Here is a 71,950-nt window from a genome sequence, read left to right on the forward strand (position 1 = left end):
CACACACATGCCTTCATTTCTCACAGTCCAGTTGGAACACTTGGGTCTCCCATCGCTACCTTCCGCTGCAGTCACAAGGCTGTTCCCATGCCCCTCGTTAGCTTGTTTCTTTGCATCCTCTTTTGGGAACAGCCATCCATGTGCCCTATGCATCTGGGATCAATCCAGGGCAAGTGCCTTGCGTCTAGCGTGCCTCCTATCAGACCGGCTGGGAACCGTTCCCAGGGACTGCCTCGATAATTGCCCAGTGGTATCTTCAAGTGTTTATTGGAAAATGGGGAGACAATCAAAGCAAACCTGTAGGGAAGCATAAAAAGATCAGATCTAATCTAAGCTGTGGGTAACAGCCCGGCTAGACAGAGTAAAAGCTTCCAGTTACAATCCGTTTAAGAGACTAACTTCCTCCTATTCTGCTCTTGATGCAATAGCCGATTTTATGAGATAATCAGACAGAACTGTCCAGTTATCTAGGGGAAGACTTTACCTCCCAGTGAGCACTGAAATGCTAAGCCCACCTGATGTCAAATGGCATAATTTAGCTGGTGGCAGTTTGCACCAGTAGATATCAAAGAAAGATGTGACTCGGTAACTGCAAAGGCAGTGGTAGTGAAATGTAATACCCATCCGCTACATAACTGTGGGTTGTGGCAGCACAGCGCCAGGAAGTCTATTAAATAAAGAGTATTACAGGGACTTTCATCCCTAGGTATCCCAAGCCTTTTGTGCTTGCTACATCCCGTGAATCATTCCTCCCTATATAAAGACAACTGACTTGTCTCTACCATCACAAAACAAAGAATGAATTCCCAGCTTGTACAGCACCAAACACTTCACTAATTTATACTGAAGATGTAGAAAACTGACACAACACTCTTTAAAAACAAGATTATGGACATTACAATTTATCAGAAAGCAGGGAAAACCCATCATAGTAAGGAAATGAGCACAATGTATTCTTTATCATAAAATCAAAGCACATTGCATTCAGTAATTGCTAGTTACTTTTTTTCTGAGTCTACACATGTTGGGACATGGAAAATTGGACATGGAGAGGTTTTTAAGGAGGAAATTGCATCTTAGATTTTAATATATTTCCAGAACTTCCAAGCTTTTCAAGAGGTACTGATGAATTAGAGGATCTCAGCCCTGAGAGCTGAATTTAAAAGACCATAAATGGACTTAAATTTCAGATGATGGGTGCTCTGCCATTCTGAAATTCAGGCCTTATTACAATGTTTCCAGTTAGGCACCCAAAGTCATTAGTCACTTCTGAAAATCTTGGCATAGAGTAAAAGAGAAAATCTCCAACCGAGCTAACATCCTTCATGTACAGTCTCATAAAACAAAAACTAGAAAAAATGTCCCAAATCCCATGGCTGAGTCAATCTCATTCATTGTGGCCATAGTAAGCTGTAAATTATTTTTATTTAATAATAGCTAATACCTGTTTTATATACAGCTTTTTTTTTTTTTTTTTTTTTTAATCAGTGGGCTATAAGTGAATTATAATCTTTAAATGCAGCATCGCGGAGCCGTTACTACCAGAATTTAGTTAGCATAGACAGACCATCATAGCAAAAGAATCCAGCTAAACAAAACATACACCAAAGTATTTGCTCCTTAAAAGACAATGGGAAATTTTAAGCAGGCAAAAATTTGGATGCCTTTCTCACATATTATTCTTCAGAGTGTATTTCTCAGTCAGATCAAAGTCACTTGTGTTGTTTTTCCTTTCTTGTTTCTTTTGGTTTCTCCTGCCAAGCCTAAGGCAAGGCAGTGGTATTGCAGATCCGAGCATCAGGTTTTCTATCCTGTTTTTCAGAGCAAAAAGCCAGGAGTAAGCATGCGTATGCACTGTGTCCCCTAGGATTGCTTGCAGAGCTGCTGCTTAGGCATCTGCCCATGGCTGTACCTGAAACAGTCACCTGGCCCAAAAGCCACAACAATCAACTCAACAATCAGGGGTCAAAATTATCCCCAACACCACTCTCGGCTTGGGGTACTTAACCATCCTGGGGTACCAGTCACCTGGACGTGCTGCTGGGCACCCTGCTCTGGGTGGCCCTGCTGGAGCAGGGGCTGGGCCGGGGACCTCCTCAGGTCCCTGCCTACCTCAGCCATGCTGTGATTCTGCAGTTCTGTGGTATGCCAGCATTGTATTCCAGCTGGCCAGGCCCATTTTACCATAGAGCTACCCCCTGTCAGCCAACCTACTGCACGCATGCACAGACCTGATCAAGTAGAGGAGCCATTTGGCAGATGGGTCTGGCTTTTTCAGATTCAAAAGTTTCAGCCTTGAATAGCCAGCAAGCACCAGTGCTTGACTGAAACAGAAAAGCAAAGCTCTCCTGATCGCTTGAGAAGGTCCATGTTTCATCTTGCGCAGCAGGCCTGTGCCACAGCCATCACCCTGCAGCTTAGATAAGCCCCAAATTAAGCCTACGCTGAGCTGAGCTCCACTTGTCTCACCACAAAATTTTTGTTGTCTGGGGACAAGCAAGAATGCTCTTACATGGGGCTGAAAGTATGCGCAAAGCCAGCCTAGAGCTGCACACGGAGCCACTCATCTGGCGCCTAGATGAGGACCTTGCAAAGGTCATTTGCAGCATTTTTATAAGTGATACTATACATTTTTTTTCTGCACAACACCCTTCCATTGTTGCTGCTAGCTAAAACTGGTTGCTCTACTAGGCTGAAGGTTGATTTAGGTGTGGCAAAGCCTGCAGTTTTAAAGAATAAATAAAGTTCTTGTGAAATCCTTGCAGAAAGCATTGGTGCCACAATCATTTTGTTTCTGCCACAACCCTACAGCCTAGCCTGCTGACAAAAGAGAAGTGGGTGAGCATACGGACAGGGTCAGGCCTAATGAAACCCCATCTCAGAGTCAATTTTTAGTAAGAATTGCAATCACAGCATTATTTTCAGGAATGGCTATTGGTATTATCTGCAGTAATCCACATCAAATATTTAATTTTCAAAGGGAATGTATAGAAATCCAGATTAGCCAAAACTCTACCTCTGTGTTTGTCACCAGTTCGTTTTGAGAATGTCATCCGTGGGCCGACACTCATCAAGCTGAATTTTAATAAACAGTGTGAGCCCTTCCAATTTGTATATTGGCCAATGGTTTCAAATCCAGGCTGAGTTTATACCATGTTAACCCCTTGCACAAAACTATGTTGACAACAGTACTCTGGACACCTGACAGGTTTCCATTATTCACTGGGTGCCATAAGTGCTCAGAGCTTCTGTAAATTAACCTGCACCTAATAGGTGGCTGGGAACTCATCGGCACAGGCTTGCTCGTGAGCCATGGCCCTTTTGTCTCCCCACCCTGCTTACGTGCTGCTGCCCGCAGCTATTCATTTTCTTCTTGGTGGTCAGGGTTTGGAAGGGCTCTGACACATAACTGCATTGTTGTCACTTAGCAACCTTTGCTGTATTTCCTAAATGAAGTGTTTTATAGAGGAATTCATCTAAGTTGGGAATTTATAACCAAACCAAAGTCTTTTCCCTCTGTCACCAGATAATTAAAGTAAAATAATTAAAATTTAAAATAAACCCGTGAGGGCTATTTCTCACTGATAGAAATAGAAACTAGGAAAAACTGATCTAAGGCCCTGCTGCCAGTTACTGAGATTGCGTTTACCTAATTTTTAACCTCTTGTCTGCTCATTGTAAAAGGCTGCTGCTGAGCTGGGGCTTGCCTGGAAGGTCTCGGATATCACCTCTTGCCAGAGGCTCTGTGAAGTCCTAGCTGAGCTGGAGTTTAGCAGAGTCAGAACAATTTTAGTGGGAGATGTGATTGTTTCCTAACTTATGTACACTGGTTAAACTTCTAGGCTGGGCCAATTTCAGCATTAAGGCTTATTCCTCTTTTTAATGTAAATCATAAAAATTAAATATTATCAAGTGTAAATGAGAAGATTTGAACTAGCATAACTGCATAGGAGACATTTGAATTTAGCAATGTACAAATAGGTAATGCAACAATATTTTCCACATGCACCAACCCTTGACTTTTACAAAATACATCCCAGTAGGCCTGAATGGTTGACAATGGCTGTCAGAGCACAGTCCTATGCCGAGCAGATTAAGGGTGACAGTGATCTTGGTACACTTCCTGACCCTCTCTGCCAGCAACCAGTCCCTCTATGGCTGCCTCTCCCTTGGGTGTAGGAGACAGTTAGGGGAGGGAAGGGAAACTGAGGCAGGGCTGCATGTGGCTGTAGACACCTTGTACATTGGAGTATGCAACAAGGACAGCCTCCAGAGGACTATGGATGCTGGGTACTCAAACCAAGACTTTGATGCTTAGGTCCATCAGCAAGGGTCCAGCTGTAGTCAGGACTGAAAGCAAAGAGCTGGCTACAACAACTGCATGGGCAAGGCACACCGAGTCTGGGAACCAGAAAGCCATGATGAACCTTGTATTGGGTTCTGCTGCCCTGAGGAAAAGACCAAAAGAGCAGTGACCGTTAGCAGCAAAGTCTCAAGAGCCATGCTAAGCTGCCAGCATGGAGAGCACGCACATGAAGTTGCCCAGTTTGATGGAGCAGACACTCCCTGTCTGTGGGATGCGTGGCATGACCACAGGCCCCGCAGAGAGGCCAGGTCAGGTGCTGGTGAGCTCAGTGTCGCTGCCATCCCAGGAACCACACGTGATACTGGTGTAGAGTGGAGAGAAAAAGTGGGTGAAGGAGACATGGCCCACCAGGACAGGCCCCACCAGGACAGGCCTACCAGGACATGGCCCACCAGGACAGAACACAAGTCCTGCTCAGCTCTCTAGGAGAGGGTCCTCAGTGCTTCCCTGAGAACCCCACTAGTGGCACCGAGCAGGCAACAGAGGTGTGTCACTCTCTTCGAGTGACTTTTTTTCCCACAAGATAGCACTAAAAAAGGAAATGAGAAGTGGCTTCCTTCATGGCTGAGATTCACTCCGGAGGGCTGCTTCTTGCTTGCCACTCTCCTCCTATGTTGCAACACAGGAAATTTGCTTCTGCAAACACCTGGTGTTGTTTCAAACAGCCAGATGGTCCTAACCTCAGTCTGCTGTAATTGATGGCCTACTTGTCTAACCCTGTAACTATCTCTCACTTTAGACACAGATGCTGCATCTCTCTAAATACCGTTCCACATTAAAACATCCTACCTTCCTGTTTCACATATCAATCAATGCAGCAATTCTTACAGAAACCAGCAATGGCTTGTGTAAACCAGGAGACAGTGGGTGTAAGCAAGCAGAGATAAAATTATGCAGGCTTAAATTACGAATTGGATGTGTGGTTGAAGGATTTAGACTCACATTGCAAAATTAGCTGGGACATAACCAGCAAGCAAACAAACATCATGCGGTGACCCCAGAGCAAATCTGCTAGTCGATTGGACTTAGCTCACAAAAGCCAGGCTGCCCTGGTATATGCCATGCTCTGTCACGATGACATATGCTGATGTGGTGTTTCTCTGCATCATGCAGACTCTGGCCATTTCCAGCACATCCAAATAGCCTTATGCAATTTTAATGTTCTGGGGTTTTTCTGGTAGTTGTTTCCCTCCAGGTCCAGGGTTGATGGAGACTACCACCATATCAGTGACCATTAGCAAAGCAGTGAAGACCAGAAACTTTTTCTTAACAAATTGGGGTATGCCCTGAGCTCCCCACTTCCTCTCAGTCCTTGTACTGAGCACACCAAAGACACGGTACCTGTGACCCTGGCATCGGGCTCAGGAAATTGTGGCCAAAGTTGCTCAGGCTACCAAGACCTTTTGTTTCCTGTTATTAAGTGGAGATCGTATTTCTTCCCCCTCCCAAAGGCCAGTGAGGACAATACTTTATGTGACAGTCAGGTGTTCGGAAGCTGAGCCACTGGTGGTGGTTCAAATACCCTTCTTGTACACCCCTCTCCCCCCCCCCCCCCCCCCCCCCCGAGTTTCCTATCTTAGTATCTCATTGGCATTAATGTCTAGTCTTCAGAATATGCCTTGGACAGAGGCAACTGCCTTCAGCCCCATCTTGCACATGGAGATCTAAGGCACAAAGTACAATGAAGGATTCAGCCCAGCCAAAACAGGACATTTGTCAGGGCATGGATCTTGTTCCTGTCTTGGAACCAACTTTTTGCTTCCCCAACAGTCCTTTTGTCTTGGGCAGGTGGGTTTGATCCTGGGATTTCTTTACTTGTGGTATATCACCACTCTTGGGCTCATCTGGAAATGGTCATGTCCTTGCTCTCAAGTTCACTAATAGGCACTAGACATGTCCCTTTATAAGGTCTGCCCTCAATTACAGGATTACTATAAGAATTAAGAGGTCAGGTATAGGATGGAGTCAAACACTGGAAAATTTAGGTTGCAGCTTCATGGGACATACTTAGACAAAAGCATAAGGTCCCTGTTCCCCTCTTTCTCTTATCCATGCACTCACCCACTTATGCTGTATGGTATGCACTGTATCCCTCCCTGAGCCTGTTTAATTCTGCTAATGCAGAACAAAACTGTCCCAGGAGTACAGCCTGTTGGTGGGGTGGAGAATCAGGAGGAGCAAGAAAGGAGACAGGGAGAGCGATGATTTTTTTTTTCCTTTAGGCAGTAACAAACCAGTAGATCAGATCAACCGCCCATGAAACCACAGCCTTGGTTTAAAAGAATTCGCTAGGTCAAAAGAAAATGGAAGTGATTCTCTGCCAATAATACGTGCAGAGGAGCAGCCCACAGAGAAAATATGAGCCTTGCAGGGAGGTGCAATGCTTGTGCTGACTCCCACATTGCACAGAGTGCATTAGAAAATGTAGGTGTGCGTCTGAGCTGCTCCCTAAGTCACTGCACCAGTCACTGCACTAAGTGAAAGCTGGTGCTGACACAAAACAAGCAAACAAAAACCCTACCCCGCGTTACTTTGGGAAATAAGGACAATTCTCATGTTATTTCTTTCACACAGTACATGGATCAGAAATGAAGTCCACAATACAGGGCATTGCATTTTTATGTGATATCTGGATCCTTACAGGAAAGTGACTATGATAATGTTGTGTCTCCCTGCATCTTTCCTCTCAGTACTTTCCCAATAAAGCTTTTCTTCATTTCTATTACATTTTTTTCTTTCAGTTGTTGTCCCTGACACCTTGAACTTGACAGCTGAGTTGCATAACAGAGGCGCCACACTTTTAACATGACCTGTTGAATTCCTGCTTTCACAGAATCACAGAATGGTTGAGGTTGGAAGGGGCCTCTAGAGATCATCTGATCCAACCTCTCTGATCAAATAGGGTCCCCAAGACCACATTACCCAGGGTTGTGTCCAGGCAGTTTTTGAATATCTCTAGGGAAGGAGGCTCCACAACGTCTCTGGGCATCCTCTTCCAGTGCTCAGTCACCCTCACAGTAAAGAAGTGTTTCCTGATGTTCAAACAGAACTTGCTCTGTTGCCGTTTGTGCCCATTACCTTCTGTCCTATCGCTGGGCACCACTGAGAAGACTCTTGCTTTATCACCTTGACAACCTCCCTTCAGATACTTACACACATTGATCAGATCCCCCCCAAGCCTTCTCTTCTCCAGGCTGAACATGACTAGCTCCCTCAGCCTTTCCTTGTATGAGAGATGTTCCAATCCCTTCATCATCTTAGTAGCCCTCCACTAGACTCACTCCAGGAGCTCCATGTCCCTCTTGTACTGGGGAGCCCAGAACTGGACACAATACTCCAGGTGAGGCCTCACCAGGGCTGACTACAGGAGGACGATCACCTCCCTCAGCCTGCTGGCAACACTCTTCCTAATTTCTCCTCAGGATACTGTTGGCCTTCTTGGCCACAAAGGCACGTTGCTGGCTCATGGTTAACTTGTTGTCTAACTGGTCCCCCTGGTCCTTCTCCACAGAGATGCTTTCCAGTAGCTCAGCCCCCAGCTTGTACTGGTGCTTGGGGTTATTTCTCCTCAGGAGCAGACTGAGGCAAAGAAGACATTCAGTAGCTCTGCCTTTCCTGTGTCCTCTGTCACTAGGCTCCCTACCCAATTCAGTAGCAGGCCCGTGTTTTCACTAGTTTTCCTTTTGTTACTGATATGTTTGAAGAAGCCCTTCTTGTCGTACTTGATATACCTAGCCAAATTTAATTCCAAATGGGCCTTGGCCTTCCTCGTCGCATTTCTGTTTACTCTGTATTCATCCCAAGTGGCCTGTTCCTGCTTCCACCTCCTGTACACCTTCAGCTTATGTTTAAGTTCTGTCAGGAGTTCCTTGTTCAACCATGCAGGTCTCCCCTACCTCCTTTGCTCAGTTTCTTGCTCATAGGGGTTCACATTTCCCAATGTGTTTATTGGCTCCCAAATATGATTTTCCTCCCCACATAAACTTTGTCTCTAAGAAGCTTGTGTTAGCAAAGTTTTTAGATTTTACTGGCATTTTGCAGAGCTGCTGAGATGGTCTCAGCTTCCATGTCATGCTTTAATATTGCAGGGGCTTGCCTTAGACAGAGGCAGAAGCAGTTCAGGGCCAGATAGTGAGATCGAACTAGGCTATAGAAAAACTAAAGCACCTTTCCTAGCTTCTGAAGATCTCCAAGGAAGAGACTCCACCAACTCTCTGGGGGACCTGTGCCAGGGCTCCATCACCCACACAGTGCTCTTTCAAGCAATGCCTAGACACATTTTGAGGGTCATCGTGGGCCAGTGCTAACTGGTACTTGGCAGGCAGTTATTTGGACACTCGCCAAAAGCGTGGCAGTTGGCCAGGAGGCCAAAGAATAGTGCCTGCCCTTTTGTTGGCCAGCTATTTATTTATACGGACATAGCCACTGAGCCTGAAATATAAATAGTCGTATCTGGTAATGGGGAATGGAAACCATCCTGGTCATTGGTTTTGATGTATTTATGGCTGCTTTTAACGTAAATCTAAGTTTTCAGTGCTAACGGTCCAAGCTTGCAGAGGATTCTGTCCTTCCTCTACTTTTGTTTAAAAAAGAAAAAAGAAGAAAAAAAAAAGAAGGAAAAAAAAAAAAGAAACAAATCAATCCACTTCTACCTCTTGGCCTCCGGTATCCAAAAGGAATGACAGGAATTGTACGTAAATCCAGATGCTCACAGAGCTGCTCCTGTGTCAGTAAGATCAGAAGGAGGCTTTCACTGTTAAATTTGGGTATTTATTGGTTATAAATCAAAAGGCCAACAAATATGGAGAAATCAGTGAAAACGTGTTTTTTGTCTATGCTAACAATGTTCTAAGATAAAGATGTTATTTTAAAACATGTCCTATTTTCATTTTGCACTAGTCTTTTTAACTGCCCTGAAAAGAAGGATGTTTATACAATTTCACAAAGAAATGTGAACTCTTCTGCTCCATTTACATTTCTTTGTTCCAAAATGTATTCCTCTTGTTGAGATTCCAGCAGACAAGGAAAGCAGACACAGCGGTTCCTTTCCAATGTGAAACTTAAAACCACAATCTCCCGCTCAGAAAACACAGAATGAGTCACAGGAAGGGGCCACTTGCTTGCAAAACTCATTAAAAGCAAGGCAAGGCAAAATGGATTTCCTGTATCAATAAATAGATTGCTGGCAGCAGGCAGAACACCTGACAGTGCTAGAGGGTAAAAAACAGTCCAAGAGTAGCCATTAGAAGAGAAATCAATTCTTCAGCTTGGAAACCGTATCTCCCCAGTACCCAGTTTGATTTCTTGGCATTAGTTGACTTAATCCGGTAAAGTGATAAGAATATGCACAAATTTGATTGCAGGGAGTTGCAACTAAAGCACACGCTTAAATAGGCTGTGTCAATTTTCCAAAGCGAGCTTTATCAAAAAGGATGCATGCTGTATATACTGCAGGTGAAAGCTTTGTTCCCCAGTTTCATGAAAATATAAAGCAGCCCTAGTCCTTATCAAAGCTTACAATAGAGCTGTAACTGCAGCTTTCTTTTGCTGTTAGTGGTAGCCCTCAGATGCTTAAGCAGGGATTTCGTTTTGATGAATGTTATTCTCTCCTGCTTGGCAAATTAAGCCAAAATGGCCTTCTCCCTGTCTGTTCAATGTAGAGACATGGGATTTAATAGAATCATAGAATCACTGAGGTTGGAAAAGACCTCTAAGATCATCTAGTCCAACCCCTAACCTAAAGTCCACCACTAAACCATACTACTCAGTTCTACATCTATACATTTCTTGAAGGCCTCCAGGGATGGTGACTCAACCACTTCCCTGGGCAGCCTGTTCCAATGCTGCACAACCCTTTCAGTAAAGAAATTTCTAATAATCAACCTAAACCTTCCCTGATGCAACTTGAGGCCATTTTTGCTCATCTCATCACTTGGATTTTGGTCAAGTGGCAAGCAGCTCAACACCTGACACCTAGGTTCAACATGGGCATGGAATCAAGAAGCTGCTTTTTGGCCACTTACTTTGGTTTTGTTCCCTTTCTCTAGTTCATCCTAGAAGGAAAGTCATTTCTCATTTCGTCTTTATTTCTCACCCTCACATTCCAGTAGCTAGAAAGGTCTTGATGAGGACCTCCTCCTAAAAACATCCAACACTTAATCTCTTTGGTATCACTGCTGGGTTTTCACTAGAGCTAGCCTCTTGTCTTTGTTTGCAACTAGTCTGCTCCTCGCATCACTCAGTCATGCTATAGAAAGAAATGAGGTGCTGGATTTTACTCCAAGCAGAAGGATTAGGACCACCTTTGGTGATGGCACTGCGAATGTACTCCCTTCACAAGCATTTACGCAGTAAAATGAAATAAATAAAATTGCCCCCAGGCTTCACTTTCTTTTTTGCATATTCGGAGATGAGTTGAAAGTTACATTTTTTAGGCTGTTGGCACCAACAGTCTTCTGCCTCTTGCAATAATCTGTTCTGACGTACTTGATGGCATCTGCAATGCAAATGAAGACTATTTATTTGAAAGGAAACAATTAACGCAGTATTCTGGGTAACGTTCCTTACCTTCTCCACAGCATCAAAAAATAAGTCTTGACTCCTCAGGAGGTTTGTTCCCCTGACTTTTCTGCGTCTAGTGTTAATGAGATGTTCCAGGAGCAATGAATATGTCCTTATAAAGTTTGGTTTGCTGAGGCAAAAGCATCATTTCTCTGACTTTTAATTAAAAAAGCACCTTCATTTCAAAGCCTGTCTCCAGAGCTCTACTGTAAATGTTTATACAAGCCAGAGACATACAGAAAATAGGGAAGATTGAAGAAGCAGTGACTGCAGGCTGCCCAATACGGCTGCTCTTGTATTTTTAACACAGGCCTTTAGCTGCTGTAGAGCCTTATCAACCCCAAACATCTTTGTTTTCATACCAACACCAGCCCAGCAATATTGCTACGGCTGCAGTTAGTTTGCTTAGCAAACCTGGCAGAGGGAGCAAAAAGCAGTCCTGTATTCTCACAGACATGAGGAAATGTTATTTGCTTCTTGCCAGCTGAATGGCCAATGTCAAAGAAGGGGAAAAAAAAAAGGGGGGGGGAACAGTTGGGAGGGGAACTATGAGAGAGAATATCTGGTCTCATTACTGTGAATAACAGCAATCCCATTCAAATCAGATAGCTAGTTTTCCAGATCACTCCAAGAATTAGACAAAAGGAAAATGGGAAAAATCTGGGGTATGGTAAGATTTCTTACTGGTCCTGCTGCTCCAGTTCCCATCTGGTTACTCTTGGCTCCCAGGTGCTGTCCCCAAACCCCAGCACGGTGAGAGCCCAAAACCTGGCCCTGCCTCCCTGGCTCCTTCCATGTGAAAAAGCTCTGGATCAAACACTCTGTAACCAAACAGCAAAAATTTTGCAAGTGCTGGAAGTTACACTGGATAACCCCAGGAAGAGAGAGGCAACTGAGAAGGAATGTACAAATTCCACACTTCAGAGCTCCAACAGTTCTGAAAAAGCACTTTGCCAAAATCCAAGCATACAGAAAAATAGAAAAGTCAGAAGAAATTTACACTTGCCTTTATTACAATATATAGTTCTATCATCATTGCATTCAGCAGATCAAAATGAGGTGTTAAAATGATTTTCATCATTCCAGTAGCACATACATATACAGAGTAAATACTGTATATAAATAGTCTTTGAAATAATAATCCATATCTACAAATAAAAATACCCAATACTCTTTCTCCTCCCTCCCTATATTACAGCAGTAACATTTTATCTGTAACACAACTAATGCAACAATCATGGTATCCTGTCCCTCACACGACACAGCTGGAGGGGTATGGTCATCAGCTTCATGAAAATAAACATCAGTCACTCCTCGCTGCTGCATAGTCTAGTTTATGTGTACCATATAAATAGAATATACAGTGATTTAATGTCTCTGCATACTTATGCTAGCCAAATATTCTTTCTGTAACAGAAACCAGCATTACACTGAAAGGAAAGTTGAGAAAGTTTTTTTCTTTCACAGAAAGAGTAGGAATTTGTTAAACCGTCCTTTTTTTCTTTGTTAGGAATTAACACAGCAGTTTAAATATTATGCATAAAATTGCTCAGCTACCAAAACAAAAAAGTATCTTAAACTCCCTTTAAAAGTATGGCAATGTTTCTAGCAGGTCAAAACTGGGATTTTCTTAACTGTCTTTTCTGTGAGCAGGTTTGATAAACATGAGTTATATAAACACACATTTGTTTCACTTTCTGGCTATATTTAAACTTTCAGATACAAAGGGTTATACCGTATGTCAGAAGTACGGCGTTAGCTTCACAGTCATAGCAATGTTGGTCAGAAGGGACCCCTGGAGGGTCAGCTAGTCCAACTTCATGCTCACAGCAGATGATAGACAACATGAGAGCCAAGTCAGCCACAGCTCTGTTTAACTGAGTCTTGGAAAACTCCAGAACGGGGATTCCACAGCATCGCAGGGCTATCTGCACTAGCATGGCACTACACTTGCAAATCTGAGGGAATTAAATGACCACTCATTCACACCATCATTTGGGTTGAAATATTAATGGCAGTAACAGCCCTGGACAGGCTATTTATTAAGTCATAAATAAATACACACAGGCTTTAGGCTTTAATTTCAGAGAACTCTCTGGGACCTTTCTTTTCCTGGTGAAAGCTACTGCATGCGGTACCTCAGGAAAGCCGATCTCAACTACTGTGAAAAATAAAAAACCTGATGGTCTCTAACTGAAGAGAAGGGCTGATTTGGTTTTAATTTGCATAATGGACTGAAGCAGACCTTTACAAAAACAATCACACAGGATTCAGTTGGTACATTCATCCATTAATTCAGTCATTAGCGACAAGTATGAATGGATACTTAAAGTGTGGCTATATTTAGAGATGCAACCATCTCGGTTTGGCAACCTGAGATCCTCACTGATTGTCTGACAGATTTAAGAGATATGGTACGGATTTTCTGACATTTTGCATTTTCTTTAAACTTTCAAGACAGCATAATCAGTCTGGGGCATTGAATACACATTTCTTCCTCTTTGTGTTTGTCTACTAATTCCAGTATCTCCGAAACGGACGTGTACCTTGCCTGAGCCAGCAACATTCATGTGAAAAGGAAGACTTAGGAAGCGCTCACCACTGCACATTGCAGCTATGCACATTACAGCTGTATAAAGGATTGCACTTATTAATTACTATTGAAGGCACAGGGAAATCATAAATTGGCCCCCTGACATCTCAGATAAAGTCTGCAGCACAAGAAGTTAAAAATCCCTGTTACAGAATTACCATCCCACCTATGTTGTTATCACTCTTTTGAGATGCAAAACCAGAATTTGTTGAAACAGAACAAATGTGATGCAGAGCAGCTGCTCCCAAACCTTTGGGTGCTAACCAACCACAATCACATCTTAAAATTTCTCCTGGACCACTCTGCCTTTCTATTATTAAACTCTTAACTGAAAACACTGCAAAGCAGATGCAAAACATGTATCATAGCCTCACAGATCACAAGTTGGCAGAGATCACAGCTTATGAACCACTGTTTTAGCCATACTGAAATACTATATACATGGAATCCCATTATGCCATTTTCAATATTTCAGAGAACAATTCAACTTTTAAATGCATTTTAAAATGAGGAGAAAAAAATCACCTTCTTAGCTACCAGCTCATTTGAGGATTATTTGGCATATGGTCATCTGATGCATACATTTAAAAGTACCGCATTGTGTAAAGGCAGATCATTTGGAAAATATCATCAACTGATCTGCAGTATTGCTTCTATGATGCACAGTTAAATCTTAAGGCAGTTGAGAGCAAGTAGCAAAAACAGTACCTACAGCTTGTGTCTGAACAAATGAGAGGGGGGAAAAAAAAGATGAAAGAGGAGATTTTGTTTTCTTGGAGCACAGTAAATCACACTAAAAGCATCCATTCTTTATGATACAAAAAACAACAAACAAACAAAAAATCCATTCAGTAATAACCTGAGATGCATCACTCACCAGCATCAAAGTTCACACTTAAGCCAAAAATAACATTTTAAATAAAACTATTCCATTTTGACAAAATCTTTAGTTTTCTTGGCTCAGCAATGATATTGAAACTCAGCATATCTGCTTAGTAAGATGTTTTTACTGAAAAATCACCGGAGTCAAACCACTGACTTCAGTAAGATGGGCACTACATACAGCAGTCTGTATCTTACACTTTCACACATATCTTAACCCAAATAGCTGTTCTAAAACATGGTACTCCTCAACTTGAAGAAGACTGGCAGAATCTGGCCATCTTATTTAATTTACTTCCCATTTACATTGCACATCATTTCCACACACACACACAAAAAAAAAAAAGCGTTAGCAGGTCAAAACAACAGGTTGAAATAAATCAACACACTCCATCGTCTTTGATGGCTACACCAATTTACAACAGCTGAGGACCTAGACCAGTAATGAACCGTTAAACAAACACCAGATGGTCAAGCAAGGAGGAAAGAGGAATCAGAATGGTTAAGGTTGGAAGGCACCACTGGAGGTCATCTGGTCCAACCACCCTACTCAATCATTTGCTCTTTCAGAGGATGGAATTTTGACATATGGACAGCAACACGTATCACAAAATGATGTCAGGAATGGAGCACCTTCAGCTCCCTAACTTGCAGGAGTTTCTGAGATGAAAGACATCTTCAGTAATGCAAGAAAGATACAGAACCACTTTATGACCTTATGACATGTTTAACTGCAATTCTGTCATCACTGCACTTTTATTTGACTTTAAGCAATGAAACTGTATGGCACGATTTGAGTTGCTGGATGAAGGAACATTAGGAATGTAATTCCCATTCCTAGTACGACTCACTCTTGTCATCTGGAAACGTGACTAAGTACGAAGAAGCATTTCTAAGTTTGCTCACAGCAAAGGAATACAATGCTCACATCACAGATTCCAGCTGAACTGCCAACAGCAAAAGCCAAGTGAAGTCCTTGCAATACAAGCTAACTCATTCTTTGATCTAAGGCTGACGGTTCGGAGATGTGGTTAAGATGAGGCTGGATGTACATCCTGAGTTTCAAAAGGTGGTAGAGGTTCTCTCCAGTAGGTGAACTGACTGTAGGTATCAGAACAAGGAAAGTCTGAAGAATGGCTTCTTTTCAGCAAAGGGAAAATGTGATCTACCACTTCACATAGTCTGACATAGCTGAAAAATAAAAAGATCTTCTTACTTTGATTTTTTTTTAAATAAGTCCCCAGTCACCAAGGCATGGCTACTCTTACATGAACAAGTTATCATCCTTGAAATAATAAAATTCAATACAATTTTGGTGCCTTGCTTCCAGGTAGCATTCACAGTTCAGATAAGAAATCTGTTCACTCTAAGCAAAGGGACTTACCTAGACAGAAACAGATACCATTTTCCTCCCAAATCACCTGTTAAAATATTCAAGCCCCACATTTTGTTTCTCCATTGCTGTCCAGTTTGGTTTGAGCAGCTCCCTGCTCAACTGATAATTCATATTTTATACACTCCCCTTGGCTCCCTTTCCATTAAGTGCAGTCTTAACATCACTAAAGGCTGTCTCCCTTCATTATGTGGTGCTACAGTGCCTAAGAATCTTGATGGAAGCCCTCAGCCCTGTCTTCAGATTTGTTCCTGGCTCTTCTAGATAGGAGCTCCAGGAAATGGAAATTTTGAAAAGGCAGATGGCTTCAGGAACCAGTTAATCTCATTTCTGTACAGACTAAATTGCACACTTATAACTCCTTTACATGATTAAAGTAAATGGAGTATATTGAACTAAATACTAAATAATGTCTTTATCAGTTTAACTGAAGGAAAGTAGAAAGTCTGTATTTTATTTTACATGTTTTATATTTTGTATGGAATATTCTAAGGAATCTTTCATTAGTAAAATAAAACCCATCTTTGGGCACTCTAAGTTATAAGTTATAAAAGGAAATTATTTAGCTTATAAGGTGTTAGGGATAAGATTACTTACGATGAGATGTTTGTCTTTGCATGCTCTTGTATAAGTTCTCCTTTAGGGTTAACTGTAAATATTCGGTTTAAAGAAACCCCCACTTGTTTGTATGAATAAACATCCTAAATAGAAAGGAAAAAAAAAGAATTATGATTCTACCTTTGCACAGTCATGTCTCTTCTTGCTGAAATCTATTACACAGAACATATTTACTCCGTATTGGTACTAAAGTTACCTAGTTATTGTGCACCTGAAATTCTCTGAATTCCTCAACCTCAAATATGTTGAAAACTTGAATTCAGACTAATGAAAGGCTCATGAAACAGATGATTTGCAGGTGTGGAGTTTGTCACTGTAAATTAAACTATTGATCAAAATCATGTTTTGTTTTGCTTTTTTTCTCCAGTTACTTCCCTTGACACAAAAATAAAATTAAATATTAAAAAAGTAATGTTATTTGGGTATAAAAGTATTTGCGCTTTCATTTTTCAGATAATATTTCATTTCCTGAGTGTATTGTACTGAATAACTTGCAACAACATACTGGGGTTAAAACATGACTGATAGAAAATAGTGATTAGTTTGTATGGACAAGGTTAAAAAAAAGAAGTTATAACAACTCTGCTTACATTAAAACCCCTGGAAACATCTCTTAGCTGCTCAGTTTGGATTTGTGCAATGTCCATATATTGACTGTGTATCAATGAAAGGGAAAGAGAAGGGAAAGTAAGGTATAAACACCGTAACTGCAGCAGTGAGCCCCAGGTGGTAATGCAGATACAACTCTGGGAATTATTTTATGGCATTCAACTAGAAGTAATGGTTGAGAATATCTTTTAAGAAATTCAAACTGTTAAGGCAAGCAATGAACAAGTTTTGTTCTGGTCTCAAAAAAAAGTTTGACAACGGAAAGATAAAAATAACCCCCAAAAGATGAGACCAAGCTTCCATTTTACTAATGTAAATCATTGGCTATAGTTTTAAAAATTCAAGTGGTAGAAGACTGAAAGGTTAATGAAGACATGAAAAATATTTTAATTTTTATGTTGTACAGGTGCATGAGTACTGAAATTTCACTTAATTTTGAGGGGAGAAAACAAAAAGCAAAAGCAAAACAAACAAAAAGCAACACAGAAAATTGAGAAAGCTCTCATCCCAATGTTCACAAGGCCAGTAGCATATTTTACATCTGAAGGATGCACTCTGACAGCAATCAAAGGAGTACGAAAATAATGGTTTTATTTCCCTGAGGTTCAACAACAAAAATGAAACTAGAGGTAGGCTTTATCCATAATACAAAACCACAGAAGTAGCTAAAAAGTTATTTCAAAATCATATGTCTAAAGTTATCTTGATAGTCAAAATTAAGCTGTGTATGATATAACAACCAGATACAGCAATTGGACAGTGATGTCCTCCTGTCCTCACTGATAATGGTTTTAAGTTATGTAACTTGCTAAAAGATGAAGCTGAAAAAGTTGTCACTGCTCATAAATATCAACGACTCTAAGAAAAATGTGAGATACTTGTAGAAATAAATTCCAACAGAAAGGCATGCTGATTTCTCCCAAATGTAGCTACAACATCCACAGTTTCAGAGCCAAAATATCTTGCCAGGCACTTCCGTCCAACATTTAGGCATCTAAAAATGCTCAGTCTCCAAATGTTCACTTTCACACTGGCAATAGCTAGTGTCCATATTTATATTTGTGATTTACTCAGGCTATCAATGTTTTTGCCAGTGGACATGTCTAAGGTCTTACAGTTCTGAGCAGCTACCGCTGGGATCTATTCCATGCTCCTCAGGTCTCAGCATGTCTGAGACTGTTGCCTTTTGTGGACGCATACATGTATATGTCCTTTGGGCCTAAACAAGAGTAAGAAAAGCCTACAGCCCAATTTTATAGTCTTCAAATGGGTGAGGGAGACCTCACTTTCCCTCTCAGTGTCAAGGAATTCAAAGTCAAATGTTCAATTTTAGTGGGACATCCAAATCCTTCTGAATGTACTTAGGGTTTGAAGTCCCACTGATATTCATCTGAAGGATTTTGTGTCTGTTCACAGGTAATTCATCAGCACTGTATCAGCACGGGATAAAATGGGATCATTAAAATGGGATCAGTGTTTTCACACAAGCTTAAAGATTTTTTACGTAGTTAGAATTTCAATCAGTATTTCTTATTATGCTAACTTATGCAGATGTAATGTAGTTACTTTGTTTCTCTTCTACCTCTGCATCCTACATGGTGAGATCTTTCTGGAAGAACCTTTATACTATCCTTTGTATGAGGCCTAATAAAATATTCTTAAGTCCTATTTAAAGCTTCTAGGTTCTAATGTAACAGAATAGTGAAATAACAGCAACCTTTCTGTTCTCTGTAAAAGACACAAATTTCAGCTATTACTTACAGCAGGTCTGTTTCCAAAAGCAGCATAAAAGGGTTCTGTGTTAGGATAAAACAAATTTTTTATGTCTGTCAGACACTGAACTTTGAATTTTTCTGGCTTCTTTTCTATCACTTCCCTGAAATGATATAAAAATAAAATAAAATAAAAAGGTGAGAGGACACAGAACCTGAATAAATACACGTGAAATATAGCATAAACCATTCTACTTTCTTTAGTCAACATTTTTACCTCGCTGGATACTCCTACAGAGCCCCCACCCTTCTCCAATAAATCTTCATCTAGAAATCACAATTCCCATGAAGACAAAATAGCATTCCCAAGCTTACATAATGAGCACAGTAAATAAATCCTCTGAAACAAGGGGACCTCTATTGAAGCCTAAGTGATAAAGATGGTTACTGAGCAAAGATGGTTGATTACAGGGAGCAGTGGCTAAATAAAATCTTAAGACATAAATTGTTATTAAGTAAACCATTTCCTGAGAACTGCAGAATGATTCATAGATTATATTAGCTTTCACTGTGTATGGCATTTTTTTTTTTTTTTTTTTACCTTTTTTTTTTTCCTCCTTCTAAATTAAAGGATTACAATTAACATATGTGCTGAAAGGACCTCAGCCTGTTAAGATCCTTCTACAGTCAGGGTCATCTGTCACTGCTAATTAGCAGAAGTTAAGGAATAAAGAAATCTTCCATTTCTCTTCAGTTGCTCCTTACTGAATACAGAATTCATTAATGAATAGTGGAGTTGTCTCATCTCTGGGCAAGAGCCCTTTCACAACAGCTTCTCTTGGCAAGGAAGCTGAACAGGTGGCAAAGTCTGGAGTTCCCATAACAGAGGAAGACACCAGCATGACACAAAAGCACTGAAGAAGCTCAGAATCCCACATCCTAGCACCAACACATATGCCAAGGAAGATGCAAGTAGCACAGAAGCTTCAAAGCAGTATAATACAGCCCTCCAGAATAGCAACTCGACATATAAATTAAAGTTTGAGGATGTGCAAAAGAGGAAGACAACCATCTTCCCCCAGTCCCATATACACCTGCCCTCAGAGCCCTTAAAGCCACAATTAATAAATCAATGGATAACAATGAAGTCATTTCTTGCCTACACAAAACAGAAGTTAAGACAGTGGATACTGAAAGATGGGCGTTCTTTAGTCTAAAGAACATATCAAAAAGAGTATCACTTCTAATATATTGCTAGATATTGAAAACATAAGACGACAGTAGCTACCCTTTCACTCCATCTATTATTGAATCAGTCTAAGAAGAACACTGTATGCCTCTACGTTCTCTTATATTTAGAATATGACTGGTAAGACAGGCTGCATGTCACTCAATCAGAAGAGCATCTGAACAACCTACCATTAAAAATTCTAATGAAATCCTGTCACAGCAGCTTTTAACATCTTAAAATATTTTCAGTAAGCACTTGACATGCCTCACTGAATTAGGAAGAAGGTACAATATTCATGATCTGTGCTATTAGGATTCACTTGTTACAAATCAACACCTAGAAAGGACAACATTATCCCCACAGAATATCACAATGCAGTCAGAACTATAGTATATTCATTTCTTTTTTACACTGATTTCTTCTAAACCCACCAACACACACGAAAAAACTTTGGGTAAACAGTGAACACAGATGCATATTGAGGTGTGTTTAAGAGAGAAACTAAGCAACATGACTGTTGGATCTTGGTCATTCTTTAACAGAATTTCTTAATTAAATTTTGCACCAGTATACAAGAAAAATCATTATGAATGATTTCAAGTGCTCCCATAAAATAGGAAGAAAAAAAAAAAAGCTGAGAATTCAGCCTCCAAGTTTCTTTCAGCATTAAGGTGATATTGCAGTACCTGTGCAAAGCTGAGAATAAGCTGCTTGGACTCAGCAGCACTGGCCCTTGAGGCAGCACAGTTCCTCGTTCATTGACCCAGTGCAAGTATCCTCTGGTCATGTCCGCCATTCCAATAGCACGTGCTGAGCAATACAAAAATTTATATCCATTTCTGTGAACAGAAAGGAAAGAAGAAATTACTGTAAAAAAAAATAAAGCAGGTGTTTTGACATTAATAATTCTGTGAGTTTATTTTTGCACAAATCAATCGTAATGGTTAAAACAGACTTATGTTTAACCTACGCTTATTTAAAATGAATAAAAACATTTGTTTCAGAATGCTGGATAACTAAATTCTGTCTTGCTCTACTACAGTTTATGATTTACACCTAGAGAGGGCTCAATTATCCCTGGTCTTCTCATGGCTTCATACGGTTTGCTATCCACCCCTGCACACTAAAACCATAGACCTTAGAATTAACTGAAATGGTATTTGCCAAGAGGAAAACACTGGCATAAAGCGGACAACAGCATATTAACCTTTGCTAAATTAACAATGCTACACTCCTGCCTTTTGGGCCCCTTTTGGAGAGGGATTTGGGGAGAGGGGTGAAGAAGATTAGGGAAGAGAAGACTGGTCTGCGTGCATGAGTGCAGCAGCAACATGCAGTTTCAACTCTGAGCAAACTGCAAACCATAGTGTGAGAAGCAATCTTGACACTTTCTTGTCTTGATACTGAAATAAAAGTTTCAGACGAAGTCACTGGCTATCTATCCTTGGTTCTGTCGTGATGGAACAGAGTCCAATGACATTAGTGCAACTTAACAGCATGGTTAATACAACTTAATAGCATTTTCTTTTGCAAGTCCTACAAAGAAACTATTTGTGAAATAAATACTGTATTCAGTGCATGCATGGTCATTAAATCTAACTATTGAACATTTCTGTAGTGTTCAGCTGTAATATCTAGCTGCTACATAATTAACTCAGTAATTTGAAAAGCAACATGACTCGAATTCATTTTTCCCTAATGCTTTTGATCACCAAAGCCCTAACAATAGACAGTGCTGGCAGGCATAGAAATAACAAGGGCAATTAAAAAAAAATAATTAACGTTTTCACCAAAGGTAATGCAGAAGTTACACGCAAAAAACAAATACTGTTCAGCACATGAATTCACAGGCTGCCCTGTCTTTTCTGTAATGTTGTATGCCTATACAGAATAAAAGCATTGACCAGTGTCTCTGGCATAATCTAGATTCCATCATCCATAATTTATAATTTATCACCCATGTAAAATGAAAAGCAATAAACAAGCCTTACCATAACCCCAGTGCACAGAACAAATCAGATTAACTACGAGGACAGTGGTGATGTGTACCAGAGGCTCTTCAAACAATTGTGGTAGGTTGAATATATAAGAAGAGCTGAATTTAATGCAATAAAAGATTTTTTTCCTGCATAAAGTAGAAGTGCCAGCTTGAACAGACAACAATCACTAAACCTTTTTGTTGAAGCTAAAAATCTGAATTCTTAACATATATATGAACAGATATCAGAACATAACAGATATTTCATCTGACCCCATTTAGCCATCAATTAATTTTTCTCCTAACTTCCTTTTTTCTCAATCGCTATTGACAAAATTGACCATACTCTCAGAAGGTTCTCCTATTCATATTCATTAGGGGAAATATCCCAAAGTTTTTGAAGCGTATTGTTCTAGGTCACACTAGGATTTTCTCCATGTTAATGACGTTAACTGACAAAGTTCCACTCATCTGCTACTACCCAAGGTTTCTTCAACAATCAATGGAGAAAAATAGTTATATCAAAATATCATTAGATCTCAGGTATCTGAGCGTACAAGCAACAAGAGACTATGATGAGTCCAGGTCCTTCCATCCACAGTAGCAGAGAAAATGTTTATTCCTGTGGACCAACAGGCACCAGTGCATATCAGCTACTGAGCTATACTATTGCAGCTCACAATGAAGTTGCCAGGTAAGAGCCAGTTCCTCAGGCTCATCACAGCAGGTCTCATTGACTTTCAATGCCCTTAAATTACACTTTAAGCAATGTCTACTTATCACCTACTATCAAAATTAACTAATGACACAGAAATATTTTAAGACTGTTCCTTCCTGTTAAATTTGCAACTTAATAATGGATTAACAGCAAATATATATGTAGAGAATAAAAATAAAAAATAAATTTTATAACCAGGCACAAAGACTACCATCACTGTCTTTAAAATTCGTCACTATTTAGACAAGTGAAATGTATATATAAGCAATGAGTATCTGAAAAGGGACTACATCTACTCAAGATAAGACATTGTGCCGTGCTTTAAGGGTGAGATTTCCCTCGACTGACTAGAAATCTAATGTTTAGACAGCTCAAGTCTGCATTGTTTCTCTACCTCCCTTTCTGGTCAATGGAAAGAGAAGAAACTCCACTAAGCTGAGTCATCTTGTGTGTTTTATGTTTCTTCTTTGCATGACAGATGAAGACACACCTATGTCTCTCTACTCACCACTGCTAAAAACCTACACAATTAGCCTAGGTTAGACACCTAACTACACTACTAGGCAAGTCAAGTTTGGCAATAGGATCTCCACCTACAGTGACCACCCTCCGTTACACAGTCCTTATGCATTTTGCAATTTTGTCAACATGGAGAGATGGGAAGGTGTATTAGCATCTTGTAAGTTAATGCTGTTGCAACTCCCAATTTGCAAGAAGTTCCACTTGCTGCAGCTATACAACTCATTCAAATTACTAGAGTTTTTGGAACTGCACTGTATCTGTTTGGAACAGTTAGTAGAGCAATCACTACTCATTGGTAGGGGGCTTTTGCTCTTGATACCCAGAGAAAAGCCTGCTTTGTGATATTGCATACAGATGTTTATACTGTGTAAGCATCATAGTATCTCATTGCTTCAGATGAGATTTCTTTTAAACTGCGAGGTTAACTGTCTAGAGAGATTTTAATTTTTAAATGCAAATGATTCAAATGAATAAACACATGCAAACCACAGATGTATAAACAGATTTACTGAATACTCACTGGCTCACTTTATGGTACAACTTTGCAATCCCTTGGTGTGTCCAGTCTTTGCCAAGAGTAGGCAAAATATGACCTAAAGTATCTGACCTGAATAAAATAAAAATAATGTAATTGAAATGGAAAAAACAAAACAAAACCAAAAAAGCTTACTGTTTTTAAATAATAACATATAAGGCTAATAGAAGTCCCCCTAATTAATTTGGCTTTCTGCAAGGTACTGACTGCAATCAGAAGAGGATGATTTTATTTCCTTTTCTTTCAACACAGACTGATATGTCTATATTGTTTTAATCAGTCCTGTGCCCCAGGATGTGGATAAGCTAACGAGCTAGCATGGAAGTTACAGCACATAGGCTATCAATCAGAGCTATAGAGTAGACAAAATGATATTAAGCATACTTTTTGAGGTTTGCATTGCATGTTTTCTAAATAAACCAAATCTACCTATAAGGTAGATAGTGTTGTGAAATTGCAAGCATGAGATCAAGTCATATTCTAGCTTATTTTAAAACAAATGTGCTTTTCCACATAAGCTGGTAGTTGGTCATATGTGAAGTATTATGAAATAGTTATACTGTTTTCAAATTTTTCTTTTATGTAAAGTGGGAAATATAATTACTTACAGTATAATAACATCTAGAAGTACAAACAACTGAGCACCTCACTTGATTAAGTGTTATACAAATACACTGCAAGAAACCAACACCCTGAGTATCTTGCATCTTAACAGAGAAAAGACTGGGCAGTGGCTTAGGATGGTTTTGCAATAGTATTGTAAGGTGAAGGGATTCAATTACTGTCCAGTTAGCTCAATAACAGAGACAAGAGTAGATCCCATTCAGTTCATTGACACTTAAGAAAATAGAAAGGAAGAGGGACTAATATGTGTTGGCACCAAAAAAGCATTTTGCCCTATAACTGATAATCACAAGGGAAAAAAAAAAAAAAAAAAAAAAAAAGACATTTCAGTTCAAATCAAGTATTTTAATTCATCCAAATTTAAAAAAAAAAAGAATAAAATAAAAAATCCAAGGCTAAAGGTAAGTTTGCTTTTGAAAGAAATCTAAGTCTTGTCTAGTAGACAAAAATGCCCCTCACTGGAATGCCCCAGTAATGCCTTTTACAACAGAATGCAAGTGTTTCTTCTTTTTAAATGAATCTGATGTACTTCACAAATGTGACACAGCAAAAAGTGAAAGGTCCTGCAATACTACAGTAAATACTATCATGAAACAATAGTAGGTAACAAATAATGAGCGCATATAGCATATGTCTTTACAAAATTGTGAATCTAGCCAATGATTCTTGCAGTACTTTTATAGCAAGGTTAAAAACTCACTCACCCACACACTCCACAAAACACTAGAATATAACAATTTCTTGCCTTGAAATTCCCCGTTAATTACTCTTTTTGCTTTAGTCCAAAGGACAGAAGCAAATAAAGCCTCTCCCTGTTCATGAACTCACCGTGTGATTGTTCCATCAATGTCAGAAATAATAACTTTATCATCCCAATTCCATAGGTAAATGGTGCCTTCACAGCGGCAAGTGCCTTGATATTGTGTTGTAACACTAAAGGTCACATCATTGGGGCCATTCTTGAGCTTTAAGCTTTTCTGCAAGACATTATCAGCAAGATAATCAACAAACTGAGCATGTGAAATGGACACAGTGCAAACAGAGCCACAGACGATCATTGCCTTGGTCACACTGAACCTTATTGCTTTCAGCAAAGCTATTTTCTAGGTAATGTTAGCAGAGGTTTGCTTTGTGTGATGTACATGAGGCACTGATTTAGAGAGCAGAATGAAACAAAAAATAATTTCTGTTTCACAGTAAGGGATATGAAAAAAAATTTCCTGAAAGGTTCTCATACAAATCTATGGGGATTTTTTTCATACTGTGGTAAAGAAATATATGGAGGGAGAAGTATGAGTAACAAGAAGTGCCATGAACGGTGAAACTGACAGAGTGCTTACATGAGGATTTGTGTTCCAAGGCACTACATCTCTAGCCTATAGTAACCCACCTTTCTTACCATATGAGCTATTACCCTTCAGTCTCCACCAAATTTCCTTAACTTTCCCACCCTGCTGCCCTTCCCGTCCACTTAGTGACCCACTGGGCATAAGACTACTGATTTGATTCTTTTTGTGGGCTCATTCATTTTCACAAAATCTGCAGGAGTTTCATACTTTAAATGTTCTTAGTTATATTTCATTGCAATTGTTCAATGAGTTAAAAAGTGAAAGGGAGGTGTGAATACAGAACTGATGGGCAATCAATGAGTCTCGCCCACTGTTTCATCAAGAAACCAACTTAAGAGTAGTACTGGGTTCTGCTAATTTCTGCAAGACAAGTATCAGTGTGTTTGTATAATGCTTACTTTCTGTCTGATACAGAAAAGTACAAACACATTCCATCTGTCTCGTGGGAAAAAAATCTACATTTCTTGCAAACTATTCAGGCAGTGAGCAATAGGCTGCATAATGCTGTACTACTTGTATAGGTTTCCTTCTGAAAATTAATTGGCTGTAGATAAGAAAGACAACAAAAAGCATTTCTCTAAAGTAGCCCATTTTTCCAAATCAAATTGGAATGTGCACAACACAGAACAGTAACAGTTTTGTCACCATTAGTCAAAATGCCTCTGCCACAAAGGAAGAGAATTGGCTCAGGAGAAATTAATAGCCTGGCCTCATAGTAGGTTCACAAGCAGCTCTTTCAGAAGTTACTAACCAAGAACTGTATTTATGTAAAACTGTGCCTGTCTGTCTATGAATGAGGGGAAGGGAAAGGAAAGGAGGGGCGGGGGAGGGAAGAGACCTGTGGGTTCTCACACACACAGACTGAAAGGAACAACATTCATGTGTAACACTGAAAAGAGAAAGGAAAAAAATTGTTTTGAAACTATAGTAAGAAATGGGATTCAATGCAAGAAGTAAAAACTAATTAAACCTTACAAGCCTGAATAACAGTTTTGTTCTTGTTCTGTCAGAAATGACATTTCAGGACAAGGACGTAAAACTAACTCACAAGCTGGTCAGAAGTGAGTCGAAGGGTTTTTTTGTAACTGATTCCAGACAATAATGAGAGATGACTCGAGTTGGTTTGTAATGACCCAAGGTTTTGTTTGGCAGCTCTAGGGTCTTCATCGCTTGAAGAAGATTCATCTTTTATTCTGGAACATTGCACACACAGAAAATGCTATCATGTCAGTAAATGCATCTCAGTAACCATTAAAAATGCATTAACAGTGAGTCACCAAATACGTTATTGATTCTCTGCTTCTAACATCTCACAGGAGGTCATTCATATCATGGCTTTAAATATATCAATGGAGAGTGAATTTTCATTCATGCTTGTTCCCCATTATTCATAGTTGGATTCTTCTAGTCATTCACTTGTCTATATGCTAGTTTTCACCACTTAAATTTAACAGATGTAAATTAATGAGATTTTTGAGTCAGCATAACATATGGTGGTAAATATATATAAAATACTAAAACTATAAAAACCTCACAGTTCTCAGAGGAATAAAAGGGGAGTTGTTATGCTAGGGTTTATTTGGTTTTCTTGTTTGTTTGTTTTTAAGAAATTTAGCAATTAATCAAAGAATCCAGGTGATGAAAATTTTATTAGCAAAAATAACTCCTCCTCCTTTTTCAATGAGCAATTTTAGACCACCGGATTATTCTTTTCCAGGATTTGCAGGATTACCCCATTCAGGATATGATGATGAAAATGTTTTAAAAAGCCACCCCACTGAACTCCTTTAGAGTATTCTGCTCTAATACACATCAGCATAAAAATGTTTATTTTTCTGCCACTGTTTTTTTCTGATTTTTTTTTTAAGGTCAGTTTTCTTCAGAGGGAAAGTTTTCCTACATTACACAAATCTATCATCTAGAGAAGGTAAAAACATCCTTTCAGATCCTGCAAATATCATCTTCAAAACAATCAGCTATTAGGCTTTTATTTCCATCACACCTGGATGCTCTTTGATGACAGGAAGTCTTGACCCAGTATCAAGGTACCACGTGTCATGACTACCAATATTTAAAAAAAAAATCATTATCTTTTTTAACATCAGATCTCAAAAGCTTTACTCAACATCCCACTTGCGCTCTTCTGCTTGCAAGCAGTAAGTTCTTATCAACAGATTTTTAAGATCAGTTAAACAACAAGCACTAATTACAGCATCTAGTCTGCTTGAAATCCTAATCCCACTTTAAAGCCTATCTTTAAACAACTGTGTAAGAGAAACAGACCTTAATGTCACTTATTATCCACAAAAGGGAAATCAGCCTTTCCAATTCCTTCTGTGTATCTCACAAACTCAGAAAACAGAGCCAAGTAAGACAACAGCTAGTCTCCTACAGTGCAGGGAATCCCTTTTCCAGCCCACTCTCCTGCAGTGTAACTACTGATCTCCAGAAAGAATGTCAACTACGGCCTTCTTGTTTCACAAAGGTGACCCCACAGCTTAACTTAATGAGAATAAAACATATTTAAATCTGAATGCTACCTCGCTCTTCAGCTCTAAGTGCAGCACACATGAGCTGTCTTTACAGTCAGATCTGATTTAGTCAGTCAGCAAAGAGGTAAGGTAGGAGAGCTGTCCCTGGCTAGCTCATCCCCCCAAAGTTTTGGGGCAAGATAAGACTCATCTTACAAAGCCCTACTGAGGCAGAGAATCTGGTCATATGGTATAATTACTTTGGAGCACAAAGGAACAGATTTCTGAAATCTCTGAAAGAAGTAATAGAAAACCATGCTATTTTCCTATCAATAGCCTGTGAAAAGAAGTCTGGAAAGTGTTAGACCCTTGAACCTCCTAAGATACGTAGGAAGAAATTAAACTGTCAGGCCATAAATATTCATAAAGCTAGTCAGAACTGACAACAACCTGGGGTCATCTATGATCTTTCCTTGAAAACTCCAGAGAGAGAGTTTTAGAGAACTGCTCCAATTATTGTTTGCTGTCAAAGGGCTGTAAGATGTATGACAGAACTACCAGCCAAACCGTATACTAGAAAAAGCACACTTGCAAGGTCTGCAACCCTGCCATGTCGTCCTATCTGCACCTAAATTCATTTTGTATTTCTTTGTACCAAATATTTCATTGATGCAGCATTCTTTGTTCAAATATATGAAGTAGCTTCCTTGCACAGTTAAACTGTAACTCGTGCTCATTTCAGGTACAGATAACTTCTTGGGTACCTGTTTGCCATGCTCATCTGTGAAGATTCTTCTCCTGTAAGTCTACTCCCACTCATACCTTGCTCTGCCTTTGTTTCCTGCAAAAATACAAGTATGAGAAGTTGGGCAGAATATCTGAAAAACAAGTTCTGTCCTGTATGGACTATTTAAAAAAAAAAAAAAAAAAAAAAAACTTACGCAAAAAGCAAGTGAGGTTTTTCCCCCCCACACACACAACCCTTTACTTGAAGACAAAGTAAAGTTTTAGGGATGCCTTAAAGAATAAAGGCTGTGAAAAGGACTAAAAAAAAAAAAAAAAGCAAATATAAAACTCAGAAGAATTAAGGTTTGGTTTTCCATAGAAGTACAGAACTATCGGATTTCACATGGCTAGCACTGTTGAAGTTCTGGGATCAACCTCATAACCATCCAGTTAATTCACCACAAATAGCTAGATTTCACTTGAAAAGGCAAAATATCACACTGGAAAAATAACAGAAATTACCTTTCAAGATATTTGAATCATCAAAATCATTACTCCAACAAAACTTTCCAAATTATTTTTTACCCTGAGTAGGTGCTAAACTATATCGATTTCTTGCCATAAGTGAAAGGCTTTTAAATAGTGAATGTTTTTGAAAGAAACAAAGAATAATGCTTCCCATTGTCAATTTATAGCTGCCACAGCTCTATGGATAAGCAAATACTTCCACTCAGAAAGAAATTCTAAAAACTTCAAGTTAACTGTAGAAACTAAAATCTCATGCTCTGAAGCCCCTATCCACAGATCAGTACAGTGGTTATTTCACGTAAAGCTACTGAGGTACAACCTTAAAAATGTATTAGAAATCATTTTCTCCCCTCAAGTACTAAAGCTTCAATAGTATAAATGAATATGAAGCAGTTTTATTAGCCAACTTTAAAGATTAAATATGTCTAGACAGAAGATCAATATTTCATACAAAGTTTTGCTTTTTTCACCTTAATGTTCTTTAATGTTCATTCACAGCTTTAAGGCCGTTACCACCAAATTCTAATGCTCAGGAAAGAAATTCAAAAAGGCTTTAAAACTAATATATATTCAGTTTTCCACCTTAGATTTTGCTGAATTTTACAGTGTACTCTAGCCAGAAATCTCTTTTATTCAACTGTCAATGAAAACTGTGTGAAGGTAAGCAAAACATGCAAAAACATAAAATTGGTGGCACAGCTCTTCAACTCTAACTTTCCAGTCAAATTTAATCCATTAGATAACATTGTCTCATGTCTGTATAATGAAAAGAAACACAAAACCAAAACACTGCAAGTAAATGTTCCAGGTAGGATCTGATCCAAGGCTTTCTGAAGTCAGACTTCAGATCCTGTTCAAACGTCTTTTAATGTGTACATCCTCATTCAAAGTAAGTGCTGAGTTAGGACCAGAAGCAAAGTTCTGAGGGATGAATATGGAGGTATCCACCCTTCCCACTGCACCCAACAGGAAACTGCTTGCTTCTCAAACTTACCTCTTTAATAGTGCTGTTTCTCCCTCGCCAGGAAAACCACCACCTTCCACCTTTTTTGGGCATCTTGTCCCTCATGATAGATTCCACAGTGGCCTGTGATAAATGGGTGGTAAAATAAAAAGAAACCAAAACAAAGGACAACCTGATATATGTAAATGAAAAAGTGCCAAATGTACAATTGTAACTGATAATAAATAGAATAAAAGTAAACATACTGTCTGTGAACCGTAAATTCTACTAAAGCAAAATCTAATGGTATCCAGCACTGCTTTGAAGTAACTTAAGCATGAATACTTATGAAATTTTTAAAAGAAAAATGAAAAAGAGACACAAATCAAAGAAGAAAAATAAAGCATAAATAGGTATTAGTTTAATGTCTGGAATGGAGAACCAATGTTTTTAAGTTAAAGTTACTTGGTTAATTATTTAAATAAATCAATAAATTAAAAGATCACTTCCATAAAGAGCTCTCATGGAAAACAGTAACAAACCAGCATGCAAGATGGTCATTCTCATTGAAAAATAACTATAAGGTTCAAATTTAATCACCAGCTAAGAAAAACGCAAAAAACTAACTAGCTTTTATGAGTTTAGCATGATGCTATGAACTTGAATGACAGTGTTAGAAGTGTTTTTTGTTATTTTTTTTAACCCCTGGCTACTTTCTACTGGTTCTACATAATTGGATCCCAGTAGAGAAAAGTTTCTTTCAATAACCATAATGACTGGAGCCTTGTGCAGCATAGCAATGAGAGTTGAATTATTTCTACCAGACAGCAAGCGAAATACGAAAGGGGAAATACTACAATAAAAGTGGCCACAGCATTTGGTATGCCCTAGAATTGCTTAGCTTTCTGATGAAATGACAGTCTCTACTGTAAACCAAGTCATCAAAATAAAAATGCAATGTTGATAGTGATATAAAGAAAAAAAAGACTATTCCAAGAAATGTTTGCAGTTAAAAGAGAGGATTTGCTCATGTACGAGACAATACAATGCCTCCCTTTTCTCTGTTTTTCCACAGGTTCTCCTTCACTATACTAACTAAAGTATATTAGAAAAGAAAGAAGTGACAGAGAAGTGAATGAAGCTGAGCAAGTAAATTAAGAACTTTTTAAACGTATAAAAAAAAAAAGTGCAGATGGAGCTACAGAGAACATAACACTGAGGACAATGGCTACAGTTTAAGGAGGTTCTCAAACATCTGGACAACTTCAAGCAGATGTCCTATTGACTTTTAATGAGACCACAGAATCATAGAATACCCCGAGTTGGAAGAGACACACAATGATCAGAGTCCAACTCCTGGCTCCACGCGGGACCACCCCAAAATCAGACCCTACATCTGAGAGCGTTGTCCAAATGCCTCTTGAAATCCGTCAGGCTCAGTGACATGGCCACTGCCCTGGGGAACCTGTCCCAGTGCCCGACCACCCTTTCGGTGAAGAACCTTTCCCTAACACCCAGCCTGACCCTCCTCTGTCCCAGCTCCATGCTGTTCCCTTGAGTCCTGTCGCTGTCCCCAGAGAGCAGAGCTCAGAGCCTGCCCCTCCGCCCCCCTCGTGAGGGAGCTGCAGGCCGCCATGAGGCCTCCCCTCAGCCTGCTCTGCCCTGGGCTGAACAAACCAAGGGACCTCAGCTGTTCCTCATACATCTTGCTCTCTAGACCCTTAACCATCTTTGTAGCCCTCATTTGGATGCTCTCTAATAGTTTTATATCCTTTTATACTGTGCTGTCCAAAACTGGACACAGTACTCAAGGTGAGGCTACATGCACATGCTTACAGTTAGGCATGTGTTTAAAGCGCATTTTGCTGAACATGGGTGATTCTTGCAATAGCTCCAGTTTTCAATCACTTCACAAAGCCTGTTTTGATTAAAGTCTCTAAATATTCTAACTCTTTAGTTCCATTATTAATGTAAACCAAAAACTCAAATAAACAATTGGTTAAGAAAAACAGTAGGATTGAAGGAATTGCTATTTCCCTCAATGGGAAAAATATTTCCTACCACTTGTTTCCATTTATCCTTCCTAGGCAAAAGCCTAGAGATTTGGATCAGACGTCTACACGTTGAATTAGAAAGGCAGTTACCCTACATTCTTTTTATTGCCAGTGAAGACCAATATGCACCTAACAAGGCCTGAATCACTCTGTGGAAGTGATCAACAAACATAAATGTAGAGTAGAGTAACTACAGTCCTTCCTGTAGGCACTCAAGTTCGGTGGGATGAATCCCACCTTTGATGATTACTGGAATATGTGCAGTAAAACACAAAAGAAATCTCTCTCTGCAACATCCTGAAATTCAAAACAGGTTTACCAGATGTTTGGGACTTCTATGATCGGTTTACTTTATATTGGGATACTACAGTGTAGCTATGCTTGCTTGCATATATAGGTAATGTGGCACTAAATCAGAAAGAACGTGGTGGTAGAGTAAAAATTTCTCCAAAACCCAAAATACTCTAAATTTACAGCAATAGAGATAGAATTTGAATTCACATAGGTCAAACACAAAACGTGCTGGGTTGCAAGCGGCAGAAGGAAAGTGTAGGATCCAAAATGTGTTAAATTCATGGCTAAATAGCACACATTAGTGCCAACGTTGACACTTGCTCCTTTATAAACTTCCACAGTAAAATGTATTTCTGTCCTGAGCATCTCTGTGGCACCAAAATGTAATTGGACTGTTCAATGTGTATAATATAAGCCACCATACAGCTGTCACATAGTCGTAGCTATTAGTCACTGCCACTGTTGTAATGATCTTAGCCTAGGAAATAAAAAGTATTCACAGACCAAATTTAATCCTGTTTATTGAGCTCGCTCTTAGCATAAGCTCAGTGAATGATTATGTGTGAATAGATATAACAGATATGCAGATGCTTTTGTAAAACCACCCCTTTTCTCTGCCGTAGTAAATGATGCAACTTAATAAATGGCAGAATGTCACAGCTTCCACTCTGACTAACCTTCATATTCAATCTCACCTTTGGCAAAGGTTTCTGGAATGCCTGCATTGCCAGCAGAAGGGGACCAGCTGTTGTCCAGTTGTAGTACCTAGGCATTCAAGAGAGACAATTACTGCATTTTGTAATCTCAAGGTTCCAATGCACAACCTAGTATTTATCACCTGGTATGTTAAACCCATGAAGCTCCTTTAACTTAGGTCAAACTCTGGCCTGGACCAGCAACAGCAGTCTCACCTTATTCCACAGTATATTCATAGGTACGTATGGCATATACTTTTCAAGAAACACAAGAGAAGCTAGATCCTTAAGTAGAAATGGTATTTGTCATCCATTACTTACTGTACTTCATTATCACAACACGAGCTACATTTTTTACGAGCAGGTTTCGCTGTTTTTGCATCAAGGCTCTATACAAAGGTTAGGGACTGGAGTCTATAAGGTTATGGTTTTGCTATGATGTGCTGAACACAGCTCAGCTTACGTTGCAGACAGTAGGATTAATACAGTAGTATCAATCATCTGTCTAGAGCACATGACAGTTAAGATCCTCACTGAGTACTCCTCTCTTCTCAACACATCAGCAGGCACATGAACACTACCTTCAAATATCAGAGGACTAAGGCAGGGAAGCAGTAAATGACTCACCTCAGACTGCAGAGAGGGTCAGCTATACACCTCTCAAGTTATCCTTCTCTGATGGAGGAGACAAGGTCATCATATACCAAACACATTTGTGATTAAAAACTACTGAATAAGGATGTGCTGGACACATCAGATTTTTATGAGCAATGTCTATAACTAAGGGTAGCCTAACTTCTAACTGCAGCACAATGTCATTACGTCTCTTCTACTCTAAACACAATATGTCAGCTGCAAGGGGCTGTCAAGTTAAAATACCCTCCGTAGAGCTGCATCTAGCATAGGCCATAGTGCTGCACTGCCCAGCAATATACACGTATGAAATAATGTCTCAGCCTTCCAGAAACAGAAGTCTCATATTGAGTGGGTGAAGTCTGACAAGTCTTGAAAAGCAATGCCTCCATAGAGGCACGTCAGCAAAAATATTCAGCTTATAGAGACAACCTGCTGGGTATGGAAGGTCTGCAAGCAGACTGCCATGTCCCTGTAAATATTAATTATTCAAATTTACTCAAGGCAAGCCTTAGCAAGTTCACAACCTATTTTATTTTTACTCTATCAACTGAGTGTGAACGCTATTAGCATTTAATACTAGCTTCTTGAAATTCAAATTGTGTTAGTTAGCTGTGACAGGTCATCTGAAGCTGCTCTTTCAGTTTAAAGGAGGAAAGGTACGTAGAAGAAGAAGAACCTGAATTCACTGGAGAGCTGACTCTTTCTAGATGAATCTACACTATGAATGCACAAAACCTATTTTTCAGCTATGGTCAAATTGATCTAACACACTGAAGTACCAGAAGCAGTGTTTTTACTGCGACAGCAAGAATCATTTCTCCTGAACTATACTTACTTATTTCCAATCTTAACCACGAGGTTAGGGTCATCAATGATAGCAGGATTGTCCACAAACTGCTGATATGTTACTGCATGTTCTAAGAACTCTTCTGTTGGGGAAAAAAATGCATATGTAAATCATACATTTATAGATTCCTGGGATGAACCAACCTAAAAAATTAACTCAGACACATAGCTTTCCCACTCATAGTCTGCCCTTGACTACTAGGGTATGAGATCAGCAGTAATATAGAAGCAAGATGTTCAGAAACTCTCAATTTCACCAGATGCTGAGGGTTTCTTTGTGAGCTGTTGGGTGTCTTCCTCCTTCATGATACAAGCTAAGTAAAAGCTTAGGGATGTAACTGTGAGGAGGAAACTCAGGCTTCTAAGCAAAGTAAAGCAGTACTTTATCATCACTTCCACTGATCCTCTGTCCAAATTAGGAACAGGAACAGGTGGGCTTACATATACGTAAACCCATGGGCAAAAACTTAATAATCACTTCTAAGGCTTACTGCAAAAGGAAAACATCTGTGAGCAAACACCCTTTCCACTAGTTGTGGCTCCTTCCACAAAATCCCCATAGTTTACAGGTGATTTGAATAACATACGTAAATCACAATATATTCAAAATGCTTTAATAACTGTCTTCTGAACAGAAATCAATGTAGCATCAGGATCAGGTGGGTTTATGCCTCCATATTACTGCAGAATATGCATGTTTTAAACCATTTATCTTCACAGTATGCAGCTAGAAGTTTCAAGCACAGAGCACTCTAAATGATTTATCTAAAGAATTACATAAGAACCTGGAGACAGAGCAGGTGTCCCCATTTACAGATCTTTTTCATTTCTGACATGGACAGTGGAGTACTTCCTAGATATATATATATATATATATATTCCTAGAATACAGCAGATTATTAAAATATGTTAAAATGAGAAGTCCCTTATCAGTTTACTGTTTTAAACTTAAGAAATTTTATGAAACTTGTCATTTCAGGGACAGTATTTTCTCAACACATTCCTAGATACAACCGCAGGAGGGCACTGTTTCCTCGGTCAAGGATGTTAAAACTTGTCTGACAGCACACGCCTGTAATTCAGAAGGTCATTCAATACCTTTGGTTATTTCTTTGTTGTCAGTAAGGCCTCCACAAAGAGAAATGGCAATGGAGGGCAAATCCCTGATTCCATCTGAGGTGCTTTCAACACCACTGTCAACACCTGAACTCCCAAAAGACTGCGGAGACTGACTGGCAGACCACGGCCCTGTGTCATTTGTGTTCTTGTTTTGTACATTATCCCCACTGAAAAAGAAGAATCAGACATTCAGTCTTCACATATCCATTCCCAAATTCTCTCCCTTCAACATGCACAGCTTACATCTGATGCATACTTAAGAATACAGAAAAATAAATTTGCTTGTTTTAGCCATAAAATTTAAACAAAGTAGCATAGGCCTCGGGTAACCTTCAAAATTAGATTGCTTCTACTTACTTGCCTAAACCAGTCATGTATAGCTCATTTACATGAGAGACAAAAAATAAGACAAACTGTAAAAGCTTATTAGACAAAATAATACTACTATAAGCAGAGTTTATACTAGTAGAACTGTTCTCACATTGGAAGAAGAATAAATATAGCTTATTCTTGAATTTATATCAATTATACAAACTGGTATCTAAATCCAAAATGAAGGGTGTATATATTTGTATATTTATGTCAAATGTGTATATAAATAAAATACTTTACATATAAGCTATTAAGATCTTTAAAAATTTAAGAAACAACACAATTATATCCACTTAAAATCTGTGTATAGATGAGATCATTATTACAAAGTGCAGGCTCTTCAAGTTTTGCTTTCCAATCCATTTATATGAATGCATTTGAGAAAGGAATTTGCAATCCAGCCTTTTCCTCTATATTACTAATCTTCCTCTGTTTTATTGAAATGCTAATATTACAACAGCTGAGTTTAAGCAAGAAAGAAAAATAAAATATGCAAGCTGCTTTAATTGTTGCTCAATGACTTTAGTCAAATGACTAGAGTGATGTGGAAAGAAGATTAGAAATTTTAAAAGAGATTCTGATAAAGACTGAAACAAATTGGAAGTTGTATGTTTGGTATAAAGTATTTTCATACATAAATCTGTCATGCATCATTCAAAAATGATTTCCTAACATTCATATTTATAGGCGATCACCCACAGTAGAACAACGTAAGAGCAATAATTTTATGCTGTTAGCAGTAAGCTATGTTCTTCACAGTAATAAGCAAGGACATGGGGATATATATATCCCACGGCCAACTGCTCTCCCAGGGCATGTGAGTAACACTCACAAACATCAGTGTACATTACATAATAATCCACAATCAATATATGATGCTTAGGTGACCAAAATGGAAAAACAATTTTAAGCACACTTTTTAGGCCCTAATGCCAAGCCATCCGAAAGCTCTAATACAAGCTTTCTACAATACAATACTTTCTAATACAATACTTTCTACAAGCTGAGGTGAAAACAGATGGAAAATAAAGCTTTGTACTTTAAAAAGGAGGTCTCATCCAGTTCGCATGAACAGTTTAATCTAAATTTGAAAGGAAAAGAGAGCTATTTAAATAGTAGAAATATAAACAAAGGACTTATACTTTTTGGGGAAATAAAGTGCAGCAACTTCTGGATCCATGTCAGTGAGGTCATCTAAATAGACACCATCAGCACCAAGATGCCGGCTTCGTTTGTCTGTAAGGGATGGCATAAATAAGCCTATTAACAAATATTTTCTGAGTAACAAGCCAGAAGTGTTATTGCAATTTAGCTATTCATTTTAGGACTGAGAAAGAAGACAAGTTGTAACACTTTGTGAACTACAGTTGCATTGAGTGGTACTGCCAAAAGTTTCAAACCAAGTTGCTTGCATACACTATTCACGCTTCAATGACACAAACAAGACAGCATAGGACATCATTTGAGACATGCTGCAGCCTTACTGTTCCAGACAAAACCACTGGGAATTAGAAGTCAGTGGTCACTACAGGAAAACAGAAAGAAAAACTTTCATAAGCATTTCCACAGGCCTATTATTACTGTAAGTCAATCAAAGCATTTAATCTCCACATAATTAATCTTCAATATCGCCCTGCAAAACAGAAACAACGCAACAGACTATCACTACTATAGTCACTACCAGACTATACCTGGGATGCTGATAGAGACAATTCACTCTTTCAAACATACAGCTGACGTGTTGCACACGTGCACCATTGCAGAAGACAAGCGAGACAGCATGGAGCTGAACACAGATCTTCTGTCTTACACTAGTACCAACATGCAGTGCCACCTCTGTCCTGGTGCTGCTGGTAAGTCTAGACAGGTAACTGGTATAAGGCCAAACTTCATTTGGAATTCATTCTAAAAGCCCCAGCTTCTTGCTGTCACGATTTCCAACATGAAATATCACAAAAGCAATCAGAATTTTTTTTTTGGTCTTCAGAGACATTGAAAAGCATGTGGAAGAGGCTAAAAAACTTGTATGTTTACTGATAAAAAAAACATCTGCACAAATCAGGCTTTTATAGAGCTTTCATAATTATAGAATAATTAGAGCTCTAAAACATAACATTTGTAAGTAAATTTCATGTGAAAATTTTAACATTTGGAATAAAATAACATGGGTATAGATCCCAAGAATTTGGAATTTGGAAGCAGAAAAGCAGACAGAATTGTATCTCGCAAATTCAAAACAAGATGTGTACCAACTAAACACAACTACTGAAATTGCTTATGTAAAACAAAACTACCTTAATTTACAGCAAATCTGTTGTTCATGCAAAATACATATTACTACTTTGTACACGAATACAGGGGTTCAACAATTATCCGTCCTGCAGAACAACTCCGAAAGTGGTCAAAGCAGGTGAATCAGCAGATGTAGAACGGGCTTCTACCAAAAATTAAATCTCTGAATTCATCAAATATGGAAAAATCCCCAGTGAAGGAGAACTTGTGTCTTACTACTTCATTCCTATGAGCTGTCTGCTCCACCGCTAGGTTTTGACGGTTCTTTTAAAGTTTATTCCTTTCCAGATCTCAAAGTGCCCTAAAGGCACAGATTAATTTATATGACAATGGGGTGCTTTATCACCATGAAATCTAAAGACAAAAATCGTACATATAAAAGTGCAGAATCAACAGCTTTACCTTTCTTTCTGGTAGGGGAATCTGTCTTGTCAACTGCTTGGGCTGAGCAAGCTGCAGCTTGTTTTATTTCTTCATTGGCAGGCAACGGTGCTACAGCTGCTCCTGCAGACTCTGTCTCTGGCTTGTTTGTCTCAGCTGGCAAGGGCTCAGTTTCATGAGCGGTTGCTGCATCTGCTTGTCCAAGGGCAGGTAGAGGAGACACGGTGTTAAACTCCTCCACAGGAGCACTCTGGATGACCCGAAAGTGAGTGCTTTCGGAAGGATTTACATCTACCATGCTGGGTTCCTTAGCTTTGATCAGGGAACTGGTCTGTGAGAGAAAATAAACAGACTGCTATAAAGAAATGCTCTTAAAAATGCAACAGCCAGAGTTTTACCTGTTCTGTTCAATTCAAGGATATCAGATTCTCAAGACGATCTTTGCTCCTCCCATCCCAAGGCAGATGTAAGCCTTTAACCTCCCCTTTCCTGTATGAATGCTCTGCCTCAACAGCTGCGGTAAGGAGCCAGCCACACCTGACCTGAAGCTGCACATGGCTTCTGTGCAGCACGGGACGCAACGCTGCTGGCATGCTACAGATCCTGCCAGCTAGCAGGGCCCTCGGAAAAGCCAAAAGGCCTCAGGCTGGAGACAGGCACCAAGCCAGTGGGCTCAGCCAAGAGAGCTGCACATCTGGGCATGTGGAGATACAGAAGCGCAGGTGCTGCCGGACTTAGGCATTCAAGCAGCCAGTTTTATTTTTTGTGAATCAAACTGCTAACACCAAGCACCTCATTTCCATCTAAAGGCCCTTTATGAATTTCAGTGATTTACCAAAGGGCATTGGGTTCTATTTTTATACTTCATTTAAGCTTCTAAGTTTTACAGGACTAGGTCTCAGGTACTTTTCCATTTTCTACCATATATCATCTGTGCTGTGAAATGGCACACAGCATTTCTCTGTATATCCTAAGGAGGAAAATGCAATTTTCTTACATAAAATGTTACGATTTTATACAAAACAGGATCCATTCCCTCTTCAGGAGTCAGCAATAACATAAGCACATTTGCCCTATTAAAGCCCAATAGATGCCATCAGGAAATAAACCAATTACACTGGATACCTTTGTAGCTTGGGGTAGCTCTCCCCAGGCCCAGTGCATGTGTGGATTATTCTTCAGTCCGCTCCTGTCCGTGGGTTTACTGACTAATTCTGAATCACTTTTAGGAGTAGAAGGGCGTGAACCTGATGGGCTGAAGAAAAACAAACAAACAAAAATAAATAATTCTTATTACAAAAATACTGCAAAAATAAAAATAACTGCAATGCACTAAGCACTTTCCAAACTGACATCCACCAGCCCAAAGCATTGAGTATTTTGTATTTATTATCAGCCACATGACAGTGTGAAAGCATGGAAAAACATTTCAAACGGTTCAGGATCTTCTTAGACTGGCACTCAGAGGTCTCATCATCTGTCATTTTTTTAGTGAATGCCATCACAGAAGTAGGCTTTGAGAAGCAGAAGGAGAGGGGACAAGAGCACTGGATGTGAACATTTCATGAGGATTTTTGTGGGTTTTTTTTTCTGTGCAGAAGAGAAGGATGTGAAATGGGGATGGCACCAGCAGCAGCAGATGAAGAGATGTTAGTATTGTTATAAAGGACATGAAGTGCAGAAATGATTCACTCACATCAACAAGACACTTTACCCTGACTAAATAATAAATTAGTCTAAGGAATCCAGTTGATTACTTCCTTTTACTGACTTGTTCAGTTCTATCTTCATACACAGGTTTTTATGGAAACCAGCAGGAGCAGTGCACAAAGAATGTGAGCCTTCCCAGTGGAAAAATATTTAACTGTTTGTTTTGCTGCCTATTGGAATATGAAATATTTAATCACTTATTAGTAAATTATCAGTTTGTAGCACATTTTTAATGTGGTGGAGTCAATAATATGATGTCAAGTTAGCCATTAATAAATAATGATTCACTGATTTCAAGGGCAAAATGAAAAATCCTAATTATTTGTTCTGCCTGTCTGCGTAATGCAAGTCCTAGAATTTCTCCTGGAAACTCCTGAAGAAAGACCATTATTTTTATTTGAGCCACAGCATTTGTGGCTGTGCGAGCCAGACTTTGGTATACTAATACAATCTTGACTTAAAAACTACAAGGAAAAAAAACAATCCACATTTGTGGATCAAAGGTCCAAAGCTGAGCTACCTTCACTGTTAAAAGGCTTTCTACGTTTAGTCTAAATTCTTCATGTTTGATTTATACTTTCTTCTAGATAAACTGAATACCCAAACCAGCTTTGTTCTCTCAACATAAGGCAGTTTTGTAGAGCTTGCTCAGGAATTCATTCGTCATAGGAAAATAATTACTTTACACTAACATAAAGCAGTTTTTAGAAACCTGTGAATTTCACATCTGAATGTTAGCAACTTAATTATCTACATTATTGCTGGTTTTTAGATTTGTTGCAGTAGCATACACCTTGAATAGGGGCAAACACAAAAACTCTTCAGCTACAAATAATTAATTTATCTAACTAAATTGTTAAGATTATAAGAGGACCTAAAAACACCTTTCACAGTGGTGCCCAAGAATTTCAAATATTTATTAGTCCTTAGGATATCACCTACCATTTGACAGATGAAAGAATCGATGGAATATGTTGTAAAAGGCATTTCAAGCTCTTAGGATTCAAGATATGCCTGTTGGGATTTTCAACACCTTTTACATATCCCACTGACAGATCTGTAGGATTTCCAATACCTTCCATGCATCTAGGGCCCACTGAAAGTTTGGAATATAGGAACGTGGGAACTTCAAAAAGTCTCAGCCAGCTATAATACTTCTACTGCAACTTTAAGCCCCCAAAATCTAGCTTTAAGGAAGTGCTGTCACCACACAAACTAATCTGTGCACTACATACATTTTAACCTTCCAAATGCCTACTGTTTACTTTGAAAAATCTCCAGTTTAGGCTGTACGGTATATTCATCTCAAGTTCACTTACCCAGCCAGATAACATGAGAGAATAGAGGCACTACTTCATTTTGGGCTAGAAACTCTGTAGTTTGCAGTGAGAACACAGACCACACACAGAGTGGGGCAGGGAGGAACTCTGCCTTTTCCAGAGTTTTCTCTGAAAATACAATTTCCCTGTACACACAGTTAAGTGGGGAAGAAGCTGGTGTTACTCAGCACCAAGAACCATGATATGTGTTCCCAGCCACACACACGTAAGTGCCAGAAATAGCGTACATTAACACAGATAGAGCTCTTCTCTGAGAAGGCTCCTGCCACAAAAGGTTGCCCCATGATCCAGGCACCAGTCTTGGTTATCGGTTCACAGAAGATACAGCTCAATATAACCATGGTAAATCAGGAACGGGGTGAACGTCTAACCCCACAACATCACCCACTCTCCCAAAACAGCGTATACACCAGAGTACATGCTATCTACTGAACTTTCAACTCAAGCACAATTCACATTCTATAAATAATCTTATACAATAAAATACAAGATTTGAGAAGTAGCAGCACGTTGGATCTTCAGAATTGTTTTCAGCTGATTCCTCGCTGAAGCTTACTGCACAATACTAATGCAACCTCAGGGTAGACCATAATTATCACTGTAACAGCATCTTAATTTAAAAAGTCCATCAAATCAGGCTACAAACATGCATCCACTAGGCAAACGATGTAAATTATGTTCCTGCCTGTACAAAAGGATACTAAAGCATTCTTTGTATCTTCTGGAAGACAAGCTGGAATTTCCTATGCCACCCATTAGCATGGAGTTGGTGGCTTCCCACTGTGAGCTGTTCTACCATCACAGAGAAATAAATACCTTTGCTTTTCCTTCATATGCCATATTGTTGTTTAACACTCAATAGCTACTCTCTCCACCTAATACCCTTCTGGAACAGCAACAGTTTATACATGCAGATGGCAATTATGCCTACTACAGTCTTGCTTGTTTACTTCCTGTTTGTATAGTTCTGCTTCCATATGTGATGCCAGATGTCTCCTTTATCTGCTCAGGGACTATTTCAGCTGCTATTTCCTTCATACTATTGCCACCAAAGTAAAAATCACACTGAAGACTAATAAAGCTCACAATCACATTCCTTCAATTTTCTTTGCTCCATTAGTTCAAATTAAATCTTGGATTAATGTGACACTTACACTAGGTGTCGATAAAGCTGAATACCAAGTCTGTGCAGGATTTGCAATCCGGTGAATAGTAACCTGTACAGACTTCACTGAATCAAAGACTCAGGGGTTTTATTTCTTACATCACTGAGACATTTGTATCTCAGGCTGAACTACACCTTGACTTTCATGCCATTCCTCTGTCCTTAAGTTAGGCACTGGCCCAACCAAAATTCTCTCACCTTCCACAGATTGCTGCAGACACTGCAGATCAAACTAGAGCCACCAGTCCCGTCAACGCTGCATGAGAAAGAAGGGCAACCTCAGCTCAGTCATTTAGACCAGCACATCCAATTCATATCCCATAAACACTGAATATTTGTGTCCCAGACTTATGTGTTCCTTCGCACAACCTCTGCATGCCCTGAATGTAACCTGATGTCAAAGACAGGAACTTGGCCTGTGGCTGGCAGCTCTGCAGCAACACACCATGCTGATCTCAGCAGTGTTTCCTACTGAAAGCAAAGGCAGCAGTGTGACCTGAAGAAGAGTTCTGCCTTGACTAAAGTCAAATAAACTAGGGAAGCGGCCAGAAGGAAAGAGGTTTACCTCATGTACATATCACAACAGTAGCTGAGAGCCTCTGAACTTCATTTGGGGTGGCCATAGCAGGGTTTCTTACTTCACAGAGGAAAACAGTTACAGACACGGAGAAGTTACTACAGCACTTTAGCTGTATGTCTACACTGCAGGACTCCTGAGCAAAGTTCACAGAGCCATACAGGAGACATCACTGCTCCAGGCCTGCACTTGTGCGCCTGCCCTACCTTCCCATTACAAACACTGAGGAGAATGTTCTTGATTACCCCAGGGTCTCACCTCAGCTTGGTGCTGCTACGTGGTCAGGCTAAAGAGAGCAGATCTACAAGCTGGGAAACGCTCAAGATTATCAGTTTTGATACAGCCTTAAGCACCTAGTATGGCATCAACGTTGAGATAACAACCAGCTTAGCCCAATTTATTACTCAAAGCTTCCCGAGCACTAAAGGAGAACTGTAGAGGTCATGTTCAGACACATACTTTAGACGGTTTAACTTAGTTGCTGTAATGTCTACACTGACTTAATGGAGAGAAAGGGCCTGGCTGCAGAACCTTGAGACACCTTGAATTTAAGAAATTATAAAAATGTCCGTACCCACTTTCAGCTCTGTAAAAGAGAGTCCACAGCCAAAGGAAGCCGACACTACAGCGAGGGCACTCGAGTTCTTCCTTTTTGTTTATTTGGTGGTTTTTTTGATATCACGTTAATCAACTTCAGTTTTAACCCTGGTTTGCTCTGTCCTGATTTTACATTAGCCACCCCCTTTCATCATATGATTCATCAAGGCAACTTACCTCCCATCAGTGCTCACAAAGAAGCAAGCAGAGGACATGGTTTTCAATGTCACTTTTTCTAAAAGTGTCTGGGTTAGCAATAAGTGCAGTTATAAGTTCAGCAAAGTTCATGTGAAATTAATGTGTCAAAAGTGTATTAATGTGTTAAAAGGATTAAAGAGCAGCACAGAAAAGAGGGAGAACAACTGTTCTACCTGTCTGGAGGAGAAAAGTGAGAAGATTGATGAGGACAAGAGTTAGATAGGCCTCCATCTGCTGGAACAGTGAGAAGAGAGGATTGCCCTGTGCAATCTATAGGCTTACTGGACAGCACAACATGTTGGTAGGAAAAAAAACAGGGTGTCATTATTCACAAGTGCTAATTAACACAAGCTCTTTGTGTATTAGCTACATGAATGCGTGAATCTAGAGTTTTCAAAATCCAGAATATCGCAATTCAAAAACAAACAGAATGTACAGTTCAAAGAGCCACAGAAGGGGCAAGGTATTGATACATGTTATCACCAAACTAATGAAGCTGATCTCATTAAGCTCTACAGTCAATGGAGAAAGCTTCTTCTGGAATGCAATTCAAAATATCTAAATTAAGCCCTTGCTCTGAAATCATCTCCTTGCTCTCATTTCTTCCAGTCCTCACGCACAGAGGCAGTGTATTGAGGTAAGACTTATAAATACCGCCCCACTCCAACAGTCTTTGTGAAGATGTGGGGCACGTGCACAGCCGCATAAGCACACACTCTTCGTTTAGATTATAATGCAGTGTAACTGACATCAGGTGAAGAACTGTCCATTTTTCACAGTGTTCCACAGACACAAGAAAGGAGATCCAAACTGATCTGCTTTGACATTAGATGATCTTTAAGGTCCCTTCCAACCCAAAGGTATACACATGCACACAAATGCACATACAGGAAAAAGTACGCAAGTTACTGTATGTGTGCTTTCACATAATAAATGTTTTCTATCTACCATTGCAATTCATTAGATTAGCTTTAAAAATGGACACAAGAAGCTCATACTCATATTCATTAAAAAACAGTATTTTTATACATCAGCTCTGATTTTGCAAGGAGTATACACAAAGTACCGAATATTTACGTCTGCACTCACTGAAGTCCTTAAAAGGTACGTGTATCAGGCAAAGATTCAGCTTTCATAAAATGATCTTCCTCTCTAAAGTATTTATATGCAAGCAGTGAAATCAACAGATATAAATATTGTTTAGAATTTGTGGGCTTGCACTTGTATGTATGCATTTGTTGAATCAACGACAGAGTTAACCTGAAGTTGTCGGACGCCATCTGATTTCATCTAGCAGCTGACAGTGACCATGTTTGATAACAAAATTTTCATAAGACTTCATACTGCACTAGCATAAAAGAAATTAATGGAAAGAGGATGGCAATCTAGAACTGTACTATCACAAAAATTACCTTTGAAGAGGAGACCATTCTCCATCTGAATGAGGATAAGATGAAGACTGAGAATATGTAGAAACTACAGGAGCCTTTATGTCAGATACTTCATCAACAAACACATCTGGAACAGGGATCCTAGGTACAGGGAAAGACATGACATTTAAAAACCATACTTGATTACTCAACTGTTACATACTCCAGGGGAAAAAAAGCAAATGAACAACAACAAAAAAAAAAACACTAGTGCAGAAAAGAATTAGTCTAACATGAACTAAAGAGATAAAGAGATAATTGTTATCTGATTCACACCTTCTAGTGCACAGCATGATTGAACACTGTTTTTGTTTTCAGTGTCATTTTCACTATTTTTGTCAGTGGCATTCCTGATAGCTTTCTAGCCTAAAGCTTTTTCTTAGAGAAACATGTTCATCAACCATGTGTACTGACATGTACAGAAATCACTGTCAGAAGGTACAGAATAGAACATAAACCTAACATTAGGTTTCTATTACGTATCTCAATTCCGCTGTAATACCTTGAATTGTCCAATGGTTCCTTTTCTTCCTCAGAGCTAATCTCTATAGGAAACATGTCTTCATCTTCTGATGTGTCTCCATTGTCTTCTCTTTTTAAGCTGTCTATTTTATGAGTTGATTTCCTCCTCTTTTTCCTCCTTTTTTTCACAGAGTTACAAACTGGAGATGTTTCAGTACCAGGCTGGGATCCATGAGTTTGGGGCAATACTTGTGAGGATGCACTGTTGTCCAGGTTTCTTATCCTGTCAATAGAGTTTCTCTTCAGCTGAGCTTCCATTAAAGCAGTTCCCTCAGATATAATAGGGGATGTAGAGAGATGGTAAGGAATTACCTCCTGAGAAAGTAAAAATCCAAAGCATGCAACATATTAGTTCCTCTGCTAGTCATAAATCTAGTTTTAAATTCTATGCACGATCACTGAAAGTCATTTACTCTTCAGAAAAGTAGCTAAGATCTGGCATCTGGATGCTCAGCATGATCCTATTGCACATGGCAATTGTTCCATAGCTGCATCTCCCTAAACAAGCCAGGAACAATACTCTTAGCATAGAGGATCTAATATTAGCCAGTTTGTGTCATGAGTCTCTATTCACCTGATGCCAGATACAGAGCAGAAACAAAATCCTACTTTTCAACATGAACATTTTGTAAAATCCAATTCTCCTTCACGACTCAGAGGAAGATACTGGTCAAGGTAGGTCAGCAGTTTATAACTAGGTCACATGAACATTCTCTTATGCAGTAATATATGTACACAACTCTAGACACAAATGGAAACATTTCTAGCTTTTTTCAGTCACCAAATAACTGTTAGCACATAGAAGACTTTATAAAGATATAGAGATGAAAACACCCCATAGGCAGAAATCTCACCTGAAACCAGTAGTATTGTACTCAGTAGAAAAATTTGAACATTCATCCCACTTTGGCTAGTAACAAAAATTATTGGGAATATCTGAAGCGCAATGCCTTTAAAGGGCTTTTTCTATGTTACATTACATTACATGTGAACTACTCAAAACTAGTATGACCATAACTTACAAAGACTAGTACTTAACCACACAGCTCAACAGCAGCATTCTCCTTTAAATGTAATTCCACATGAATAGTAGTCGTAAGATCACATCTTTGGTGAGTACCAGAATTACTAGAATTACTCTGTGCGCAGAAGTTTAGAAGGCATGTGCACTTTATATTGGCAGTCTGCTGAGCATATGCGTTCAAAGCAAATGTTTCTGCAAAAAACAGGTCCATGGGAATATCATCCTCTGTTGCACATATATTTGGATCGTATGAACTGTGTACAAGTTATTCTGTTCACACACTGACATGCATATAAACTCTGATATTTTTAGTTATGTGACTACTTTCTTCAGATTGTTCCAACCTCAGCAACTCAAAAAAATAAATAAATATATATATTTATCTATAAAAGCTGTATGGTATTGAATTTCCATAGCAGAAAAATGTCCAGAAACTTTCAAAATTATAAAATGGATAAAGATATGTTCTTCAACAAAATTCCTAAATTCAAAACTGACTTTGATGAGTTAAGCATTGAATTTTAACCAACTAAAATTTTGACTCTTACCTTATCATTATCCATCTCCTGAACAAAAAAAGCCTCTCCATTGTCTCCTAGTTTCATGTGCAAATCTACAGCCTCTCCATTAATTTCTATGTCAACCTGGAAGAAAATAACATTTTCTTTAACTGGAAATAAAGTTTATGGTATACAGTTTCTGTTCAGCTGTCCTACTATTGTCACAGGACAAATGCTTCTCAGAGAAGCATAGGAAACCTTGTAATAAACACAAACTCCTCTGTTTCTCTCCTCACCCCTTCACAAGGCCATCAATTGTCAGTATGTTGTCCTAATTTGTTCAGCTCACCGGTGTCTTGCTCCTCTACTCAGGAAGGTATATATCCATTACAGAAAGTCCTGAATCTTTTTAAATGTAATTCTGGATGCTTCACTCATCACATAAATCTTTTCTCCCTTTTAATTCATAGCCTAATTTTGCATCACGCAAAAAGTACTTCCACTTGGAAATTCTTAACATCCTGCCTTTCAAATTCATTAGACAGACACTACGAGAAGCACAAATAAAAACTGATTTATATTCTCTACACAATTCACATATTGATTTTTTTCCACACATCTACCTCAATGCTGTACAGCCCCAACCATTTCCATTTCTTCTCAGGAGGACCTCTCTCTTTGCCTATAACCATTTTTTGCCACAAAATCCATTTTCACGGTATTTTGGGGGTACTTGGACACATTTATGTTACATTTCAGGACACAGGATATTCTTGGCATATTAACAATTTCAACTTTTATCCATCCTAAATATTTGTATTCCTTTCTAATTCATGTAAAAATTGAACAATGTGCATGGTGACATTTGAATCTTTCTGCTGAACAATTATAGCTACCATCAGAACTCAGACTATATGTAGTTACACAATATTTCCTAAAATAATCTGTCTTGCTTTAGTCACTGGCAACTTCTCATCTGATATCATGTTGCCAGGTCATTCAGCTTGATTACATTTATCTAAAGTCCTCCCAGCTTTTTCTAGCTTCAACTGACTTTAACATTCTGTTAATCTGAAAATATTACTTCAATATTAATTCCTTTTTTGTAACTATCAATACATGTGTAAAACAAAGGAGTCTTAATACATAGTCAGTAATGAAATTGAGTACTTACCCAAATTAGCACATTCAAAATTTTGCTCTACCGAAAATAAATCACATAATTATTTCTTCTTTAATTTTTATTACAAATGTCTTTTGTCTATTACAATGTCTTACATTGTCTATGACAATGTCTTACAAATTACACTTTGAAATGCAATAATCTGTAACAACCATTTTAATTGAAGCTTCCCTCAATTTGAGCACATTGTAAAGACTGTCTAAAGAAAACCTTGACTAGCATACCACAAAACATTCAGTAACTCATGCCATTCCAGTCAACCCACAGACAGAACATACCAATGGTGTGCATTTTCTTACCACTTTCTCCCTAGAACGTAGAACTCCCATTTTCCCAAAGCGTACATGGAAGGGGGAACACTGAAGATTTCCATCCGGCTGACGTACAACGATTATATCTATACATCCCGACAACGTGGCTGGGTTTAGTCCCTTATAGAGCTCCTTCACAGTTACAAACACTTGCCCTGCTAACTGTCCGACGTAATTCATGGTTTGGACCTGAAAAGCAAAAGATAAACAATGTTTTGTTTCCTGCTTTATATTTTAGAGACACTTGAGACCAAGATATTTCAGATCCCAGCAATGGGTTTTTCTTTTGTTTCACGAATTAATAACTTCACATAAAATCAGGATTTCTGACCTGATTTATTTTCAGCTGACGTGTAGAGAGCTATTGAAAGGCAAAGGTAAAAAGAGACCTTTTAACTCGGAGAATTATACAGCTTTCAAAAGTTCATAAAATTAGTTGCATTTAAAACCTCCGTCAGACTTCTAGACTCTGCAACTCATAAAAGTTTCTAATTATCTCTGAAGAGAAAAGCATTACTTCCAAAATAACATCTCATCCTATCAATTATTGTGCTCTCAGCATGGATATACTTTTCTTGTGTATTTCTACAGGCTTTTAAGGGCAGGGCAAGTGAATGGTTTCTAATTTTCCACTACATTAAAGGCAAAGACTATTCTCCCATTTTATGGGATTTCTCCAGTTAAAAGATTATGATAAGTCAGACACAAAATGGATACACGTTAAGGTTTGACAAGCAACCTTCACTCTAGAACTGCCAAATATTAGAGTACCGTCTAATGCAACTTTACCATTCTTTTAAAACAGACTTTTAGTATCAGCAGGTTTATTAAAAATTAGGCATGTGCTGATGGATGAAATGATTGGTTGGCTGGCTTTATTTCCCCTGCTCATGGATTTGTTTAGCATAGTCTCCCACTTCTGCTCTGTTAATGCACATCCTGTTTATGCTCTGTTAATACACACACTCCCCTACACGAGACAGGGCACATACTTAGGCACTCAAAAATTCAAAAAGTCTTTTAAGGCCTCTCAGAATATGAACGAATTTGAGCAGATACCCTCCAGAACACCGGGGACTTTTAATGTCTATTATCTCCCTTATTTTTCCAACGCTTCTTGCAGATTCTGAGCTACTGCTTTCAGGGAAGTCCTTATGCACTCGGTATAACACATATGCTTCACATCCAAGTTCTCTGCTGAGCTGTACATCACCTGGAAATTAAAAAAAAAGAGACACTCGCAGGGTAGGCAATGGTAAAACTCCTGCTGATGGGCATGAGAACAGAGCTGAGCTCAGAGCCTGAGAGACAGTCCCTGCACTGAGCTCACGGCATGGGTTAAGCAGCAGCATCTGCAGCAACACAGGCTCCCTTTCAGCTCTGTTCTCTCAGAAACAACAAAAAGATGCAAATGTGAAATGCTGTGAAAATAGCTCCAATTTTTAGCAGGGATTTTTATTTAGAAACAAACAAACAAAAATAATAAAATGAAGGTACTACCACGGAAAATTGTAAAGTGAGGAATTGTGATAATTAAGGCTGGTCCTTTCATGCATAACTGTTCTAATTAATTAATGATCACCTGTTTTGTTTTGTTCTTTTTCCAGCAGTCCCTCCACATCAGATGAAACACAGCTTTGTTTTCTTCTGTGTTTCTATGGCAATACATAAGCGCCAGGACACAAACCATGTTCTGAAGGGAGAATTATTTATGTTCCTTTGGGCTTTATGTAGTCGTCACTACACTGCTGCTGAAAGTGATGATGCTCTCCCCATTTGACAGTTGGGAAATGGAATCTCAAAAAGATTAAAACTAGGCACTAACTTTGGAAACTGAAGTGACTTTTTCAAAGTATTTAGCATTACAGAAGATGCTAACTGCTGAAAGAAAGATCCCTAAATACTGCTTGGTGAAGCGTTTTCTCACAGCCCATACTCAGGCGTCTAGAAAGTGCCACCTACTGAAAAGTCAGCATGGGAAAACTTCATGGCAGGAAGAGTCATCATATTCAGTTCTCCAGCGTTCAACTAGCAGCAGCACTGCTGGGCTCCTACAATTCATACATTAGTAACATACTTTCCTGAATGCAAATCCAGCAGTGAGCTGTTTCACAGAGAACCTTAACTCATGACACACCCTATGCTGTGTCACAGACTCACAGAACAACAGGTCGGAAGGGACTTCTGGAGGTCACCTGCTCCAAAAGGGTGCTCAAAGGAGGGTCAGCATATACCAGCTTGCCCAGGACCTTGGTCCCACTGAGTTCCCAGTGTCCTCAGGATTGAGATTTCACAGCCTCTCCAGGCACCTGCTCCCATGTCTGACTGTCCTCACAGTGACAATTTTCTCCCTAATATCTCATCAGAATTTCCCGAGCTGCAACTTGTGTTCATTGCCTCTTGTCCTGTACCCACGCACCTCGAAGAAGATGCTGGCTCTGTTTCCTCTGTACCCCCCAACAGGTAGCTGAGTACCCTGAAGACAAGCAAAACGAGCTCTCCCTGCCTCTCCTAAATGTCAGGAGCTCCAATCACCTAATTATTTTGGTAGCCCTCATCTGAGCTCTTTAAAAAGCAGGCACCACACGCACAGACCTAAGTTCAGAAAAGAGCCTCCAGAGTTAACAGATGTAAGCAAATTTTTAAAATCATCTTTGCTTTGGAAAAATACTTCAGTTTCTCTGTGGCATTTTTCTAACCTAAAGCACAGTAAGAAACAGATTTCTTACTGAGCTAACATTAAACTTAAAGATGGCTACATTTAGACTCAAAATTACACGGTGTAGGTCACTCCTGTTAATGCTTGGTCTGCATACACAACAAAATTTCTAGGTGCAGCACAGCCACAACTTCCTTTTCCTTGGTGGGGAAGGACCTGCTGGGACAGCACATACACCCCACTCTTCAGGAGGGTTATAGACAAAACAAAACAAAACAAAGGGCTCATGCTTCATCCCAACAAGTCACATCAGCAGGTCTCCTGATCTCCTAAGCAGAGACTTCTGCAACTATTCTGCAACAACTGTGACAAATCTTAGCCACAGTGCCTGCCCTGTCTCAGGACACAGAAATTATTTTTATACCTGTGAATTCAAAATTAGACACTACCCTCTGAGGCCCGCAGGCACAGCACTGCTTGCTTCCTCACAGGGGAAGTCCTTCAAAAGTGCCACGTCCAAAGGGCCAGCCGGTGGTGGACACTCCTGTCAGGCTCAACCTGGCCTGTGCAATAAAATCACCACAGAATTAAAACAGACTGGCAGTTAAATCACACAAGCCCCGTTTCCTCAGGAAAACACACAAAAATTATTTTATATTTCCAACGTAGGGAACAAAAGATGCTGGAGTTTTAATGCGGGATAGGTCAGAAACAGGACTGTGAGGGGGGTGGGCCCTTTGGCCTAACTTTTACACAAGCCAATGAAAGCTGAGATTGTTTGGAGTCTGGAGTTTTCAAGTTTATCCCCTGAACCTAAAGTCAGCCCATATTATGTCAGTACTCCAGGAAAACAGCATTCCTCAAACCCCGGCGAGACTGCGTGTGGTTTTGGAGCAGCATTTTACTCCGGCTGCTCCAAGAAGTCTTTTACTTACTAACCAGGCGGCAGCAACTCCAGCAGTAAACACGGGTTTACGTCATGGCTTTAACCCCCACTGCCTGCTTCTTAATTAGACTGAATTTAGCAAAACTTGGTTCTCATACCATCGAGGCAAGCTAGTGGACAAAGCATAAAATATTTTCCTGTGCTGGGAAAATTCAGAATCTTTCTGATCTAAGCTTACAGCAAGTGAGAGCAGTCTGTACAGCTTCTGTCACGATTATCAAATGCGCTGAGTCTCCTCGTCTTTGCCAGTAGACTGTCCACTGCCCTACATTATGCATCTATTATGAAATTGGAAGTACTTTCTAGTATCATTTTTTATGTCAAATTAACTACCATCCCCTGCCAGGAGGCTCAGGAAATTTCCAACCCTTTTGAATGTTAAAGACAGCAGTCATTTTTCAGATTTGATCATCTCGTGGAAAAATAAGCAAAAGATAAATAGCTAGGTGTAACTTACCACTTTACAAATTTATTAACTTAGTAAAGAGTGACCTAACAAAGTTAATTCTTCAAGTCCCTGCTCTACTGGATGCCATATTTAGTTCAAATGCACCACCATCTAGATCATCTGCTTCTTCCATACAAGTACCCCAGACTGCCATAATTCCACTGGAAAAGCTGGAAATTGTAACCTTCCTGGCCCATTTTTTCCAGCCCAGCTCTTCTCCACACCATTTCCAGTTTCTTTGCTTTATTTTCTACAATAAGACACTGACAGTTATTGGAATCAAAGATATCTTTTGCTTTTGCAAGAGCCAGCATTTCCTCAGGTGCCACAACACAATGAATAATGGATCTCCAAAAGACATCTGAATTATTTTGGGATATGGGTGCTATTTGACATGCTCCAAAGACAGACAGCTTTTGAAGAAACGTGATTTAGGTAGCATGCTATAAGGATAACTAAAAACTGGAACACACTGGAGCATATGAAAACTCCAGTACAGAAAATTTTGAAACCAGGACAGACAAACATCTGCTGGGACCAGTTCAGGAAGAGGCAACCCTCATCTTTGGGACAGAGATTGTCACTGTGCCCATGTCCAAACCACATCACACCACAGATACAACCATTACCATTTGGTCAACAATGAATCGATTTGAACTACAAAACCTGCTTCTGGTACATTTTTGGCACACCAGCAGTTCTCAGGCACACAGGCCTAGCAGTTAGTCCATCAGCAGTAGCAGTAGTTAAGGTGCACTGGAGACCACTCCCAAGACCAGCTGAGATGCAGTTGCCTTCTTTTAAAGGTTAAGAGAGCTTCATAGAATAGCTGTGAACAGCGTGTGCTCACTGGTCCAGCCGCCAATCACAGCCTTTGGCACCATTTCAGTCATTAGCATGGAGGTAACATTTAGGTCCCTTCCAACCCTTTTGCCAGGGCTCTGCAGTCCAGACTGTGCTCTGGTTTTGCAGGCCATGAGAGGAACATTTGCAGCTATGGTAAATGTAACACAAACCAAATGGGTTTTATGTTACAAAGCTCAAGGAAAAACATCAGATACAGACATATCGTTTGGTTATGCTTTTAATACATTAGGTCATGATGAGACCCTGGTCCACAACTGAGGCACAAAACAAATCGACTTTTCCTGAGAACTTTTCCTTACAACTTGCAAAACGGTGAAAGGGAGCCAAAACTAACGAGCCAGTGTTCAGTTAAAATAAATCACTGCAGCTCTGCCTCTGACGCCGAAACGATGACAGCTTTACAAGCCTGGTCCGTCTGGTCCCCTGGTCTGCCCTTGGTTTCTGTTTTGAAGATGTAAAGCTTGAGAGAGACTGGACTGCACTTGGGGATCAGACTTTGGCCCCTTTCAGTGAATTATTCCACTCGCAAAGTAAGTGGCAACATTTAAGAGACTCCTAGGTAAGTGCTTACTGCTACTGTTTTATTATGCACTAAACATTTCTTTCCTTGACTCTGAAGCAATTCAGTCTGTTTGCAGTGTTGAACACCAACTCCCTCTACAGCAGTTAATGGAATTCTTCTATTGCCATATTCTTTACTGTGACAAATCTTATCAAAGCTTACATTCTAAAAAGATTTATTATAAAAACATAGGGAAGAGAAGGAAATATTTTAGATAAAGATTCCCTAGAGGGATTTTTTTTCAAAATTAAGATAAACCCTTCATGTCTGTATAGCAGTCACAGTAACGACGACTTCTTAGCTACAAAAGTTCATAAAAACCAATGCTCTACTTTTTTAAAAGAGGCATTTATATTCATTAGTGAATGGTCAGCATCTTGTGAAATCACCAGCGCTGTGTGACTATCACAGTTAAACCTTTTAATTTCTGGCTGGAAACTGAAAATCATTAGTAACTTTTGAAAGCCTTTTTTCTTTACTACCTTGTATACCCAACATCGATCCAACCCAGGGTCACTGCCATGAATCTCAATCCCACTTTTTTGAATAAAATCCCTGGCAGAACCCAAAAGTTGCACCTGTCTCTCAGAGCAAAATCAGGGCCTGGATTTACCTTCTCTAGAGAAATAGTGAAGACACTGTGCAGGACTTGAGCAAGCTTCAGTTTAGGTCCCTCCTTTGCTACAGGATTCAGCCATCATCTTGTCCAAGTTACTGAGGCTGAGATCTAGAGGATAGTTAACTCCCACCGGTTTCAAGCGGGGTCTATCAGTGTGGCTATATCATGTGGCAGCACGCCAAGCTCATCCGAGGAAGACACAGCCGAACATTCTCCTTGCACATTTTTGTCCTGGGAAAGGAAACCTGGACACACAAGCCGGAAGGGAGCCAAAAGCAGCCACATTCCTGATATGGACGAGCTGTGGGGGGAGAACTCCAGAGCACTCTGCTGGGCAGTGTGGTCCTGGTTGTTTTGTCCATAGGACAGAAGACTCTAGCACAAATCTGAATATGTGCAATTTTTTTCCAGACTTCATCACAAGCACAGCGGTCTGAGCCTGACCACATTCCTGCAGGTGATTTGACAATACTTCTCATCAACTGGGGACAGGTGCAATTCACTTGCTCATCCCCAATCAGAAAGCACCATGCAGCTGGCTCAACACTAGAGTAAGAGCATTTTGCTTCCTGCCAGCAGAAATACTTTAGGCATGGGATTATTCTGGGCTTAATTCTATTAGGAACTATTTGACTCCTATTCCAAGTTAGCCATGCACAGTGCCAAAAACTGCGAGTTCTTATAATGGCCACTGAGTCAAATGGATCAAATGTCAAACCTCTTCCAAGCTGCTCATCTCTCCCAGAACCTGCTCACTCACCCAGGCTCACACCCAGACAGACTTTGACTTTCAGGTGACTCGGTTCTGGTATTGCTAAAGATTCCACCACCGCCTTCACTAAAATAACTGAAACATTATTTGGTCCAATACTTGATAAAGGTCCCGTAAACGGTGGGATATTCTCTTGAGAGCAGCTGAAGTCACAGACTCAAGCTAAAGACTCAAAACCTGTAATGAATCCTCACATGTAAACAGAGGGAGGACTGGCCTCTAGTCCCACAGTCAGGGTGGCTATATCCAAGAGAACTACTTCATGACCACTTTAAGTCTATGACCGTGGTCACCCACCAACTTCCCAAATACACTCCCAATTCTCTCAATCTTTCCCTGGTATCAGCACTGAAAACTAACACCACCAAAACCATACAAAATGGACTGACACCTGCTTGGTACTGCACAGATAGGATCAAACTTCACAACAAATTGAAAGTACAAACTGATCCTTAAAACTAAGGACTTTTGAAGTAATGAGTTAATATATTGTAGGTCACGTCTTGTGCTGCTCTCTTGTATTGTTCTGATGTCAGAGGAGGAATATAAATCAGAGTGGAAGCACAGCAGTAGTTCCACTCCATGCTGATACCTCATGTGACTCAGTGTCATTTCTTTCAGTGGGATTGGAAAGTAAGTCCATTCTTTGAACTATACAAGTGTTTTCACAGCTTAAAGTGAGCTCTTAGTATACTTCAAATACTTTTTGCGATTGCCGAGTCTGTGTGTTCATAGATAAACAAACATGTACACCTGCACATCCATTGGTATGGAAAAGGGCCAAAGACTGACACTTGCCCAACTCCCTTAAGTAGATGTTATCAGGTGGTCTTACTCTGAAATGGAGCTATCAGAAAAGCAGAGAGTAGCAGAGAGTACCTAAAACCAGCAGAAACTGTTTTCATGGCTTGATGCCTAAAACTAACATTACTGAATCCTTCCTATTTTATCTTCTTCGCTGTCTCCCACCTTTTCTCCAGTTTCGTTGATGGAATTAGGCTCATTTTACTGTAACAGAAGCATATCCGTCCGGCTTCTAACTGGATACACTGATGGCAGCAAAACCTTAGACACTAAACATCTGCCAGTATTTTTTTTTTCCTAAGACAGCACTGACACAGTTACAACCACCGAGAAAACAAACAAAGCACACCAAAACCCACTCCGGACCAAACCAAATCAGAGGTTAATGGGCCTATCGAGGCTGATGACTTTACACGCGAAAGGATAAATAATTTGCTGGTTAGCCTGCAGCATCAGCGCTGGGCTCGCCTTATCGGCACAGGCCTCTGCACAATTCCTCTTTCTGACGGCGATAACAAAAACACTGCACGGTTTTGTCCCTTCTGCAATCCCCGAGCCTCCCCGCGGCTGCTTCCCTCCTTCCCTCCTAGCACCGTCGCCCCCTCCAAAAAGCAGCAAGGCAAAAAGCAGCTGCCCAGCGGGTACCGGGGAGACAGCTGCGGGTCCAGCTCGCCCCATCCATCCCTTCCTCCCCACCGCACAGCCCCGACACCCACCTCCTCCACCTCCTCCTCCTCGGCCCAGGCTGCCTGGGGCCGCTCCGCCCGCCGCAGCCACAGCGCCGGGGCCGCCCCGGAGGAGGGACCGGGGCGGGCGTGAAGGGAGCCCCGGGACGGGGCTGACCGTGCCCGGGCGGGACCCGCCTCCTGCCGGGCACAGCAGGCCCGGGTGCTGGAGCTCCCCCATCTCGGGGGGCCCCGGGGGTCGCGGGGTGGCTGAGGGGTAGGCAGGGCCCTGGGCCAGCTGCAGGGAGCAGAGTTAACGGGGGAGAGCCTGGCTCGGCTGGGCCTATCCTCTGTGTCCCTGTAGGGCCTGGGTGTAAAGCGCCTGGTGTTTGTCAGGAACAGTGCTGGGGATGGAGGGGAGGGAGGTCAGTCAGACCGCTGCCAGAACGGGAGCTGCTGTGGAGAGCTGGCCCTTTTTGTGGGGACAGCAGCGGCAGTGCTTACTTAAACCATCCCTTCACATTCATAAACAATAAGCAGGGAAATAGCTTCTCTCCCCCCCCTCCCCCCCACCCCTTTTTCACCCCCATCTTGAGGTTTGCTCTTGGGGAAAAGCTGGGAGTGGAAAGGGGGGATTGTTCTGCCTGGACTGCTGAGCAAGTCCTGGAAAGGCAAGGAGTCCCGGAAAGTCAGTGGTCCCAAATTCAAATGCTGGAGACAGTAGGAAGCACTTAGTTCAATATCATAGCACATAAATGTGATGAAAATCAGTTTTTCGCCAGATACTGGTTCCCTTCCATTAAAACCCTGTTGTAACATCCATTTGCACTGGGTGTCTTGTGCAATTAAATTGGGAAGTGGACAGCCATTATAAAAGTTATCTGATAGAGGAATTGTCCACGCTTTTCAAGTCAGCTTACAGCAAGCAGAAGTAGGTGGTGCTAAGTGCAAAGCAAATGAGCAGGAAACAGAAAAACACAGAAAAAAAAAGAGGACAGAAAATGTGCACAAAAAACCAGGATCAAAGTTCATACATTAGTTGAAGAAGAGCCTGCCAACGTTAGGCTTGAAAACAAGTTTTTCAGAGGTCTTTTTCATGTGTCTACATGTTCTAGTCCCCACCACAGCTGAAGCCTGTGACGAGTTCCTTGTTGAGTAATTAGCAATTAAATCTTCCATTTTCTGTTAACTTTCCAGTTATACTGTAAAGCAATCTCTCTGCAGTTTCCCCTAGTTCATCACCCAATTGTAATCCTTTGAACTTCTTTTTCTTCCACAGTTTTATGTAGCTTTGTTAACTCTGGCTCAGCGCTGGCTAATCTTTGGACAGTTCACAAGAACTGCTGGGTGACGGAGCCTGATGCACTCTCACAGACTCAAATTCCTGTTTGCTGTTCTCCATTTCCAGTTACAGAAATACGCTAACAATTTCATCTATGTTTTAGAACAAAGTCAGCAATGCCAGTTTCTGCCAGGGCACAACAAACATGGATGTTCATTTATTCCCAAAGACAAAACAATACGCAACTGAGCCCAGAAACACCTGCATTTTCTTTTCCCAGGCATGTCATATCTAATTCCTTGTCAGCAGTCATTGCAGGCGATGAGACCTGCTGGTGAATAGCACCATCCCTGCCGTAAGTACAAGATGCTGTGCCTGTGCTGGCTGTGGATCCTGATCAGAGCTCTGTCTGCTGCATTCATGTGGAATGCAATCCTGTATCATGTTCCCTCTGAGTGGGTGGTGTCCTCTGGCTGTAACAGTCCAAGACTGCTTTAACATACCATTCCACTACAGTCTTTCCCTGCTACATTTAAATAAAAACATAATCATAACACATCGAATCAAAACCACTGTCTTTCCACAGCCTCAGCAACACCCGCCCTTCTCTGCTGCTTTCAGAAATCCAGTAAAGAGCCTCACCATTGGAAAATACTGTACTGTGTTCAGCTATTTACCATGTCCAGCCATCTGCTGCTTGACGTAAAATAGCCCACAAAATAATGCTCTACATTTGTAACGGTTTTCTGTGCTGGGTCATGTTTTCCTACGTTGCTGTGAAAATATAGCCGTGATAGAAATAAGATGCTGTGAAGAGTGCCAAATGCTTGCACAGCAACTATAAGCTTCTGTTAACAGCAGGAGATCATCTTAGTGCTGCTGTTCTTACTGCTGGTGTGACCACAGGACAGGACAGCATTCCTCAGATTACTTCTGGACCAACCTCTGCTAACTGATTCTGAAATCCTTATTTATGCAGCACTTTGGCTCACAACTATTCTCAACAGTTACATCTGTCTAGATAACCAAGCACTAGTACATAATCTTTTATACCATACAAGCTTTCCAGTGGTCGTGGATGTGGGTTTCTTTATATTCCTTCACTGATCTGCATCCATCCTTTATGACTCACCTAACTCTTGATTCCTGTCCCAAAAAGCTCATAGTTTGTCTATTCAGTTTGTGTGCTTACAGTTCTGGCACAGTGGAGGTCCAGCCTATGATCTGGGCTCACAGTTACTATGAAAAGACAAGTAATAAAAAGGTTGACCTGTGTAGTCTTTTGATAATTAATAAAACTAGGTTAAAAAAAAAAAAAAAAGTCTAAAAGCACAGAAAGTTTAACAAAACTCAAGATTACTAGAAAGCAGTATGCAAGTTTATGCAGGAAAAAAATAAAACTAAAAAGTTCAGTTCTGTCTTGGGGCACTAGATTTTCGTGGCAAGTATGTTGGCTAGTGACCAAAATTTCCACTCAAACCAAAAAGTTAATTTTTTAGTGCACTATCGGTCATATCTGGCCTTCCCTCCACTAGAAGTGGAGTTCTTCTTCAGGCACGTAATGCCTGGGTTATGAATGACTGCAATTGTTAATGCATGCACACTGTGCATGTAAAAAGGATTCAGAAAATAGAAAAGTTGAGCTTTTAGTTAATTTATAATGAGCTCGTAAGCAAAGATGGCTCTGGAATCTGCTGCTGATTTTCACTGTATTAAACTCAGTAGCTCAAGCAGTATAAAGAGCCGATCTAGTTTTATTCCAGAATAAACATTAGAAAATAGTTGGACTCTTGTTCTGTAATTATCTGATTAAATGTCCCATCATCTTAACAAAATAATAATTCTCCTAATGTAAGTAAGTAGACATTTTAATATAGCGCCTATGGTACATTCAATGAATAATTGAATCCCCTCTCCTGTTCACATTAATTTTTCCCTTTATTTTTCTTTTCCCTTCAAGTACAATTATCTAGTATTTGAATTTGTCCTTCATTTGAAGGCATAGTAGTGCTGGTTACTGCAGCATGTAAATCCTGGCATTTAATCTGCTTGACTTCTTTGAAAACTTTTTAAGAAAAAGTACGAACAGAAGTTATTTAGTTGCAGAGATTTGTAAAACATTTGGTCCCTTTGACTTCAACTTGTTGCCAGTTTTGTCTATCCTGCTGGTTTTGCTTTGTCTCTGCTCCTGGGAGGGACTGTTCCCACTGTATCAGTGTCAGCTTCTTCAAGATCTGAGGAGAAAACAACGTCAAAAAGAGGAAGAATGCCATCCTTGTCCAACATAAAGCTAAACAGGACAGATTTTATTCTTTATTCCACGGGAAAAAAATCTTGTTTTTGTCAGTCACTTCCATCTGTCACATTTAGGCAGATGCTTCTGGCCTGCACCAGCTGTAAAGTCTGCCCCACCTGCGCTCCTTGTACTTTGCCAACTTCAGCTTTTGGATTTTGCTTTCCATATGGTCACAGTGCTGTAATTGTCTGCTGACTCCCGCCAGTTACATGCATGTTAGATGATTTCTTAGACATCATCTCCTGTTAGATATTTCTTATCTTCATTCTTTGTCCTCATGCTAAGAGGTGAGGTGATGATATCATCCTCGGAAGGGCTGTAATGCCCTCAAAAGGACTACAAAGTCTAAGTCAGTGAAGAGGGGGAGTGAAGGTGAAAGGAGAACCCGAGGATTATTTTGTCAGGATTGTAGGATTGTTATTTTCCAGGAACTGTTACAAAGGGAATTAGAGGCAGGGCAAGAGGCACTGATCATGTACTGAAATGTTCATCTAATGACGCATATCAGCTGTCATGCCATCAGGCCTGTATTGCATAACCAAACTTGATTTTGAACTAAGTACTTTTGGACTTGGTATTGTGACAGATACACTGTTTTCTACCTGTCCCTCTCTGAAAGAAATAGTCCCAAAAGGGGGATTTGTAGTCAGTGAACTACTGAAGATTTTTTTTTTCCTTCTCAGAATGTAACATGTCTTGACAATGAAAGTTCTTAAAAGAGCCTTTCTTTTTTTTTTTTTTTTTTAGATCCACATCCAGCCTTGCAAAACCATGAAAACCTCAATGCTTCCTTTATATTCTAGGAACTCTTTCCACAGTGAGAACTCATCTTTCTGCTACAGAATACTTGGCTACTGAGAAACAGAGGCATGCATTGACTCCTATGATCCAAACACAGCCAAAGCAAAAGAGGGTAGGAGTATTCAAATGATGAACAAGGGAGGCTAAATATATCAGCCCTGTTGGAGGTCCATTTGTACCAGCACAGTCTCATCAGGAAGTAATTTAGCCCAAATCAGTAGCTTGAGCTCTCTAAATATAATCTTAGGATGCTTAGAAAATCGTGAATCCTGTCAAATCAATCACAATATAGGAGATTACGGATATAAGATTGAAACCATCAACATGCTCTTTCCTCAGCCAAAGCCCAGAATTCCTGAGCAGGCATGTTCAAACACAGGCCTGTGCTCTGCTCAGACAAAAGGCATATTGATGTTTAAATGTACACACACACCAGAAATGAAAGATCATATACACCTCCATAGAAAAACCCTTCATCCTGTTTTGGACTGAAATGCTTTCCAGCCCCAAAGCTACCTGTTCTTCAATCCAGTAATTCCATGCATTTTGCCCAGAACACTGGTTTCAAAGCACAGCAAATGAAAAACAAGATGATCAGTATTGTTTGTTTGGAACAAAATAGTACAAAACATGCTTTGCGAACTCTGAAGAAAGCTGCTGTACATCACAGGTTATAATCTTTTCTTTGTTGTCCCTGTATCCCTTGCAAACAAAAACAATGATGTTAAAATAGTGACCTTAATCCTAAAAAGATATTCAGAAACCAATTCCTTCTATTGGGAAGATTGTTGCTTTCTTCATACTAATGCCTACAGTATCTGCATCAGGCTGCCTGCAAATATTGAATTATCCTACTAAACAGGTTCTTAAAATTATTGCTTAGGGTCTGCAAAGCAGCACATCACATTAATTCCCTGTATTGTTAGCTCATTACTATGCAAACTAGTCCCACTTTCCTGTAGCTAGCAAAAATTGAACAGCTATAGCCAACTTAAGGTAAAGGAAGATACAGAGATATGCTTTATACAGCTTTTCTTATGGTAGGCAATGCATTATGTGCTAGTAGAGCTCATATTGAAGCTCATCCTGTAACTCCACTGGCAGAGTAATGTGAATAAAGTAGGTTTTATAATAAAAGTAACAGTATCTGGTGTTTGTCACTGTGACAGAAAAACTCTTCCCTTCTGTGCAGACCAGTATCTGAGGGTGGTCATTCTGCACGTTTGCTTCTCAATGACTTCACTTTGTCTGTTGTTTGCTTGTAGTTACGAGAAGCAGGTATACTTGGCTTTGAAGTCAAAAATGTCTGTGTATTTCTTAAAAAGGCACTTCTCCACTTTCCCCAATTCAGCTGTGCCACAGGTTTGGATCCTGCACCCCAAGCTGAAGGGGGCCAGCTTTACCTCTGTGGGGCTTTCTGTTACAACGAGACGAGAGCACAAGTACGAGCCTGGCGAAGAGCTTTGGCCCTCAGGATTTTCGTTCCATTCATTGCCTTGTGCTGAGCTGCGAGGAGGCCTCAGCTGGGCAGCAGCACCTGGCAGCACAGGTTTCAGACCTCTCTGATCTCCAGCCTCTGACTCAGCATCAGGTGGCTCAGAGGAAGAGATGAGGTACTGTTTGGGGGTAACCCTTTGAAAGGCATTTTCTTTGCACTTCTCTTCCATTGGGATTTTAGTAATTACAGTTTATAACAAGGACTGTGCTTGTTCTGGATTTGAAGTACAGCCATCCTTTGAATGCTTGTGATAATATTTTTTCAGGCAAAATTTGAGTAGTATGGAAAAAATAATGTTTAAAAATATATTTGGCTTTAAAAAATGATCTTTTCAGTCTTACTTGCTGTCAGAGCTAACAATCTTACTGCTTCAGAGATGATTTGTTCTCAAAAATACTTTGTTACTGACAAAGATAATAATCAAGATTGTACTGAAATCGTGGACACAAATTGAGGCACAGAATTAAATCTGTGCAGATGCAGTGACAGGACAATAAATTCTCTTTAATTTCTTGCATCAAATCCAGGCAATTAATCAGTACATAAGGTTGTTTACTGCAGTCTTTATCTAAGCATGTTCACTCTCTTAGTTTAGGCTCAGGACATACATAAAATTCTTACTGGTGCCACTAAGTCAGGTATTTTAAAGCAGGAATATTGTAATTGATTTCAAATTTGCACCTAATATCACTCTGTATGTCTGTGAGGATGTGCATATACTTATGGGATGTTATGTAAAGAACTGGATTCACTCTTATGATTTCTGCGTCTGGAGTATTATATGGTTAACAGATGTGATTGGCTTTGCAAAATCATGAAAATATTTTATTTCAGTTTCATGTTCAAGTTTATATGAATGGGAGAAGTGTCCATGACAACCCACTAGTAAATCCTTCCCTCCAAATATTCTTGACATCAAAATGAGTGTAGGCTCTCCAAAAGTGTCATGGCACAATAATCCCTGATCGTGCTAATGAAAGTTATACACTTCATCAGCATCAGTCTAAAATTAATTATTTGTGAAACTAAACTTAGGTTTGGTGTGACTAAGAATATATCAGCCAATTTGGAATTTGAAAATGAAGTATTTAATGGAGGAGGTACAGCCTGCAGATTGTAAGTAAATATTTCCTTTTTCTGTTTTTTTTTTTTGTTTGTTTGTTTTTGTTTTTTTTTTTGTTTTTTTTTCCTGTTGTGTTGAACACCGAGCAGATATTGTAATTTTATCCCATGGGGAATTTCAGTATTTAAATACTAATATTTGAACAAAGACTTTGAAATATAAATGAGTCTAAGTATAAAGCAGACACAAGCTTTTAGCAAGTGGAACACCTGTCTGAAAGGAGGGTTATTATGGATATGTAATCTGACCAAAAAGTGTGATGTATTCAAATGTCTCTCATGCAGCAATAATCCATTGTAAGGAAATCTAATTCAATGCTGAACTGAGAAATCTGAAACAATTTTGGTTGGTCCAGTATTAAAATATTGTCAAAGAAACCCTAATGAACTCTGTCTGCTCTCCTTATCGTTCTCTAGACTCTACCCTTACATTAAAGGCAATGAAGGTAACTCTGTGTCCATGTATTTCTGTTCACAACTTTAAAAAAGCTTACCAGCACTTGCACATATAGAACTTTTAAAAAGTATTTCTTGGTTGTGTTTTTGTTTGTTTGTTTATTTTGTTTGATAAAATGGCTGCATTCAGGAATTAGCACATTGTGAAAATTATATCGCCCTGTTCCATACATTTGACATCAATGTTTCTTATATACAAACATTTTGCATAAGTCCATCATTTACTTCAGTGAAGTTAGTGAAATCCATTTCATTAGGTCTGGCACATTCTGCCTTTGTCCTGGCAGCCTGAATGCTTTACATATTCTGTTATGCAAACCTGAGAATTCATCAGAGACTTTGCCCCAGTCCTGATACCAACGTTATAGTTTACCTTACAGTTTATCTACTGCAGAAAAATCTACAGACCATGAACAGCCTCAAACCTAGCAGCTTCTGCCTGTGAAAGCAACGTGAGCTGGTTTTCCCATTGCAGGCTGGCGACATTGTGCTCAGCAGATCACGCGCAAAGAGAACTCAGGTCCCATGCTCCGTCCACACACAGCAAGATAATCCCATTCAAACCAGTGACCTCTGCAGATTTACACAAGCAAAGGGTCTTGCTCATTGTTTGAAACAGGTGATTTTTTTACATTAGAACAAAAGCAAATCTATGAGTAGGCAAGCAGATAGTGTTTTGCATCGAGCTCTGCAGTAGTACAAGAAGCTGACAAAGGCCTGGTCAGAAAACACAGAAAATAAATCTATTTAACAGAATAAAAAAAAAAGCAAAGTCATACCCACAGGTAGCTCAGAGTCATGTCAAAGTACATGTCTGCTTCTGATCTGACCTCTTCAGACACCCTGTTTTTCCCCATGCCCACCCCCACACTGCAATTTGGGCACGAACAAAAAAGCCTGCCTATGTAGTCAGCCTGGTGATATCAGATGCCCCTCCCCTGCAGCCCAGCTCATTCACCCTGTATGTTTTGCACGTTGCTTGCCCGGGGACGGGATCATCGCTATTGCTCATCTACCTTGTCCAGGTCGTGTCATTTACCCTGTGTAATTCTGTTTCCTGTGGCAGATTCTGTTTGATGCGGTTTTCTCACTTTCTGTTTCATACTGCGGGCTGCAAAATTGCTACCGTGTCTGTGCAGACATAGGTACAACCTAGTGCTAGCATGTCTTGTCTGCAACACCCTTTGTATTATTTTAGTGGTTCATTAATTTCCTGTGATTTCCCTTCCATGTAGCATGTTTTAAATATTGCACGTCTATGTTACAAAATTGCTTCTCCTCATCTTCTTCAGATATTTTTATACTACATTAGGAGTAGTCTAGGACAAATGACATAATAATGAGCTATAAAAGTACATTGAAAATTTTTCACAGATAAAACGTAAAGTGATACTTCTGAAAGTATAATCTTGCAATAATGCATTATCCTCGCTTCCTTCAAACTTCAGTACAAGTTCACAAGACACATTTCACTTGCCCAGGAGATACTCTAAAGTTCAGAATTTCACCTGAATGCAGATCCAGATGTTGCTCAAGTTTGGAATGGAAAGATCTCATCCATACTGTTGCTTTAGATGTGTTTAATTTTCAGATTTTGTGCTGTCCCTTGCTAATTGGAGCTTCTTCCCTGTTTATTTTATTTGCATTTTGAATTCCCAGGTTCCTTTCTGTCTACATAGCTCGGATACTGAAATGGATATGCAAACCCAAGCCGACCCAACAGCAGCCAACCTCACCCTCATTTCAGCCTGCCTGTTTGACTTATCCACCCGTCCACTTTACATAACATTGCCAATATTAAACTCATCATATAGATTAGATCCTCAATTTGTGTTGGCATAGCTCCATGGAAATCTTCACCTACATCTGTCAGACCCAAACTGAAAAGCTGCCAGGCTCCACAACCCCCTAGCACGCAGAGGAGCTAGCTACCTGTGAGTCAGCCACAGCCTCCTAAATCAGGAAGGTTCCTCCATAAATCATAGCATATCTTCTACACTGCACCAGTGTAGGCTGCGTGGAAACATGTGAGCAGGATCTACATGAGATAGCAATGTGATGTGTGATACTCCACCCAGGCTAATGTTCTGTGAAACCCACACAGAGATCCACAGGGACTCCAACAGTTCAGGTAAGAGGATGTGTCTATGTGGCACTGCTTGGTGCTGGGTAGAAATGCCGTGGTCCTACATGTGATTTAAAACACGTCAGCCTCTAAATCCTCTGCCCCACCATCTCCATAAGAGTAGGTCACTGCTGAGGAATACGGTCCAGAGTCACTTAGGAAGGCAGCAGGTTGTTCCCTGGCTCTGCCTTTTCCCTCCTTCACCAGCCGTTCAGCAGTGGCAGATCTCTAACTGGGATGGGAAATGCCGTCCTTTCTCTCATTATTGCTCCTGAGAGTTCATCTGTCCAACTTGTGACTGCGTGTCCCAAGGCCACTACCTCACAGATGTGCCTTTCAGGAGAGCTCCAGCAAGGGTGCTTGGGCACATTTTCCCTGGCTTTGCAAATGTCCCTTAACCCACATTTGCCACAGCTTTGCTTATTTTATTCTTATTGCCCAGGCTATGTGCCAAATTTCCTTCTTTGTTTGTTTGTTGGTTTGTTTTTGATGTTTCCATCTTTACCCTGCTAGTACCAGCCACATGTGAGGGCCACAGCTGCACAGTCTCCCAACCTTTCACAGAGATAACAGTGCCCCATTGGGCATCTGGTCACACAGTGTCCAGAGGGTGACACTTGGATGTGCTGTGCTGGGTACTGGGAGGTGCCAAGCATTAATCTCTGCCTTATCCCCTTTTCCCAAGGACCTGCCTAGCTTCAAGCTAGGCCTGCCGTACAGCACTGGAGTTAGAAAGCAAATAGACAATAAAATTCCTTACGTTTAGATTGCGAGTCCAGACGTTTCGAATCCAACCAGGATCTTTCATCAGTGGAATCTGAAAAAAAAAAAAAAAAAAAATACAGTTAATTGACTATATACAGAAGTTAATGTATCCAGGCCTCAGTTACTGTCCTTGAAACCCAGCTGCTGTAATACAGACTTCCTCTGCAATTCCTTTGTAAGCCACATCCTCACTTTTTATCTTTACTGAGAGATGTTCTCAATTCCCTCTTTTTCCACCATCTCAGTTTTCATGTGTGGTTTTTTTGTTGTTTTGTTTTCTTTGTTTTGTCTTTCGAGCAGGAATTAATTATCTGCTAGTAAACTCTATATAATCTGCTAGAGAGAGCTCAGAAGCAGGGGATCCCTGTGAGCCCTGAAGAAACATGGACCACAAGCTCTGTTTATTCTTTTGCAGAATGGGGATGCCCAATGCAAAGGACTGAGGCAGAGCTGTAGTCTTACCTCCTACTTAGGGAGAAGATCTTTTCATATAGCAGCATCCCTGGCCTCTATGGTACTGGAAGATCTGTAATACCCAGCAGGATAAGAGAAGGTATTCTGTAGGACAGAAGGGGCCCATTTCAGCCCATTTGGAGAAACCTGAAGTTAAGGAGCTGCACAGCAAAATCGGGACTTTGTCCCGTCAGTTGTCCCTTACTGGCAGACAGCACAGGATCCTCAAGAGTGGCTGTACTTTCCAAGTCAGAGCCCCAAAGTTGAGGTGGCACATAGCTAGTGTGATAACCTCTTTCTGAATGCATAGAATATGCATTCATTCTGGAAATGAATAGCGAGTTCATTTTTTTTAAAGCCACAATTGTAAGACATTGAAATGAATTAATATCTAATGAAAAGGGTGAGCTTCCAGTTTTGCTAGAGATGAGGGGATTCAGTCATCCTTCTATTAAACTAGAAAGAAAGGTTACTGAAGAAAAACTCTACATTGTATACTATTTCTTATTCCATACTGAAATTTTATATTGAAAGGACTAATTCTACATGCTCCATAAATAAGACGATTTGGAAGATTTTCCTTTGGTGTTTAGTAAAATTAACATTCAAATACAGCCAGGTTTTCTGGTAATGTGTGTTCTGAAAACATTCATGGTCCTTTATATTCAAATCTCCAAATTTTTCAAGCACAGATGTTCACCAGAAAAAAAAAGAACTCATTTTGCTCTTTATTGTTCTCAAGCTATACAAGACCCAGAATACTCCAAGGGATCTTACTGAGCACATAGAAAAGGCTTGAAATTATCCCTTTCCTGAACTATCTCTCATTTAAATATGGCTAATGAAATACTAACAAATAAGAAGGAATTGGAAAAAAAAATACAGAAAAAAAAATCACCCAATTCTGATAGGTGCAGTTCTTAAGAGTTCCATTAATGTTCATTACACTCACACACTCTGTTATATGTATAATTAGAATAACATTTTGTGTGGATGACATGAAGAGTAAATTTGGGGTGGCACCTTTAGGAGAAGACAGTAGAGGTCTGACATGTAGCCCTTCTCTGCATGGTAATACCATGCATCCGGAGCCCGCCATTAAGGATTGCACCATGCTCCTCAAACACAATTTACCAACTCTCTCAACAACCTTATGGGCCAGGAAGTATTATTAATTCCATTTTCCAAATGAAGAAACTGAGATACACCCTGATTAAATGACTTGGTCCGGGTTACCAAGGAAGTCTAGCATCTGAATTAGAAACAGATCTCTTTCCATATGGCCCATTATTTTAGCAAGAAGACTATCCTTTCCATTCTCAGAAGCAGAACAAAAGTACTGGTATTGCTGCACCAATAAGGAAAAGAATATAAATATTTTTGCAGGCTAAATTATTAATTGAAATGCAGGTGCCTGTTTCATGCAAATGTGGGATTTAAGTTAATTACATATTCCTGTTGCATGTGCTCATTTGAGTTCAAGATGCCTCTTGTTGCTTTGGTGACCAAGGTGTTGGCTAGAAGATATCATAGCAGTTGACAGCTCAATGTCAATACAAAATATATAGAACATGAAATATCAGATCAAAATCACAGTGTTTATGTGTTTTATGTTTGTATTTCTGGTGTATTTTTTCTCTTTTTCTGTCTTCTTTCCTTCTTTCTTTCTTTCTTTCTTTCTCTTTTCTTCCTTTTTCTGTTTTATTTTTATTTTTATTTTTATTTTTATTTTTATTTGTTTTGTTGCTTCTTTTTCTCCCTTTTTCTTTCTGTCTGTCTTTCTTTCTTAATAACAATCAGAGTTCCTGATAAATCACATACATGGTTAAATAAATAGGAACACAATAATAGGAATCGCCGCAGGAAAACAGTACGTTTCATTAGCAGAGAAGTCAACAGTGTGTTGCAACAGAGTTGGTAATTGTACAATAGTGCTGCTGCTTTTGCATTCAGTTCCTCTGAAAAACATTGATCAGAGACAGTCCCGTAAAACATTCTTTGTGTGCTGGTGTAACAACCACGGGACTCTCCAGGATCCCTGCCAGCAGTTTAAAAGTACAGTTAACGTTGCAGTTAAGTATTTGATATTTAGAGTTGTCTTATCTCTGCTCCTGCTTGCATTTGGAAAACAACCCTAAGGAGCTTTCATTCAGTCCTGCAATTAATGGGAAAAAGTAGTATTTATTGAATTATTTTTGTGCATTGTTTAGCGTACCCTCTTTTTCAAGGTGACTGCTAGAAAACAGCTTTCCTATTTAGTGGGCTTGGAAATGCAAATTGACCTAAATGAAAATTGTTTTAAAGCAGACATAATGCATCAAATCTTTCCTTTAGCTATGCCAGCATCCGTAGTCCTTCTGCTGACCTTAGGGAGCAAAGCTAACACAGAGAAAAGATGACCTTGTGCTTAAGCCAGTGAAATAGGACACAAGGCTATTCCTGTACTGCAAAACTAAACAGAGGCAGGGCGCAGGCGGAGGTGCCGGAGCAGCCTCATCTCTGCCCTGACACTGCTAGACCAGTGCTTGGCCCCAGCCTGCGAACAGCTCCCAGCCTCTCCTGGCACAGCAGAGCATTCCCAGCAGGCAGTCGCAATGGGGCCAACCGGTTTGGGGGGATGAAAGAGCTTGATAGCACAGAGGTGAGTGACTAGACCGTGCCAGGAAGCATCAAAGGTGGAGGATTGCCCTGTCACTGCTTATCTGGCTTGCAGCTGTGTAGCCAAGGGCTCAGATCTCCTCTGGAGCTACCTGAGCCTTCTTCCAGGCATGTGGACATAGCACGAGCACTGCTATTGACCTCAGTTGACCAGGAATAATGTCCTCCTCAGCTGTTAGAGTAAATTTATTAATGATGCAAAACAAAATTTGCTTTTTAACTTTTAAAGAGAGGCTTCATAACAGTATTTTGGCCAGTCTGGAAGCATTAAGCCAAGCTGTACTTTGCCCAGCTAAATATGAATAAGACTCAGGTGATGAAAATTTCTTATAGATGATAGAAGATGGAGTAACACAGAAGAAGATTCAGAGATAACATGTTATGACGTGACAACTGCAGAACAATTAGTCTGTACTTTATCCCCTCACTAGAGTGGGGAAAAAACAATCATCTGGTATAAAAAATTGCAAGGAAAATAAAAAGGTGACAACTGTAAACCGTGTCTCTTCAGGAGAGATACGGAAATGCAGTGGGTATGAAATGCAAC

At 39.9% G+C, this 71,950-nt stretch overlaps 1 protein-coding gene across 8 annotated transcripts; it reads right to left on the reverse strand.

Moving 5' to 3' along the window:
- Positions 1–11,918: 11,918 nt before the first annotated feature.
- Positions 11,919–58,141, reverse strand: LPIN1 (lipin 1). 8 transcript variants are annotated; one of them, XM_040552101.1, is made up of 21 exons: positions 51,188–51,511; positions 49,594–49,794; positions 48,160–48,255; positions 46,568–46,902; positions 46,048–46,167; positions 40,174–40,303; positions 39,070–39,379; positions 37,518–37,611; positions 35,983–36,170; positions 34,874–34,967; positions 33,403–33,472; positions 30,626–30,703; positions 30,411–30,503; positions 28,927–29,003; positions 26,740–26,884; positions 25,171–25,319; positions 23,704–23,790; positions 20,652–20,804; positions 18,784–18,898; positions 16,393–16,496; positions 11,919–15,593 (listed from the first exon to the last, which is right to left on the reverse strand). In XM_040552101.1, exons 1-21 carry the CDS (start codon positions 51,293–51,295, stop codon positions 15,434–15,436), a joined length of 2,907 nt encoding a protein of 968 aa, XP_040408035.1. In that variant the 5' UTR covers positions 51,296–51,511; the 3' UTR covers positions 11,919–15,433. The 8 variants fall into 8 exon arrangements, with proteins under 8 accessions (XP_040408035.1, XP_040408034.1, XP_040408033.1 ...); XM_040552100.1 differs by lacking the exons at positions 30,626–30,703; positions 51,188–51,511 and adding an exon at positions 57,999–58,141; XM_040552099.1 differs by lacking the exons at positions 30,626–30,703; positions 51,188–51,511 and adding an exon at positions 52,714–52,835.
- Between the last annotated feature and the right edge of the window lie 13,809 nt (positions 58,142–71,950).

Source organism: Cygnus olor, chromosome 3 (genome assembly GCF_009769625.2).
Source record: "Cygnus olor isolate bCygOlo1 chromosome 3, bCygOlo1.pri.v2, whole genome shotgun sequence".
Lineage (NCBI taxonomy): Eukaryota > Metazoa > Chordata > Aves > Anseriformes > Anatidae > Cygnus > Cygnus olor.

Coding starts and splice junctions, on each gene's coding strand:
- LPIN1 (XM_040552101.1), bottom strand. CDS start 51,295: ATGGTTTGTGTCCTGGCGCTTATGTATTGCCATAGAAACACAGAAGAA. Junction 49,795..51,187: donor AAAAGAACAAAACAAAACAG/GTGATCATTAAT, acceptor TTTGCTTTTCAG/GTCCAAACCATGAATTACGT. Junction 37,612..39,069: donor TTCCCCTACCAGAAAGAAAG/GTAAAGCTGTTG, acceptor CATCCCTTACAG/ACAAACGAAGCCGGCATCTT.